At 53.0% G+C, this 67,583-nt stretch overlaps 5 protein-coding genes, 1 long non-coding RNA gene and 1 pseudogene across 13 annotated transcripts in view; 3 read left to right on the top strand and 4 right to left on the bottom strand.

Annotated features, from left to right (window-relative positions):
- The window catches only part of TULP1 (TUB like protein 1), a 13,166-nt gene extending 2,063 nt beyond the window's left edge, over window positions 1-11,103 (top strand). For both annotated transcript variants that reach the window (XM_068557417.1, XM_068557418.1), the window contains exons 5-14: window positions 1-106; window positions 824-925; window positions 1,002-1,121; window positions 1,875-1,987; window positions 4,915-5,085; window positions 5,262-5,374; window positions 6,401-6,512; window positions 6,592-6,690; window positions 8,876-9,047; window positions 10,970-11,103. The exon at window positions 1-106 is cut by the window's left edge and continues 29 nt beyond it. In XM_068557417.1, coding sequence (XP_068413518.1) covers window positions 1-106; window positions 824-925; window positions 1,002-1,121; window positions 1,875-1,987; window positions 4,915-5,085; window positions 5,262-5,374; window positions 6,401-6,512; window positions 6,592-6,690; window positions 8,876-9,047; window positions 10,970-11,103 — 1,242 coding nt within the window. The remainder of the gene's footprint in view (window positions 107-823; window positions 926-1,001; window positions 1,122-1,874; window positions 1,988-4,914; window positions 5,086-5,261; window positions 5,375-6,400; window positions 6,513-6,591; window positions 6,691-8,875; window positions 9,048-10,969) is intronic.
- A 1,396-nt stretch (window positions 11,104-12,499) lies between these two features.
- On the top strand, window positions 12,500-22,074 carry LOC137773057 (uncharacterized). The gene is made up of 3 exons (XR_011075631.1): window positions 12,500-12,549; window positions 21,792-21,827; window positions 21,987-22,074. It is a non-coding gene; the product is annotated as an uncharacterized lncRNA (long non-coding RNA).
- Window positions 22,075-22,139: 65 nt separating this feature from the next.
- On the top strand, window positions 22,140-34,669 carry TEAD3 (TEA domain transcription factor 3). Of its 2 annotated transcripts, XM_068557421.1 has the most exons (12): window positions 22,140-22,245; window positions 24,308-24,372; window positions 28,358-28,420; window positions 29,504-29,515; window positions 30,411-30,548; window positions 30,657-30,706; window positions 31,293-31,354; window positions 32,001-32,134; window positions 32,284-32,457; window positions 32,643-32,783; window positions 32,854-33,006; window positions 33,205-34,669. In XM_068557421.1, exons 1-12 carry the CDS (start codon window positions 22,239-22,241, stop codon window positions 33,316-33,318), a joined length of 1,113 nt encoding a protein of 370 aa, XP_068413522.1. In that variant the 5' UTR covers window positions 22,140-22,238; the 3' UTR covers window positions 33,319-34,669. The 2 variants fall into 2 exon arrangements, with proteins under 2 accessions (XP_068413522.1, XP_068413523.1); XM_068557422.1 differs by lacking the exon at window positions 28,358-28,420.
- LOC137773056 (ATP synthase subunit f, mitochondrial pseudogene) lies at window positions 27,725-27,991 on the bottom strand (annotated as a pseudogene).
- Window positions 34,670-39,075: 4,406 nt separating the features above from the next.
- Window positions 39,076-41,609, bottom strand: RPL10A (ribosomal protein L10a). Its single transcript, XM_068557416.1, has 6 exons — window positions 41,525-41,609; window positions 41,102-41,176; window positions 40,946-41,026; window positions 40,443-40,591; window positions 39,564-39,736; window positions 39,076-39,279 (listed from the first exon to the last, which is right to left on the bottom strand). The coding sequence occupies exons 1-6, from the start codon at window positions 41,527-41,529 to the stop codon at window positions 39,109-39,111; spliced, it is 654 nt and encodes a 217-aa protein (XP_068413517.1). The 5' UTR covers window positions 41,530-41,609; the 3' UTR covers window positions 39,076-39,108.
- A 1,201-nt stretch (window positions 41,610-42,810) lies between these two features.
- Window positions 42,811-53,762, bottom strand: FANCE (FA complementation group E). 6 transcript variants are annotated; one of them, XR_011075629.1, is made up of 10 exons: window positions 53,317-53,762; window positions 50,179-50,803; window positions 49,549-49,593; window positions 49,155-49,223; window positions 48,714-48,857; window positions 48,175-48,298; window positions 47,871-47,949; window positions 46,444-46,506; window positions 45,080-45,205; window positions 42,811-43,534 (listed from the first exon to the last, which is right to left on the bottom strand). XR_011075629.1 is itself a non-coding variant. In XM_068557411.1 (10 exons), exons 1-10 carry the CDS (start codon window positions 53,562-53,564, stop codon window positions 43,433-43,435), a joined length of 1,629 nt encoding a protein of 542 aa, XP_068413512.1. In that variant the 5' UTR covers window positions 53,565-53,762; the 3' UTR covers window positions 42,811-43,432. The 6 variants fall into 6 exon arrangements, 4 of the variants coding, with proteins under 4 accessions (XP_068413512.1, XP_068413515.1, XP_068413516.1 ...); XM_068557411.1 differs by having other exon boundaries at window positions 46,444-46,510; XR_011075630.1 differs by having other exon boundaries at window positions 43,436-43,529.
- A 3,173-nt stretch (window positions 53,763-56,935) lies between these two features.
- On the bottom strand, window positions 56,936-67,296 carry LOC137774051 (uncharacterized). Its single transcript, XM_068559181.1, has 8 exons — window positions 67,245-67,296; window positions 66,300-66,312; window positions 61,794-62,038; window positions 59,571-59,674; window positions 59,221-59,393; window positions 58,987-59,097; window positions 57,322-57,457; window positions 56,936-57,073 (listed from the first exon to the last, which is right to left on the bottom strand). Exons 1-8 carry the CDS (start codon window positions 67,294-67,296, stop codon window positions 56,936-56,938), a joined length of 972 nt encoding a protein of 323 aa, XP_068415282.1.
- Between the last annotated feature and the right edge of the window lie 287 nt (window positions 67,297-67,583).

The raw sequence follows: 67,583 nt of genomic DNA, 5'->3' as shown, positions 1-67,583 counted from the left end.
GAGAAGGAAAAGAAAGAGGAAATCCGTCTGCCACCCAAGAAGCCCCCCAAAGAGAAGGCTTCTGCAGACATCAAGGAGAGGAAGGCCAAGGCCCAGGGTCCAAAGGGTGGGTGTTGAGGGTCCAGAGGCGGCAAAGACACACAAAACTAGCCCTGCCCCTGAGGGGCCTGGTGTCTCATGGATACGCAGGAGTTGAGACATCAAAAAGCTCCCCGGTGCCTGGACCCAAGAGTTTTTCCCTTTGGTGGTTTCTTCCCTCCGATGGTCCTTAAATCAATATGTGCTCCCTCCACCATCCCCCCCAGCCCCCTGCCCAGGGTGCTCTGTGAGCCAGGGAGGGCAGAGGATTTTAGTTTTCTTTGTGATTTTTTTTTAACTCTAGATGGATTATTTTTATGATTTTTACAAAAGTATCAAAGTGATTATAGTAAAAAATCAAACAGTGAATAAATGCTGTGATAGCTCCCTGGCTGGGGAACCTTGCCCCATGGGTACTGGGGCCTGGTCTACGTGTGGACATATAGCTAGGACCTTGGGCTTCTCGGAGGGGTGGGGAGGACTGTCTGTAGCACTGACCACAGGAGGTTTTCTGGAGGAGATGGGGTGGGAGCTGGGATTCAGAGGCTCAGTTAGGAGGCCTGGCATTCATCCATTCATTCATTAACTACTTATTAAACTCCTGGTGTTCATCCAGTCCTTTTTGGACTCAGGGTTAAAAACAAGACAAGCAGAAGGTGCTCTGGGGCTCCCTGGGGAACTGAAGAAACAATGAGTGGATTGGAAGGTGGCTCTTCTTTGTCTAACTCCCACCCTCCATTTCCAGAGGACCTGGGAAGCCCTGTCCCCCCACTGAAACCTCTGCGGATTAAGAAGAAGGAGGCATCAGCAGGGGAAGGGACCAAGATGAGAAAGATGAAGAAGAAAGGTGAGCCTGGTCTGTGGAGGAACAAGGGACTCTGGGTGAGGCGGGGGGTGTGACCTCTTCACATCCACACACACAGGGTCCGGGGAGGCCGACAAGGACAGCTCAGTGAGCCCGACCAGAGTGAGGAAGAAGACACCGGCAGCCATGTTTCTGGTTGGGGGGGATGACCCTGGGGAAAAAGCTCTGAAGAAGAAAGGTGGGTGGCAGTGGCCTCTGGTGTCAGGACATCCAGAGGCAGTCGTTGGTGTGGAAGGAGGGATGCAGCATAGGGTGAGGAGTAGGAGTTCTAAAGTCAAAGATTTGGTATATGTATGGATTATTCGCTTTGCTGTATAGCAGAAACTGACACAGCAGTGTAAAGCAACTATACTCCAATAAAAAAAATAATAAAGTCAGAAGACTGGGGGCATCTTGACCCCCACTTTAATAGCTGTGTGGCCTCAGGCAGTGTCTTAGCTTTTCTGAGGCTATTACTTTATTTTCTTTTCTTTTTTAAATTTACTTATTTTATTTATTTATTATTTTTGGCTGCATTGGGTCTTCGTTGCTGTGCGCGGGCTTTCTCTAGTTGCGGCGAGCGGGCTTCTCATTGCGGTGGCTTCTCTTGTTGTGGAGCACGGGCTCTAGGGGCGCAGGCTTCAGTAGTTGCGGCTCGCGGGCTCTAGAGCGCAGGCTCAGTAGTTGTGGCGCACGGGCTTAGCTGCTCCGCGGCATGTGGGATCTTCCCAGAGCAGGGCTCAAACCCATGTTCCTTGCATTGGCAGGTGGATTCTTAACCACTGCGCAGCCAGGGAAGCCCTATTACTTTCTGATAATAGTGAAAAGGGGTTGCTCTCTTGTGGTTGTGGGAGGGGTCCAAGAGAGGCGTGGGTGTTGGACGTACCTTGCAAAACATGATGGGTTCTGCCAGGGTAAGGGGTTAACAGACTTGCTCCCCTACAATGCTCAGGCACTCCCAAAGGCTCAGAAGAGGAGGAGGAGGAGGAGGAAGAGATGGCAGCTGTGGTGACCAAGAACAGCAATCAGAAGGGCAAAGCAAAAGGAAAAGGCAAAAAGGTTGGAGCCCAGACGGGAGAGGGTGAGGTCCCTCCAGGGAGCAGTGGCAGGGGCCTGGGCTTGGGGGACCTGACTGTGGGACCTCATGGGCTGGGACCATGGAGTCACTTGGGGTTAGAATCTTAGCTGCCTCTCTGGTGACAGGATATGAGGACAAAGGGAACCAGGTTTGTGAGAACAGAAGAGGCAGTTGTGGGGTCACCAGGCTGGGACTGGCCACCCGGGGGCCTTATGTCACCCGCTCTGAGCTCTCCCCCCTTCAGCCTAACTATCAGACACAGCCGGAGATGCTCTCATGGCCCCCACATGAGAGCCACACATTTTCTGTACCAGGGAGGTGGAGCACAGGCAGACAGACACATGCATACACATCCCTGGGCACACTGACTGACTGACAGCCAGCTGTAGTTGAGCTTTTTTTTTTTTTTAATTGGGGTATAGTTGCTTTACAATGTTGTGTTAGTTTCTGCTGTACAGCAAAGTGAATCAGCTATATGCATAATATATCCCTTCTTTTTTGGATTTCCTTCCTATTTAGGTCCCCACAGAGCATTATGTAGAGTTCCCTGTGCTATACAGCAGGTTTTCATTAGTTATCTATTTTATACATATTAGTGTATATATGTCAATCCCAATCTCCCAATTCTTCCCACCTTCCCACCCATCCACCCCGTACTTGAGTTATTAAAATAGTTCCACTCTGCTGCTCAGAGTGCCTTCTGCTCTCCCACCCAGGCCCTCCCAACCTTCCAGCATCCAAACTATCCAGCAACCAAAGGGTTAACACTGGCCATCAGAGGCCTCCAGGACCTCCTCCAGTCCTACCAGTGTCCACTCTGACGGGGCAGTCTCCATGGGCAGAACACGTTGTTAAATATTTCCTATACAGCCCCCACTCACAAACAGGACTCAGGTACCAACATGCACAGGCAGGAGTAAGCGGGAGAGAGAGGTCGAACTGGAGAAAGAAAGTGATGAAAGTCTTCGAGAAACAGGTTTCCATGAATGGAGAGATCATCCTGAGGGCAGGGCCTGGGGGGATCTTAGTTTGTGGGTTTATTCCTTTTTACAGGAGTGGTCAGGTCTTGGGGGACTGATTCACATTAGCCAAGATCACCAGAAACTGCTATATAACTGAAAGGCCAGTTTATTGTCTTCCAGAAAGAATATAACTGCAGTACAGCCTTTAATATAGTAGGCCCTTGAAATTCACCTCTGTAGAAATGTTTGAATGAGTCTGGTTTTCCCCACACCACGTTCCAAACATAGTCTTGGATTTCCCAAGTTTCTTCTGGAGCAGCCTAGAGCGGAGAAGAGATGCCACTTACCTGGAGGCTAAGGGCCCGCTCCCTAACACCAGCCTCACTTCACACACAGTGCAAACCTGCCCTCAGCAAAAATGGGCAACCTCAGCACATCAGGGCTTCTTAGTGACCCCCAGACAGCATTTACACCTGAAATGCACACACCCAGGTGGCAGTCCCTTGTCTCCCCAGCTGGGAAACTTGGAGTTAGAGTCTTGGTTCCCCCTCTTGTGAGGGACAGAACATGACAGCAAAGGGCACTAGGTTTGTAAGAACAGAAGGGGCAATGGTAGGGTGGTCACTAGGCCACCCTAGGGCCTAATGCAACCACATAGTTATTAAAAGTTTTTCAATGAGCAAAATGAGCTTATTTATTCATTCATTGTATTGCTATATAACAACCACCCCAAAACTTAAAACGACAATTTATTTTCTTAATTTCTGTGAGTCAGAAATCTAGGAGTGGCTTAGCAGGGGTAGTTTTGGCTCAGGGTCTCCTGTGAGGTTGCAGTCGAGATGTCAACTGGGGCTGTGGTCATTCTGAAAGCTTGACTGGAAATGGAGGATCCACTTCTGAAATGGTTCACTGTCATGATTGTTGGCTGGAGGTCTCTCCAGAGGCTGCTTGAGTGTCCTTAAGACATGGCAGCCAACTTGCCCCAGAGCCCAAGAGTGGCCCAAGAGATACAGCAAGGCAGAAGCTGTAATATCTTTTATGACCTAGCCTTAGAAGTGACCGCCCATCACTTCTGCCATATCCTATTGGTCACAAAGACCAACCCTGATACAGTGTGGGAGGGGTCTACACAAGGGCATAAATACCAGGAGGCAGGGAGCATCGGGGGCCATGTTGGAGGTTGGCTGCTACATTCATTGAGTATTTACTGTCTGCTATAATTATATAGTGGTAGCTGACACTTCTATAACACCATGTGCTTAGAACACAGCAATCTGCACCTTCAGCCTCACCTCAGTTCACCCCCTGAGAGCATCCATATGATGGAAGGTCTTTCTAAAGGCTCTGGGTTTAACAGCATTCAAAGCCCAGCTTCACCTCTTACTATGTGAACTTGGACAAGTTATTTAAGCTCTCTGAGCCTCAGCTTCTTCACCTGTATAATGGAACAACTACCTCAGTAGCTACTGATAAGAGGAATGAGTTAATATTTGGAAAGTGCTTAGAATAATTCCTGGCACATTGGTAGACTTTCTATGAGTGTCTGTTAAATATATAAACTAAGGTCTGTCCCAGGTATCCACCCCAACCCTACATACTTCTCAGATGAAAAAACTGAGTCACAGTGTGGTTAAAACTTAACAACCACGACAGACAGTTAGTGGTGGAACCAGGATTTGCACCCAGGCTGTCTGGCTCCAGAGCCTGGGCTCTTAACCACAAGCTACACAAAATAGTAATAAAGCACAAAGCTCCCCAGAGCCTCCTAACAAGGCCTGGCGAGCTGCTGGGGGAGGGGGAAGGGCCGGCTGCACTCTAACAGCCTCTGTTCTCTCCCCAAACAGAAAATGGTGAGTTGTCCTGCCTGCCCTGCCTGCATCCCGGCACCGGGGACCTGCTGAGGGCCGGGGAGCTAGTGCTCTGGGGCTGATGCACCCTCTGCTCCCACCCAGAAGGAGGAGAGGGCCCCATCCCCACCCGTGGAAGTGGACGAACCCCAGGAGTTCGTGCTTCGGCCTGCCCCCCAGGGCCAGACGGTCCGCTGCCGGCTGACCCGGGACAAGAAGGGCATGGACCGGGGCCTGTATCCCTCCTATTTCCTGCACCTGGACACAGAGAAGAAGGTGGGTCGGAGAGAGGTGGCAGCCAGTGGGACGGAGAGTGGAGGGGCCAGGACCCAGACTGAGGGAGAGTCTAGAGCCAAAGTGGGGTTGGGGGGAGGGCTGCGGGGCAAATGGGCCTTCTCTTTCCCCGGGTGCACCTCCTTCCTCCAGCGCATCTCTGCGACCCCTCTCCCCAGGTGTTCCTCCTGGCTGGCAGGAAACGGAAACGGAGCAAGACAGCCAATTACCTCATCTCCAGCGACCCCACCAATCTGTCCCGAGGAGGGGAGAATTTCATCGGGAAGCTGAGGTGGGGCTGGGAAGCTCAGTGGCCAGTCACCTCTGTCCCCTTGTGCCTGGCAGAGTGCTCACCACATCGGACACTCTGGAATTGTCCCCTGGCCCGGGGCTTCTCACACTTTGACAGGCATAGATCACTTGGGGGTCTTGTTAAAATGGTTCAGTGGGGGGAGTTCCCTGGTGGCTTAGTAGTTAGGATTCTGGGCTTTCACTGCCGTGGCCCAGGTTCAATCCCTGGTCTGTGGAACTGAGATCCCACAAGCTGCAGGGTGAGCCCCCTGCCCCCCACCACCCAAAAAAAATGTTCAGTGGGTCTGGGCAAGGAGTGAGGTTCTGCATTTCTAAGAAGCACCCAGGTGATGCCCACACTGCTGGTCCAGAGACCTCACTTGGAGTAGGACATAAGGTCCATGGGACAGGGATTATGCCTGTCTTGTTCATGGTTGAATTCCTAGCATGTGGCACATAGTAGCTATTCAATAAATATTTACCAACTGAACGAACGAATAAATATTCAGCACCTACGCTGTGCTATGTCTCTCCATATAGCTCATTCAATCCTCACCACAAATCTGAGAGGTGAAGGGAAAGTGAACCCCCGAGTCAGGCCTTATTTCTTTAATTTATTTATTTAACAAACACTTATGTAAGGCCTACCTATGTGTTAGGTGTATTTCTAAGTAACTTCCAAATATTAATCCATTCAATCCTCTTATCAACCAAATGCGGTAAATACTGTTATCATGCCCATTTTACAGATGGGGAAGTTGAGACTAAGAGTTTAAGTAACTTGCCTGGGGTCATACAGCTAGTAAGAGATGGAGCTGAGATTTGAAAGCTGCCCAGTCTCCTTCTAGATCCAGCTTTTAAAAAGACTTCATGGGGGAAGCCAGGGGCAGGGGACCTGAATTGCTCGGGTCCTAATACACACCCATGCTTGAGGTAGGAAGCTCTCAAAGCTTGGCTGTGAGGAAGGGTCTGGGAGGAAGGGTGTGGACCCTCCTCAGCCCCGCCCCCAGCTCCACCCTGCTTGCAGGTCCAACCTCCTGGGGAACCGCTTTACCGTCTTTGACAACGGGCAGAACCCACACCGCGGAGGTAGCACGGATGTGGGGAGCCTTCGGCAGGAGCTGGCGGCTGTGATCTATGTGAGAGTCCCACCTGTCCCCCGCGGCAGGCAGGCCCCTCCTCTCGCCGGGGCCGGCCTAACGCGCATCTCCCTCCCAGGAAACCAACGTGCTGGGCTTCCGAGGTCCCCGGCGCATGACGGTCATCATTCCCGGCATGAATTCGGACAAGGAGAGGGTCCCCATTCGGCCCCGCAATGTGAGCCCCGCACCTCCCTGAAGCCCTTCCCAGAGGGTCCTGCTCCGTACTGACCTGCTTGTAACCCACTCCTGGGAAGCTGGGGGGCGGGGGAGGGGTGCTCGGCCTGCCCAGTACCCAAACCCCTGAGCACACCCATCACCCTGTCACAAATCACCCTGTCACCCCATCACCCTGTCACAAATTCATTCTGGCAACTTGTGGAATGAATTCCACAAGAATTCAGTTTTTCACTGAATTCACCGAAACAAGCACAATAGGGATTGTTTTGTTTTGCTTTGTTTTTTTCAGTTTACATCAAATCCATTCATATATTCATTCAACACACATACATTGAGTGCCAGGTATTAGTCTAGGCAACTGGAGATATCAGTGGACAAAACAAAGATCTGCACTCATGAAACTGGCATTCTAGTGGAGGGAGGCAGACAGTAGACAATAATTGTGATAAATAAGTAAATTGTGTAGTATGTTAGAAGGTGATAAGTACTGTGGGGAAAAAAGAAAAAGTCGAACAAGGGAAAGGAGATGAGGGGTGTGTGTGTGTGTGTGTGTGTGTGTGTGTGTGTAGGTTTCAATTTAAATACAGTGGTCAGAGTGAGCCTCACTGAGAAGATGAAATTTGAAGGAGGTGAGGAGCAAGCCTGCAAATATCTGGGAAAAGAACATTCAGGAAGGGGGAAGAGACAGTGCAAAGGCCCTGAGGCAGGAGTGCCTGGTGGGTTGGAGGAGCAGGTCAGAGAGGTGACAGTGAGGGGCAGATGAGTCTGTATAACTGGTTTTTACTCAGAGAAACAGGAAGCTATAGCAGGGTTTTGAGGAAAGGAGTGATATGATTGACATATTTTAAAAAGCAAAGGTTTTTTGTTTTGTGTGAGGGGTAGGGTAAGATGGAGAGATGGCTTGGAGAGAGGTGGCCTCCTTCAGTGTGTCAGTCCCACGCTCTGCTCCTTAGCACTGCAAGTTGGGTGAGCCCAGGATTTCAGAGACCGATGACTGGCATGTTGACACTCACAGTGATGTCACTTTACTCATTTGCAATGAAAAAGAATACTCCCATCAGCTGATCACACATCCCTCCCTGCTGGAAAGTCACACTGTAATCAGAGGCCTGGCCAACCCATGGGGCACGAGCCCTGGGAGGCTCCGGTCTTTAACAGCCTGTGGGTTCCACAGTTGCTCCTTCCGTCCTGGAATAAACACATAAATCCTCCAGAGGCAGTGCCTCCCACGTGTGTTTGGGCTTGGTAAGAACTACCCAGTGCTGCTTTGGGTATCTCTTCATCATCTTACAGTTCATTCATTCCCCAATCATTTATTAAAGCCAGGCACTGAAGATCCAAAATCAACACAAGAGTTACCATCAAAACAATATCTGATATTTATTGAGCATTTACGCTGTGCCGGGAACTGATCTAAATAACACTTCATGCACTATTAATCATTTAATCTTCACAAAACCCTGTTGTGAGGGAAACTGAGGCACAGAGCCATTAGTCAAATACTGTGCATGCTGTTAGGGTATCTAATTCTGTCCATAACAGTGCAGTGGGAGAAATGGTAAGAGCAAGGTGTAATGGAAGCTCAGAGCTGACATCTAAATCAGACATGGGGTCAGGAAGGCTTCTTGGAGGACACGATCTTGAGTGGACTCATTCTAAGTCATGAACATGAACAGATGACAAAGAAACTAAGGAGAGAAATGTCTCAAGAGCACCATCATACAGACACTGCGCCTTCCTTCCAGAAACTCTTCCAGGACATTTTATTTTAACTACTCTTTACCTATACATCTCTCCAAGCTCAACTGTGAGCTCCTTGTAAGTCCTAGAATAGCTGGTTCATCCTTGTAATAGGTGCCAGCATATGGCCGTTCCTAAGACCCCCTTGGGCACCAATGGCATCGAGCACCTCCTGTATGCCAGATGCTACTTTCCACTTTCCAACCCTCCACTTTGGCATCCCACAGCAAAGCCCATTCTCACAGATACACACCCTGCCCATAAGGACGCCACAGAGACCGCGCATGCGCTCAAGGATACCCCGCATGGACGTTGACACCGAGGCTGCACACACACAAGGGCATGCACACATCCCCAGCCCCCCCCACCACCACCAGTCCTGAGATATCTCAGCCACCCCTAACTGTCCTCTCCCTAATACTGCCCCACCCGTGGCACCCCAGGCCAGCGACGGGCTGCTGGTGCGCTGGCAGAACAAGACACTGGAGAGCCTCATCGAGCTACACAACAAGCCCCCCGTCTGGAATGATGACAGTGGCTCCTACACCCTCAACTTCCAAGGCCGAGTCACCCAGGCCTCGGTCAAGAACTTCCAGATTGTCCACGCCGATGACCGTGAGTATCTGAGGACCCAAGCCAGGCTGTTCCCCACCACCTCCGTGACCTCAACCCTTACTCAAGTCTTTCCCCCACCCCCCATCTCTCTCTCTCCCTCTCTCTCTCTCTATATATATAACACACACACACACACACACACACATACTGGAGTGGAGCTGTCCTTTATCTCTGGAGCCAGAACATTCAGGAAGGTTACTCTCTCCTGCGGGGGCATTGACATGGTGCTCCCAGGAGCCTCATATATTCCAAGCAGGTGTCTTTGGGCTCACTGTTCCAGGCTGTCTTTCTAGCACTGACTAGAGCCTGGGGTAGATATTGGGGTATTCTGGGTAAGACTGTATTGAAGGGACAGTTACGCTGCTGGAGCTTAAAAGACATTGATAGGGAGTTCCCTGGCGGTCCAGTGGTTGGGACTCAGCACTTTCACTGCCGTGGCCCTGGGTTCAATCCCTGGTCAGGGAATTAAGACCCCGCAAGCTGATACCGCAAGCCACGTGACGCATCCAAATAATAATAATAATAATAAATAAAAATTTAAAAATAAAAAAGACTGACAGACCAACCCCCATGTGGCCAAGAAGGATGCTGAGGCTCAGAGAGGGCCGCCCATTATCCAAAGTCTCTCAGCAACTCCAGGCAGTTACCCTGGCCCTCAAAATTTATTTCATAAACACTTACACAGTGCTTTCTATGGACCAGGCACTGTTCTCAGGACTTCACAGATACTGAATCATTAAATCTTTTCAGGAATTCCCTGGCGGTCCAGTGGTTAGGATTCTGTGCTTTCACTGCTAAGGGCATGGGTTCAATCCCTGGTCGGTGAACTAAGATCTCTGCAAGCTGCGCCACCGAAAAAAAAAAAATTAAATCTTTTCAACAGCCCTGTGAGAAAGGTATTATTATTGTCCCTATTTGGCAGAGGAGAAAACCAAGGCACAGAGAAGTTAAGTAACTTATACATATAGCTTGTGAGAGGCAGAGGTGGGATTAGAACCCAGGTAGTCTGGCTCCAGTGCCCAACCCCACGAGGATGGTTGCCTTTTAGGAGTAGGAAATATAAATCAAGCATTTCTATCGTTCTCTCTCCAGTGAGGTCAAAGGCCTGCCCTCGAAGAGTTACGGAAACAAAATGTACCTTGAACACAATTAAGTGAAAATGTCCCCTGTTACAAGCCTTGGGGAGAGGTCCCCACTAGGGTGAAGGGGTTTGGATATGGAAAGTTATCTCCCAGGGGCTTTCCAGGTTCCCAGGATTGGTTAACATTGAGCGAGTTCCCCACCCCCACTCCATCCTAGGGATGTGCCCCCTGTGTCACCTGTCCTGAGGCCTTGAAAAACCGCTCTCCAGATCACATTTCTGGTGGAGCCTGGTCGGCCGAGGTTGGGGGTATTTTTAGCAACATCCTGTCCCTATGGATGCTGGGGGAGGTGTTGGGATTGAGGCTGGAAACCTGGGCCAGATATGGGATGGAGGCTGAGGGGTCCACTGGTTAAGGAAGGGAACCATGAGGCTGGTGGTCTAAGACAGGACTTGGGGTCTGGGGGTGGGAAGAAGAAGGAATGGGGCAAAGACAACAGAGGCGTTGGAAAGGAAGGATTCTAGGCTTAAGGAAGTTTGACCGGTTCCTCTAAGTGTGGGCTGGTCATATGCATAGCTCTGGGCAGCAGAAGGTAAGGCAGGGTCGTCACCCTCAGGGGCTTACAGTGGCTGGTAAAGCTGCAGGCAAGTGGGGCTTGCTGGGCGAGATAAGAGGGTAGATGGACGGTGGGGTGAATAACTGAGACGTGGCTAAGGACTGGGGCCCCAATGCAAGAGTGGGGGACTTCCCACAATGTTGAGGGCACTGTCTGCCAGGAGGGAGAACCCAAGAGGTCTCGGGCCGGCGCCCCCCCCCCCCCCGCCCCGTCTGTATCCATAGCCGACTACATCGTGCTGCAGTTCGGCCGCGTGGCAGAGGACGCCTTCACCCTAGACTACCGGTACCCGCTGTGCGCCCTGCAGGCCTTCGCCATTGCCCTCTCCAGTTTCGACGGGAAGCTGGCCTGCGAGTGACCCTAGTTGTCCTCAGCGCCCGCCAGGGTTGGGGAAAGGATTCAGTTTGGAGGCTTTAACGGTCCCTTCACCAGAGTCCCCACTGAAGACTCCTCCCTCGTCAGGGGCTGACCCCTCTGTCTCCGGGTGACCTCCATCCACTGCCCAGCCTGGCACAGGCCGAGGCAGGGGAGGAGCTCACACGGCGGGTCGGACGGAGATGAAGAACATCTGGAGTTGGAGCCGCACATCTGGTCGCGGAGCTAGCCTGCGCCGCTTCACCAACACCACCCCCGCCCGGCGCCCCAGTCACTTCCTGTCCAGGAGCAGTAGTCAGTGTTGTTTTAACCCCCTCTGGGACCATACTAGGGCTCCAAGGAGGAGGGCGGGCTCCGAGGAGGGGGTAGGTGATGGGGAATGAAAACCGGGTACCCACATCCCCAATAAAGCTGCGTCCTAGGCCAAGAGGAGCAGTGGTTCTTCAGCGCGTGCGGAGAAAGAGGCGGCGGGAGGGGTCCGGAGCGCGGGAGAGGTCCGGAGGGCGGGCTGGAGGCCTCCCTTCCCCACCCCCCACCCCGCTCAGGCCCCGGGCGCTCCCGCGTCCCCTTCCACGCGCCCATCGTGGGTCCTACCGAAACTCGGCTGGCTCGCGGTGTCGAGACGCCCCCCGCGGGGGCCCCGGGGAGCCGGGCCGAGAGGGAGGGCCCCGGAGGTCCGGGAAGAGGGGGAAAGGGAGAAATTCGAGAAACAAGCCTCTCGGGGAGAACCAGACAAACCGGGTTCGGGCAGGGCGGGCGCAGCCTCCAGGGCGGGGCCGGGTCTGGGGCCCGAGGAGTAAGGGGGTGGGCCCTCGGTCGGGAGAGGGCGCTCCGCCTCGGCCGCTCGGGACTCGGGTAGGGGGTAGGGAGACCCGAAGACCGTGCGCCCCGGCTCCGCCGGGCTCCTAGTGACGCGGCACCCGGGCCCCTGCACCGAAGGGAGTCCTGCCCCCGAGGTGGGAGCTCCGCCCTCGGCCCCGCCCAGGCCGGAGCCCCAAATTCCGGCGGGGGACTGGGGAGGTAGGGTAGGGCAAGGGAGGTTGAGAGCGCCGCTCCGGCGGGCGAGGAACGGGGCACCGGGAGCGGAGAGGCCGGGGGCCGCCTGGGGTCCCGAAACGTCAGGGTGGGTAGCCCAAGCGCGGTCGGGGGCGGCCCCGCGCGGCCCCGCCCCTCCAGGCCGGTGCCCGCCCCCCTGCGCGCCCCGCCCCCTCCTTCCCCGCAGCCCCCACCCCCAGTCCCGGCTCCTCAACACAAACTTTCCGTCCCGCTCGCTCCCTCCTCCGCGCCCGGCGCCTCCCGCTCCAGCCCGGCTCATTCCGCACATTCCGGTCAGCCCCCTCCCCACGACCCCCCTTCCCCGGCCCCCCTCTTCGCTCCCTCGGGCCCGGCGGAGCCGCCCGGCCGGAGCGCCCCCGCGAGATCGGACCAGGTAAGCCGGGCGGACGCCGGGAGGAGGCCCTGCTGGGAGAGGTGGTTTGGTTGGTTGGTTCTGGGTTGGGGGGGCACTCGAGGAGGGGCTGGTTCCCAGAGCTATTGTCCAGCCTGAGCCGGAGCCCCGGATCTGGGTGCCGGGAAGTTTAGAGGAAAGGGGGGGAAGCCCTCCGGGAAGCCCCGCCCACCTCTCCCACCCCACCCCCATCCCCCCCACCCCCCCGCGACCCGGACGAGTTGTTCGGGGGAGGTCGGGGAGCCGGGAGCTTGGCCCCGGTGCCATCGCCTGGCCCAACGTCCGCATTTGGGGTGTCGAGGTCGGGGTCTGGGGGCCCGCACGGTCTGGGGGGCCTGCCACCGGGGAGCTCCCAGTCCCGGGCCCCGCCGCCCTTTGGACTCCCAGCTCGCGCTCTCTCGGAGCCCGCTGGGCCCCAGCTCCACGCAGGCCTCGGGCCCGGCCTCCGGGCGCCTAGGCCGGCTCCTGCGCGCGGTGCCCACAGCCGCGCCGGGTCGTGGAGGGTGTCTGGCAGCAAAGCTGCGCGCCCTGGGCGTGTGCCCCCTGAGGGGCAGGGGCTTAAGTTCCCTCCAGTTCTGCCGCCTGCGTCGGGGTGGAGTTTTCGGAGTTCCAGCCCTGAGCTCTGTGAGCCTGGCTCTAAAGGGGGCTGGATTTGGGGCCTTCTCTTCGCCACGCTTCCTCAGAGCCCTAGTTTAGACTTCAGAGGGTTTGAAGACCGCTTGTCTCCTCTAATCCTAACCCCCCAACACTACCCCCACCATTGTCTGTCGTGCCCTTTACTCCTGCCTGGGGAAGGAAGGCCGGGAGTGCCTGTCTGCGTCTGGTTTCCAGCTTAGCCAGGCCGCACGGCAGTGTCATGGAGACCCCACTGTGTCACCTTTCCAGGAGAGGGGCCCTGATCCAGGGCTGAGAGATTCTTTCTGAACAAGGGGGAATGAGGCGCTGGGGTAGGGCTTCTCAGGGGGCACCTCCTTCTGTGTCTTTACTCGCTCCAGGTAGAGGCAGAACCAGGTCAGGCCTGGACTTGTAGCCCAGGAGAGCAGGGGGTGGGGATGGGGGCTGGACACAGTTCAGAGGGGCTGGTGCGAGCCCACGGCGCCTCTGTATATCCGGCCTCCTGCAGCTGATCCTGTGTCCAAATGTTCCACCCCAGTGCTGGGGGCCAGGGCGCCTCCTTGGCCAGAATGCTGGGGGCAGCCTAGGGCAAGGAGGGAAATCTAAAGTTGCCAGAAGTTAGAGATTTGGGGGAATTAGGTATTCCTCCCTTCCAGATTCTTGTAGCTCCTTTTCCAAGACCTCCCCCCAGCGGTGCCACCACAGGACGTGGTTCTGTGGTCTTTCTGGATCCCTAGGAGATAAACAGATGTATTTTCTAGGACTAGGCTATATGGTGACAGTGACTTCAGGGGCCCTGGATGCCCCCTCCTCAGAGAGAGGCTGGGATCCAATGGGAGTCTCAACCTTGTGGGCCTTCCCCCACCACCATCCCCCCAGGGAGGGAACAATAATTAATGCTAATTAGCGCATTTGGGCAAGGGAATGGCTGAGTAGGATGGTCGGTGATTGGCAGGACAGAGCTCTGTGTGTGTGTGTGTGTGTGTGTGTGTCCTGGGCCCTGCTCCCACCCTCACCCTCAGGTTTGCAGACCTTGGTACATTCTGACAGTTGGGTAAATATTAAAACAAAAAGGAGACCTCTCAAACAGAGGAGGTCAAGAAATTAAGAGATGTGGCCCCAGCTGGGCCTTTAACCAGTTGTGTCATCCTAGTGGGCCTCAGTTTCCCTGTTTGGAATCCATGACTTCTCAGGTCCCTTTTCTCTGAGCTTCTCTCGGAGTCTCTGTCTCCTAATCAATCGGCCTTCCCTCTCTTCCCATCATGGAACCTGAACCTGGTGGGGCCTGGAGAGGTGAGTAGGTGACCCAGTGGTCTAAGAAGAAGGCGAGGGCTAACCAGGGGGTGACTGAGGGCAGCTAAGCCAGGTGAGAGTGGCTGCAAAGGTTACAGGCAGCAGGTATCAGGTGACAGGGAGGCCGGTGGAGTCCGGGGAACTGCCCTGGGAGGTGGCAGTGGGGTCTGGCAAGGCTGGGCAGGGTAAATGGTGTTCAGAGGCCGCCTGGATGGCCGACCCCTCTCCCGGATGCCTCTAGGGGCTCAGGGTGGAAGTTGGAAGGGAGTGAAAGCTCCCAGTCCTGTCCACCTCCTCACTCAGGAAGGGAGAGGAGCCTAGGGGCCGGCTGACAGGGAGGACAGTGGGGGAGGGAGCTGGTGGTGCCAGGCCCCAGGGAGCCAGGGAGCCAAGAGGGCTCCCAATGCTGCAGCTTTCTGTGGAGGTGGCCAGGAGGTCGTAGTCTCTGCTTCCCACGTGGGCGCTGCAGGAGCTGTGGGGTCCGAGGGGTGGCCTTGAGGGTCCAGGTCTCCATGGCCCTCTGGGGCCACCCTGGGGCCATGGCAGGAGCTTCTCTGCTCAGAGCTGGGGTGGAGGCCAGCAGGTCACACTCGGCCCTGTCCCCGTGGCCTCGCCCTGCCCTCCCCTCCCCCCTGGTGTGCCAGCCTAGGGTGGTCTGCAGGAGAGGCCCTGCCCCTCCAGGGAGGACTGTGGAGGGGAGAGGGCTCTGCCTGTCTGCTCAGGGTCCCACAGGGGACTGGGGGCAGGAGCCAGAGAATTCTGTTGCTCTGCGAATCCCCAAAGCCTCGGCCCCTGAGGTTTCCTAGAGTGCTGATTGCTTCCTGTACTCCCTGCCAGGCCCGACAGGACAGGAAGTGATAGAGGGAAACGAGAGTGCCACTGTGGTGCCGCTGGATGTGTGTGAGAGAGAGAGAAGCCGAGTGGGACACTCTGTGTGGGTGACGCTTGGGGGGTGGATGCAGGTGGGGGGAACTGGGTAAAACCAGTTTGTGTGTGTGACTGCATGTGAGAGCAACTGTATGCGACATTGTGACTTTGTAACATTCACGTGTGAGAGAAGCTATGATATTCTCAGTGTGTGACTGACACTGCAGGTACATGAGGGAAACTATGAATGATGTTCTTAGTGTGTGACTGACGCTGCATGTGTGTGTGTGTGTGTATGTGTGTGTGTGTGAGGCTGTATGGGGGACCTATGTGTGTGAGGGGTACGTTTATGAAAGACACCGTCTGCCTGACCAGCGGTGTGAGCTCACACTCGTGTCTGGATGGGATTCCGATGCTCCAGGTGTGTGAGGGACATTGAGATTGTGTGATGCCGTGTGTGTCAGAAGCAGAATGAATGACACTCTGTGTGACGTATGTTGCTGTGGCATGCCTATGTATGGCGCAGTGTGAACAGCAAATGAGATGACCTTGGGTTTGTAGAAACTAATGGTCTGTGTGTGACTATGTATGACACCACGTATGAGAAAAGTTGTCACAACATGGTGTACGTGTGTGTGTAAGGGGGAAACCGTTGTGACACGGCGGACTATATCCAGTGCAGCAGGCGTGTGCTGAGAAGCTGTGGCAACAGCTGAGTGTGAAATCAGGCGTGTGGGTGAGACTGAGCACGAGAAAGAAACTCCGCACATGGAGGGACGGTGCTATTTGTGGGGTGTGACTGAGACCGACTCTGTGGGTGGTCACATCTGAGATGGTTTGTGACTGTGGGGCAGTGGAGGTGACATCCTTCAGGACTGTGGCATATATGGTGTGGTTTGCCATGTATGATGAATTTGGGGGACTGTGACCCCAATGCATGTGGTGTCTACGTGCAGGACCACAGAAAGAAAACTGTTGAAAACAAAGAAAGAATGGGACTTCCCTGGTGGTCCAGCAGTTAAGACTCCACACTTCCAGTGCAGGGGGCACGGGTTCGATCCCTGGTCGGGGAACTAAGATCCCACGTGCCGTCAGCATGGCCAAAAAAAATACAAGGGAAAAAAAAAAAACCAAAGAAAGAATGTACTTAATGCCGCTGAAGTGTGCACTTAAAAACGATTAAAATGGTACATTTTTGATTACATATATTTTATCACAATAAAAAAAGTTAAGAAAAAGAAATAAGGGAGATGCAGGTAACAGTGAATGTGCAGGACAGTGGCTGTGAAAAGGAGTGTGTGCATTTGATGGAGAGGAGGCGCCCACGGAAAGCCTGTGTGTTTATAGACGACATTGACATTGTGACCTTCCTGAGGGGGCAACTGACTGAGGGACCAGTGGCAGCTCAGTGGGTGATCCAGAGTCCAAGGGGCCCTCTGACATGTTCACTGAGAACTGTGAAACCCAGTTTCACCCCTTGGCTGCATCCCCGCCCCCTCCAGCTTGGATCCCTGGCCTTCCTGGAGTGGGATGAGATGAGGAGACAGGACAGTCTCAGAGTGGGGGTGAAGGGAGGTGTGGGAAGTGGGCCCCTTCTCCCTGCAGGAGGTTTGAGGGCTCTGAGTCTCTTCCCTCCCTCCCTCCCTCCCTCCCTCCCTCCCTCCCTCCTACACTGCTGGAAGCAGGGGTGACAGTGAGGATGAGCCTTGGAGAGGGAAGCCTGGGGGGCTACCCTGCCCCATCTGCTCCCCGAGGAGCCCGCGCCCTAGGAGAGGGGGTGGGTGGGTGCAGAGACTGGATTCCCAAATTGGAAGCACATTAATAAGCTGGGGAGGGGTGGGGAGCCCCCCTTCACCTCCCTCCTAGTGGGCTCTGCAAATTGCTTCCTCCTGTAAAAATCTCGACCCTGCTCCAGGGAGGAGGGTACTCCATCTCCAGCCTGGCAGGGTGTGGTCACTTGGCAGGGTCCCTCAGGGGTCCTTGGCCTGCAGGTGGGGGAGGCAGACACCATCCCCATCCCGCCTGCCCTGCTCTCCCATCCCAACCAGAGCACGGCCAGTTCTAGGGTGGGAGCCTCTGGCAGCTGGAGAACAGCTGGCCCGCTGTGGGGGCGGGTGGGGAGGAAGGAGGGAAAAGCAGAGGGGGCGGGGAGGCTCCCTTAGCCCTCATCTACGCCTGCCCCATCCTCGCCCCCCTGGCTGGTCAGCCCAGCCCAGGTTTGGGGGCAGGGCATTCAGGATGAAACTGCTGATTTCACTAATCTTCCCACACTTCGAGTGATGTTCTCACTCAAAGTGAGAGCACTTTGAGGGCTGAAGTCCTGCAAGAGTGGACAGCTGCTGCCCGCTAGACCCAGCACAGTCACCGGGCTCAGTCCGACCTCTCCACGGGGCTGGTGCCGGGGGAGGGCTGCGGGGTGCAGACACCTGCCTGGACTTGCCTTTTCTGCATCCCCCACCAGGCAGAAGCTCTGGGGGAGCCCAGGTTTCAAGCCCGTCCCTCCCCCTGCTTGAAAGGCGGTAGAGGGCTGGGTGGTCTGGAGGCTGCGGGGCCCTGGGGGTGAGGGCCTAGGGCCTCTGCAGCAGCCCCTGCGCTGGCCTCCACCCCTGGAGCTGTCCAGCCAGTTATTCCAGCAGGTCTGGCCCCAGGGTGGGGAGTGGGCAGCAAGGTGCCCCTTATCTCCCTCAGGGCCCTGAAGCCTGCTCACCCAGCCTCCTATCTCCTACCCGGCCACCACCCAGAGGCACCTTCTGACCTCAGAAGGCCCTGGGAGAGGGGAAGCGGGTGTGTGCTGGTCAGATTGAGGGTAAAGTTAGAGCGAGAACACAGGAGGTCCTTGGGCTGTGCAATACCAGGGAGATGGGAGGTCGTCCGAGAGGAGGGCTGGAGAGCAGATGGGCCGGGAGTGGGGATGTCCTGGATGCGGCCCTGTTGTGGTTGACCCCAGCCCTCAGCCCCCAGCAGTGGCTCCCCTGGTCACTCCTTCCCCCTAGGTCTGCCCCAGCCTCTGGGTCTTTCTGTCCGTGGCTCCCGCTCTCTCTCTCTCTCTCTCTCTCTCTCTCTCTCTCTTTCTCTCTTTCTTTTTCTCTCTCACCACCATCTGGTTTTCCCCTCCCTCACTGCCTGACTGTATCTGAGTTTAGTGATTTACCCCCTTCATTTGTGTGTCTCCATCTCCTCCATCTTGGTCTCTGTCTTTCTGTCTCTGTTGGTCATAGTCACTCTCTCCCTCACTCTCTCCCCACTCCCCCCAATGTCTGTGGATCTCACTCTCTCCAGCACTCTACCTGTTCCGTATGTCTGTCTCTCTCTGGATCTCTGTCTCTGTCTCTCCCTCTGGGTCTCACTCCAAGATCCCCTCTCTGGGTCTCTGTTTTTGTCTCTCACTCTGTGACTGTCCTGTCTCTTTTGTCTGTTTTCTTGTCTGTCTGTCTCCTGCTCTCTTCACCTACCCCCAGACTCGCCCACACCGTGTCCCCCTTCCCCTCCTGTCTATCCCAAGCTCCACCCTCTTTGCCCCTCACTTGGGTCTTTCTCCCCTTTCTCCCATCCCTACTGGTGGTGCAGCCCAGCAACGCAGAGGTTCTAGACACCTGGGCCAGCGTCAGCGAGCAGATGGGGGGCTGCCACCCCTGTCAACCCCTCTCTGTAAAGGGCAGATAAGACCCGACGCTGGGCTGGGGCTGCCTTCCCCTGGGGCCTGCCCTCTGACTCCAGGCAGCCCCCTCCACCACGCCTGAGTCCCGCATTGGCCTCAGTCCAGCCCTGCAGCTGGCTGAGGAACCCATAGCCTCCTCCCTGCCCCCCGCCTGAGTCCCAGTGGTTTGGGGTCTAAGGAGAGGAGGGTGGCCCACTCTCATCTCTGTCCTCATCCCACAGCAGTAACTCTGGGAAGGCCAGAGCAGCCAGTGCAGACTCCTTGCACTGACCTGCTGCTGAGTGATGTGGTAGGACAGAGACCCCAGTTCAGCCCCCAGCGGGGCTCAGCTGCCCGCCTGCCATTGCCCACGGGTGTGCCTTGGTCTGGGGGTACAAATATTCTTATTGGGGTGTCCGCTCGCGCACCCACGCAGCGTACTGCACACACGTGCTCCCGTGCATGGCTGTGCAGGGTGGGGGTCACCTGCGGGCCCCTGTGTGGGTGCCTCTCCCCGCACGGGCGGTCCTGGAAAGTGAGTCTTGCATGTGCCTGTGAGCCAGCGGAAGGGACGGTGGTCCTGCTTCTCTCCTTGACTTGTCCTTGTGGCCGCCCCCTGGGCTCCCCTCCCCCTCACCAGCTGCCAGCAGTCCCAGCCAGGGGCCGCCGCCCCGCCCCCCCAGTCTGTCCCAGCTCCCAAGCACTGCTGTGTTCGCCATATTTGGCCACAGTGCTCCTGCGGGGGGCGGGGCGGGGCTGACATCACCCCGAGAAGGGGGGGCCACTCCCTGGATGAGGGGAGGCGGGCACAGACTTGGGGGAGGCAAGAAAGTTGCTTTGAAAAGTCTGGGGCTGCCAGGGCCCCCCATGCGCCGGGCCCCTGCTGCTCTGAGGGAGGCCTCAGGAAAAGATCTGGGGGGAAATGGGTTGAGGACTCTGTTGGGAGGGGTCTTAGCTCATTGTAGTCCCTCTTCTGCCTCCCCTCTAACGCCCGCCTGTGGCACTGTCAGACTTGGGGCATGGGGGTGGGGCGGTGGCTTGCCTCCCAGCTAGCTCAGTATAGGCGCCGCTGTGTCCCCCGGCATCCCACCCCTCCCCCCGACTCTTATTACAAGAACTTGCCCTCAAGGGGTTGAGGAGGGGATGGGGATGAGGATACAGCTTGCCGGGGTGAGTAGAGGGGTGTGGCCCCTCTGACCCGTCAGGAGCATGGCTTCCTCTCTCCCTGGCTGCCCGCTGGTGTGGTGGTCTTGGAGGCCTCACAAGGAAGGGTTACAGTGGTCTGGGGGTCCTTGAAGTTGCTCCAGCCACCTGTGCTGAGGGGGACCCTGTGGTCTGGACCCCACTGGGCATTCTCAGGTGGTTGCCATGACAGCTGGGCCTCCTTTCCCTCTGCAGATGGTGGGGCTTCTTACCTTGGTTAAGAGACTGAAGCTAGATTGCCTGTGTTCAGAACCCAGCTTTAGCACTTACTAGCTGTGTGTCCTTGGGCAAATTGCTTAACCTCTCTGTTCTTTGGTTTCCTCATCTGTAAAGTATAAGTAATAATAGTATCTACCTCATAGGTGATTGTGAGGATTAAATGAGTCAATGTGTGTAAAGTCCCAGACTAGTGCCTGCCATATGCAGGTGCTGTCATTCGTAGTAAAGTTAAATGTAAACTCTATATCCATCTGACATTCAGGCCCCCAGGCCCTCCCCATCCCATGCCACTAGCAACTATACCTTCAAGCCTTCCAAAGCGAAGAGGTGGCCCCCACAGGGAAAATCCCCACCCATTTGGCAAGACCTGGATTCTTGCTTGAGGGGAAAGAAGTCTCTTCCCCAGCTTCTGATGGGGTCTCCCACTCTCCACCCTGCTCCCCCCTTTCCCTACAGCCCTGAGCAAAGTCCTGGGGTCTAGCCATCTGGGGCTCTGGGGCTCCCAGGACCCTGATACACATTGGACATGTGGTTCTGAGGCTGAAGGGGGCCGGGGGGTGAGCCTTAGGGCTGTGTGTGTTGGGGGACTGTCTGGGTGTGATCTACTTTAATAACCCAGCCTGGCCTGTGCAGGGAACTCAGAGTTTACAGAGCCCTGGCCCATCCACGATGTGGGCCAGGGCAGGGGCCAGTGTGTGGGTGGTTTATGGGCTGCTGTGGGGCCGGGAGGTGCAGGAACAGGAAGTGGGATGGAGGAGTGGGTGGGGTTGAGCAAGGCTGTCGGCCAGGCACCTTCTCAGCTGCTCCCTTACCAGCCAGTGTCGCTCCCGTCTCATGATTCCTGGGGCAGTTCCTGCCCTGAGTTTAGGTTCCTTGGCAGGGTTCTCATGAGTTATCTTTTGAGGAAGGCAAAACTGTACCCTTCCTGGGTCTGGGACCCTCCTCAGGCCACAGCGGGTCCTTGGCAGGATTGCACTGATGCTGGGGGGACAATGAGGGGTGGGGGGGGTCCCTGGTTGGGGATCCTGATGACAAGGAGGAAGAGATGGCAGAGCGAGAGCCAAGGAGCCCCTCTGAGAGCCGCAGAAGCACTGGGCCCTGCCCCTTGTGGTCCTCCTCTCCGCCCATCATGGTGCCTTTGGCAGCTGCATGGCCTTGTGAGCCTGTTTTCCTCATCTGAATAATGGGCATCACTCCTTGCCCTCCCTGCCTTAGTTTTGAGGATTGAATGAATATGAAAGTACTTTTTCCCCACAAAAGTACTGTGTAGGTATAAGGCATTGTTATTGTTGCTATTGATCACCACCAGGCATCGTGGTTGGCACTTTGTCTGATCTCATTTCATTTTAACCCTCACAACCTCAAAGGAGACCTTTCCTTCGTTTTACAGGACTGAGGCTCAGAGAGGTGAAGTAACTCATCCAAGGTCACACAGCACTGACTAAATATAACCTCTGGTCGCCTCCACCCCACCCTGGAGTACCTGCCCCGGGGGTGGAGATTGCTGTGGTCTGGGAGGACCCTGCCCTAACCCCTCTGTGGTCTGGGAGGACCCTGCCCTAACCCCTCTGCGTCTGCCCCCCAGGCTCAGGCTGCCCAGTGGGCTCAGGCCCAGAGCCCAGAGCCCAGAGCAACCAGCACAATAGCGTCCAACAGCTGGAATGCCAGCAGCAGCCCCGGGGAGGCCCGGGAGGATGGGCCCGAGGGCCTGGACAAGGGGCTGGACAACGATGCGGAGGGTGTGTGGAGCCCGGACATCGAGCAGAGCTTCCAGGAGGCCCTGGCCATCTACCCACCCTGCGGCCGTCGCAAGATCATCCTGTCGGATGAGGGCAAGATGTACGGTGCGTGTGGGGAGGCACAGGGACCCTGGACTGGACTTGGGGAGGCGGTCCAGCCCTCCTCACCCCTCCCCCTGCTCTCTGCCCCCTCACCCAACCGGTTTGGCGAAGTCCTGGAGGCCGCCAGCCCTGAGGGCGGGCGGGTCTGGGCGTGCAAGCCTGTGTGTCTGGATCCTCCTCATAAACAGGCCAGGCTTGCCCCCTCCACCAGAGCGCAGCCCACACGCGACACCACCCCCGCCCCCGACCCCACCCCCGACTGCCCCTCCTCTCCTCGCCCCGGCCAGCCTGGAGGTTTCGGGGTGACTCAGTGGGCCCGGGAAACTGGGTCAATCCGGTGTGTTCCAGGCTGGGCCCAGGAGAGGATCCCTCTCCTGGGAGGACGTGGGGGAGCCTGAGGGGTGAGACCTGGGGTGGGATCCCAGCAGAGAGCAGTGTTTCCCACTGGCGAGTTCCCTCCAGAGAACAGGGGTCGTGGAGAGGGGCCTGCAGAGTGGTGGGAGGCCCACACTGTGACAGGGCTTGCGTGGGGAAGGGCACTGGAGAGACAAGGGGACTCCCTCACTCCTCACACCCCCTCCCAAGTCTGCTGCTCTCCTGGCCCCTCTCTTTGCCACCTTGCCCACCTCCCGCCTCCAGAAGGGAACATCCACCCTGGTCCATCCCTGAGAGGGCTCTCCCAGGGCTGCATTTTTGGGATAACTCAACCCTTTGGGGCCTGACTCCTTGCCAGCTCCCTCCAACCCACCCCGACAGCCTATGGCTGGGTGAGGCAGGCCCTCAGCCTGCCCCCTCCCAGTGTCCAGCACCGTGGCGGGTGCAGGAGGGAGACAGCTGGGCTGCCCCGTGTCCCCTGCCCCACCGCCGTGCCACGCCCACCCCCAGCCCCAGAGCCCCACTCACGGGGCAGGCAGATGTTCCAGGGCGCCTTCCATAGGGTGGGGGCCGCCTGCCCCCACTGCTCCCTCCCAGATGGCTGGGGCAGCCCCACAGGGTATTTTTAGACAGGGCGGAGGGAGTGGGGTGGAGAGGGGCAGGCAGGAAGGGAGGAGCAGTGGGGCCAGTTCTGTCATGGAAGAGGAATTTGGAGAATGCGGTCCTTCTGGGGAGGCTATGGGGTTGGGGGGCAGGGGGCCTGAATTTGGGGGTAAGAAGTATACACGCTGAGGATGCTGACACATGCTTCACCGTGCGTCCCAAGCACCCCCTTTACAGGGCCATGGCCCCTGGATGCCGGCCAGCCTCTGGGCCCCCAGAGGGTCCCTGGTGCTGAGCAGAGCCCCCACCCCAAGTCTGACGGGCTGCACTGGGAGGGACAGACACTAGTAACCAGTGACATGGGGGTGACAGGTTCAAGGACACGGTGACATGCTCAGTGACACATCTTGACCCAGGCTGTCAGTGTAGGAGATGTGTTGGAGACCATCTGGTCCTTCCTGCCCGTTTCACCAGAGAAGGGCAGGGACTTGTCCAGGGTCTCCCGGTGGCAAGGACAGCTAGGACAGGAACCCAGGCCAGAGTTCTTACAGACGCACAGAGGGACGCGTGCCCAGACATCTCTCTCTCTCTCTCTCTCTCTCTCTGTCACACACACGCACACGCACACGCACACACACACACACACACACACACACACACACACACGCGAGCCCTTACCCTCGGAGGTTTGGAGCTGGTGACAGCACGGAGAGGAAGGAAGCACTGCCGGGGGCTGGGATGAGGGGCCCAGCTGTCCTGCAGCCCTTCGGCCACACCTGCCCCTGTCTGTCTCGCAGGGAAACCTGTCAGGCTGCCTGACATTGTTCCACTTCCTGCTCTGCTGCCCCTCCCCCAACAGCAGCCCCCCAGGTCCTGGAGGCGGTGGGGGGAGCTCTGGGTCTTCCCCACCATCCTTCACCCACCCCGCTTGTGCCCCTTAGGTGGGGTGGAGCGAAGAGAGTGGGGAGAGAAAACAAGAGCAGCGTGTGCGGGAGGGGCCTGGTGTATTTCCAGCTGGTGGGGGGGTCTCCAGCCACCAGGGGTCCCCTTTGACCACTCCCCATTTTTTCCTGTCACCCCAATCTAGGCCGAAATGAGTTGATCGCACGGTATATTAAATTGAGGACGGGAAAGACTCGGACAAGGAAACAGGTAAAAGATGATTTACGCTGCGGCCCCTCTGCCCACACACACTCTCTCCCCTGCCTCTGTCAGCCCCTTCCAGGCCGAGCTATCCCATTGCCCTGCCCACCTCCTCAGAGCCACCCCCTCGCCCAGCGCACTTCCCTAGTTCCCTGACCGGGGATCGAACCCATGCCACATGCATTGGGAGTGAGGAGCCTTAACCACTGCACCGCCAGGGAAGTCCCTACTGTCCTTTCTGAGCCCCCTCCCAGACCTTTCATCCAGCGACCACAGATACGCCCCAGTGGGCAACTGTGGCAGCTGCATGTCACTGCCCTGAGTGGCTCACTGACCAGTCAGGGAGACAGACAGTTGGACAGGTGAGGGCAGAGCAGGGCAGCATGGCTGAGATCAGAGCATGTACTGTCAGACAAGCACTGAACCCAGACCAGGGAGGGGAAGGGAGGAGGGAGGGCTAGGAAGGCTTCCTGGAGGAGATGACACTCAAGATGTATTTTTAAGAAGGAAGAGGATTTAGCCAGGCAGGAAAAAGGGAGAGGATTCTTCCAGGCTGAGGAAGTTGACTATACAAATAGTAATTGTAAGCCCATTCAGAGCTGACTTTGTATTAATTTATTTAGTCCTCATAGCAACCTTATGAAGTAGGTACAGTAATTATCTCCATTTTACAGGTGAGAAAACCGAGGCACAGGGAAGTTAAGTAACTTCCTAAGGTCACTCCGCGGGTAGGTGGTGGATCCAGGATTCAACCCACTGGGCAGGAAAGAGCCTTCGGTTAGCAGTGTGGTGTGTGGAGGGAGGGGTGGGAGAAGCTGAGGGCTGTGAGAGATTGAGCTGGAGGCCGGAGGGACAGGTTTCCCTGGGGGCAGCTGGGGGCCATGGAAGGGAATAGATCAGGGAGTGGCGCGTGGCAGCTGTCAAGGCATCTTGTCTCCGGAACACCCGAGGCAGTGGATAGAGAGGACCAGGCCAAGGCAGGAACCTAGGTCAGCAGCGGTGGCCTGGGCAGCGGCAATGGTGAGGGTAGTGGTGATAGGGACGGAAGAAACTGGTGATTTGGGAGACGACTGGGTGGCGGGAGAGAGGCAGGCTCTAGGCAGGGACCTGGAGAACCGAGGCCAGCTCTGGCCCTCAGCCCCCCAAACCTCCCTCTCTGGATGGGGTTTGGGCCTTGCACCCACCCCCGAGATCCTCACTGTCTCAAAGGAAGGTTCTGGGTCCACCCACCCAGTGCGGAAGTAGAAACGCTCCCTCATTGTTCAGGCCTTTATTAACCACTCTCCCTGGGCCAGCTCATGTTGTACAGCATTTATTCACTTAGCAAATCATTGAGCTACTACTATGTTCTCGGCACTAGGGATCCGGCGAGGAACTGGACAGACAAGGGCCCAGTTCCCTGGAGCCTGGGGCCACAGGAGGAATACTGGCTGATCAGCCCCCGGGTTCAAATACCTTGCTCCTATACCTGCGGGGAGGGGATGCCTCATCTCCAGCCTCTGTTCCTCAACCATTCAATAGCCGATATGTAGAACAGAGTGTATTTGTATAAGAATGTACCGCTGCTGTTGCTATTATTATTACTGTAGTTATAAACAGAAAGCCATCCCAGGCACAGGAGGAGGGCACTGTCCCAGCGTGTCCTGCTTCACCCAAAAGACATGTTCGTAGGAATCTGTTTGTCAGAGCTGGAAGGGGCCCAGGGATCTTTAAGCGAGGCCCAGGGAGGGTAGCAGAGCCTCTTAATTCTGGGTCTAGCATCATACCTGCTCCTGGCCAGGTATCCCGAGAAGGCTTGGCTGTACGTTAACATTTTACAAACGAGCTGTCGGCAAGCTCAGGATTTTAAAAACCTCTGGCCTTTGTCATTTTGCAAGGGTGGCACTCCTCTAACTTTATTCTGTAGTAGAACTCTGATGTCTAATATCTCCTTAAAGGGGGTTCCTTCCTATGGTTGTGAGAACAAGGCATGTCTTTATGTGTCGCAAAGAGCAACCCGCTGACATGCAAGGTTTTTTGGTTGTTTTCATTTTACTCTCTGTTGAAAAAAAATGCAGTTTTCATTTTTTTTTTTTACAGCTACATACAGCAGTTAGTAGCAAGTACAATGCCTCCCTATTGAAAACACAGCTAAATATTACATTAAGATTAAGTCCCATGTGACTTTCAGCTGTCACAGAGTTGACCATTTGGAGACAGTCTTCTGGGCTAAGGGTATATTGGTGGTGGCCAAGTGGGCTGTGGAGTCAGGCCACCTGGGTTCATCTGTGTGACCTTGGATAAGTTGCTTAACCTCTCTGTGCTTTGGTTTCATCATCTGTAAACTGGGAATAATATTAGTACCGACTTCTAAGCATTGCTGTAAAGGTCAGAGGAGTGGGTACATGTAAAGTGCTGGGAACAATAGTAGCTGTGCTCGGTAAACGTCAGTTATTGTCATGACGTGAAGTGATCGGGAATCTTGCCAGACATAGGTCTGAATCCTAGGCACCATGAGATGGCATGAGAAGCACCCGCCTAGGTTCTAACCAAGTAGCAGGGGGCTGCCTAGCATCGTGTACATAGTAACTTTTAGTCCATGATTAAAAAGAAAAGAAACTGTTTCTTTATGGAGATAAAAACAACTTGCAAAGAAAGCCAACAGCAATTGCTGATAATGAAAGTGTGAAGCAGCTTAGAGGATCCACCTGTTCCCTCGTGCTTGTTTCATGGGGAAAACAGTGACACTTAGGTTCTCTGAGGCTGTGGGCCAGATCCTTGACAAAGCCAAGGTCTGTTGTGCAAGCCCAGGGCGCACACATCCAGACCGTGACTAGCTCAGGTTTGCCAGGAGAGGGAGGCTTCAGGGAGGAGGAGCTGGAGAAGAAATGCAGTTAAAAGCACATACTGTGTACATAGAGATAGTGTACACTGCCATGTATTAGTCCGAGGAGAAGGAATGTGTACTGGGGGAGGAAGCTGCATGAACAAAGCAGGAGTCAGACCAGGCCAGGTTTCATAGGCCAGCAAGCTGGTGGGTTTCTCGGGAGGACTTAGGCAGTGGTACAGGGGAGACCTTTTGTAAAGGATTTTGGGCTTGATGTATAATCTGGTGGCCAGCAGGAGCATTATGGCCGTGGCTAGCCTCTGTGATGCCAATTAGAAAAAAAAGTGTCTCCTCTGAGGATACCAGTGAGAAAAAGTCACCCCTTTTTGGAAGAATACAAAGATGCTCTTCCTCTGTTTTTTACCAGTCATCTTTTATTGGGTGTTAATTCTCAATTAGGATATGAAAGGATTCAGGGCTGCTGGGCAAAGGTCAGGAATGCAGAGTGTGCCCTTCACACTGAATGCAGAGTGTGCCCTTCACACCGGGACCTCTTCAATGGTACTTGCGTGGCCGCTTGTGTTTGAACTCCTTGTAAGAACAGCGGTAGTTGAAAAGCATGTAAGCTGCCAGCACCATAGAAAGCCCAGCGAAGCTCCCTTTCTTTACACTGACATACTTATTGTAATACTGGTAGTAACCTCTTTGAAATGCTCCAGCAATGCCTTTAGGGGTGAGATCCTGCATCAGTATCCAGCTTGGCAGCTCCCCTATTTTGACATCCAGGAGCTTCTCTTCCTTCAGTGGTATGACTGATGCCATCTTGGATTCCTGGGTCTCTCTTCCTCCACTTTAGATGCAGCTGTGCACCAGGGCACATAGCTTGGCCAGCAGAGCTTGGGCTGGATTTTAGCCCTCACTGGGCCAGGTGCTCTTATGCAGTGAACAATCTGTACAACTGTACATGGTGGTCCTGAAAGCCACGGTAGGCTCTTGATCAAGACAGGGCCAAAAGAGAGCAGAATTGGCAGGGCCAAGGTGTGTCTGCCCACAGGGGCCCCACGGTTGCCCCTCTTACATTTGGTCCCAGAGATGAGGGCTGGGATGCTCCTTGCCCGTGGCTACCCTGTGCTATGCCTCCTCACTGTCTGTGTTTTCCTCTCTGGCTGGGCGCGGGGCGGCCCCTAGGTGTCCAGCCATATACAGGTTCTAGCTCGGAAGAAGGTGCGGGAGTACCAGGTTGGCATCAAGGTACGTTGGGCGCCTGACTGGGGCCTCCAGCCCTTCCTTGGCCTCTCACTCACGGCGCCTCTACCACTTTCTCTGCACAGCTCAGGCCTCTGCCTTGGCTGGCTCTCTGGCCCCACTGTGCCTCTCTTCTGGCTGAAACTCTGTTCTTGCCTCTCTGTTCTTTCTGTTCTTTTTCTCTTTCTCTCTCTCTCTCTCTCTCTACAGGTCTCTAGCCACTTGCAGGTTCTAGCCAGGCGGAAATCTCGGGAGATTCAGTCCAAGCTGAAGGTATGGGGTCCCCTGCCACTTGGCCTGGCCCTGCCCAGGCCTGATGCTGCTCTCTGACCCCAGCCTGGGACAGGGAGGAGCTCCCTGAGGAGCTGTGGGGGGCAGCAGGGGGGTCTCAGAAAGACAAGCAGCAGAAGAAGCCCATTTGCCACTTCAGACTACACAGGGCCAGAGCCCCTGGAGAGTAAGCAGGAACCCAAGGGGACAGTCAGCCCTACAGCGAGGGAGAGGAAGACCACCTGGGGGCCACTAAGGCCCACCTCTCTTCTTCTCCATTTTCCTTTTCTCCTTCCTCCTAACTGCTGCTTGCTAATTGCATGGGGACTCCAGGTGGGCAGGGAGGAGACACTGGTGGGGACTGGCGGGCATGGCCATTCCTTGTCTTGGACGCTCAATCCTGGCTGCTCTGTGGCTGAGGATCTCCGAGCCTTGGGTTCATGGCCCCGGCCCAGGTCAAGGCCCCTGTAGGCTGCATCTTCTTCTCCCTGCCCACAACTGCCCAGCAGACTGGGCCTCCCGCCCCAGTCCCCACACCTATAGCACAGTACACGTGGACAGACCCAAGGGGCCTCAGCTTGGTCCACCATCTAGATCTCCAGCCCCTCCGCCCTCATCCTACCCTTTCCAGGGCACGCACTCCCTCTAGGTGGCAGTGGGGCTGGGGGAGGGTCCACAGCTACCTCTGAGCTTCCCTGCACTCCTCAGGAACTGAGAGCCAGGTGGGCATTGAGAGGAGGATGGTGAAATGACATGTCCCCCCACCCCATCTGGCCCTCCTCTGTGTCTCTTCTAATCCATTCTCCTTCTCTTCCACAGGCCATGAACCTGGTAAGTAGCACTGCCCCTCCCCAGGGGGTGGGGGGCAATGGAGGGGAGAGCACCTAATATAGGATTTTCAAATTATGGATTGTGAAATCAATGTAATAGGCTTGCAAACAGAATTTTTTAAAAAATGCATTATAGGGACTTCCCTCATGGTCCAGTGGTAAAGAATCTGCCTTACAATGCAGGGGACATGGGTTCGATCCATGGTCAGGGAACTAAGATCCCACATGCCACGGGGCAACTAAGCCCACGCGCCACAACTACTGAGCTCGCACGCCTCAACTAGAGAGCCCGCGTGCCACAAATTACAGAGCCCGCGCCCTCTGGAGCCCGCACATCACAACTACAGAGCGCACACGCTCTGGAGCCCATGCACCACAACTAAAGAAGAGAAAACCCGCGCGCCACAACTAGAGAGAAGCCTGTGTGCCGCAACTAAAGACCTGACGCGGCCAAAAATAAATAAATAATAAATCTTTTAAGAAATGGATTATAGTGGTTCTCAAACTTTCACATGCATGAGAATCACCTGGAGGGCTTACGAAGCCAGATTTCTCGGCCTCACCCTCAGAGTTTCAGATTCAGTAGGTCTGGGCTAGGGCCTGAGAATTTGATTTCTAACAAGCTTTCAGGTGATGCTGGTGCTGCTGGTCCGTGGACCATACTTTGAGAACCACTGATGCAACAGAAAATATGAGAGTGCGTGACACACAAAATAAGCAAAATAAGGAGAACTGTTTTGGCTTATACTGGGTTATGGAGTAAAACAATTTCTTATTGTGGATTGTGATCAGAGGGGTGATGTACACAGGAGACGGCCTGGGGGGAGGCCCCTGAGGCAAGCCCCTGTCTTGTCTCTGGCCTGGCCTGGGGCTCACAAGCCTCCTCCCCTCCTCAGGACCAGGTCTCCAAGGACAAAGCCCTCCAGAGCATGGCGTCCATGTCCTCTGCCCAGATTGTCTCAGCCAGCGTCCTACAGAACAAGTTCAGCCCACCCTCCCCTCTGCCCCAGGCCGTCTTCTCCACTTCCTCTCGGGTACAGGAGCCCTGGGAAGTGGGACTGGGGTGAGGGAGTGCCTTTAGGGTGGGCCGGGGTGGGGGTCCTGGATACTGAGAGGCCCTGGGCTTCTTCCCATCTCTGCAGTTCTGGAGCAGCCCCCCTCTCCTGGGACAGCAGCCTGGACCCTCTCAGGAGTGAGTATGGTGGCACTTCCTTCCCACACCCTCTTCTTTCCCCTGGCAGCCACGCTGGACTTCCCCTCCTATCTGGGTTCCAGCAGCAGCTGAGCAAAGTCTTCGTTCAAAAATAGAGGGTTGGAGAGTGCCAGTTAAGAGAGCTAATGCATCTGTCTGTTCATTCATGTGTTTGTTCATTCATCAACCACTTGTCATCCATCTTACAATTATTTTTCACTCAGTTAATCTCTGAGTCAGTCTTTCATTCAACAAGTCAGGTAGTCAAGTATTCTTAGCTCCTTCAACCCTTAGATGACTTTCTTCCTAAGGCACGCCCTCAGTTTAATGAACAGCTCTGCAGGGTGGGTTTGAAATGCTGCGTTAAATGTGCACATCAGTTGTGAGATGCAGCCAGACTTCATAAAGTTAAAACGTGAAGAAAACAAAAAGCTTGTGAGTTAGCTGGTCAGCATGCATTTCTGGGCCTCCACAGGAAGGCTTGGTGGCTTCCTATGTGGGGTCCCAGATGAGACCCACGTGACTGGGCCAGGCGGAAGGTGGGGAAGGGGGTGACTCTCTAACCAGCCCATGCTCCTGTCTGCAGCATCAAGCCCTTTGCACAGCCAGCCTACCCTGTCCAGCCACCCCTGCCACCGACGCTCAGCAGTAAGTTCCCTGCACAAGGTAGCCACCACCTCTCCCTCCCTCAGCAGCTGCACCTCCGCTCAGAAGAGCTGGGGCCAGACTCGTGTGTGTGCACATGTGCGTGTGTGCGTGTGTGTGTGAGTGCGTGTGTGCGCGCGCGCGCCGGCTGGGAGGGAGGAGTGGCTGGCATCTGTAGGGGATTGGGACAGGCCAGGAATAGCCCCCTTACCTTTCACAATGTTGCTTCCAGAACTCTGCTACAAGTACACACCACTAAAGGTGTTAAATTGATATGTGTATGTATATATAATTCCTTCAAGGGAAATACACCAAAATCTTCAGAGTTTTACTTTCGCTAGGCGTTAAGATTCTGGGTAATTTTTATTTTTACGTTTTTCACTTGTCTATATTTTCTGTTTGGACACACATTAGTAGTGACATGAGGGAAAATCCACTGATATACACTATTAGGGCCACCATACACGGTGCTGCAGGCTGTGCACTGCACAAGGACACCTGGCAGGGGAGTCAAAATCCAGGCCGTGTTCCCGTCCAAAAGGGGCACCATTCTCCAGCTCGCACACAGGCTCTGTGCGGGGGTGGGGGGCGGCTCTGTGTGTAGCCGCACACCCGCCCGTGCAGACGAGGGTCCGTCTCCTCCTCCCAGGTTATGAGCCCCTGGCCCCGCTCCCCTCAGCTGCTGCCTCTGTGCCCGTGTGGCAGGACCGCACCATCGCCTCCTCCCGGCTGCGGCTCCTCGAATATTCCGCCTTCATGGAGGTGCAGCGCGACCCTGACACGGTAACGTAGGGGGTGGGGCAGGGGATGTGCGGTCCAGGGTCACGGGGTTGGGAGGCCATAGGCCAGGTCTGTTCCCTTGCAGCCCCCCGCTCCCCCTGGGCCTGCACACTCTCGAGCTCTCCTGACCCTGTACTGGGCCCTCCCCACAGTACAGCAAACACCTGTTTGTGCACATCGGCCAGACGAACCCTGCCTTCTCAGACCCGCCCTTGGAGGCGGTGGATGTGCGTCAGATCTACGACAAGTTTCCCGAGAAGAAGGGTGGCCTGAAGGAGCTCTATGAGAAGGGGCCCCCTAACGCCTTCTTCCTCGTCAAGTTCTGGGTGAGCTGCCCTGGTCCTTCTATGCTCCCAAGGGTCCCCCCACATGTGCGGTGCACCCAGGCCTACCCTACCGACCCCCTCTCCCCGGGCCTGTGGGCACTGTGCCGGCTATGCCCCCAGCCCCAGGGCGGGACGCCTCCCTGGGCCTCGCGCAGCACCTTAGGCCGCCCCGCCCCCTCCTCCAGGCCGACCTCAACAGCACCATCCAGGAGGGCCCGGGCGCTTTCTATGGGGTCAGCTCCCAGTACAGCTCGGCCGACAGCATGACTATCAGCGTCTCCACCAAGGTGTGCTCCTTTGGCAAGCAGGTGGTGGAGAAGGTGGAGGTGAGTGGGGGCCCGGGGGGCGGGGCGGGGGGCGGGCCAGCCGAGCGACGCCTGACCCCAGCTTCCGCAGACCGAGTACGCCAGGCTGGAGAATGGGCGCTTCGTGTACCGCATCCACCGCTCGCCCATGTGCGAGTACATGATCAACTTCATCCACAAGCTCAAGCACCTGCCCGAAAAGTATATGATGAACAGCGTCCTGGAGAACTTCACCATCCTGCAGGTGTGGAGGTGGCGGGGGGGAGAGGGCGGCATGGGGGTCATGGGAGCACCCCAGGCACAGGGGCCTCGAAGCAGGGGTGGCCAGACCCATTCCTCAGAGGAGGAGACCGAGCCCCAGAAAGGAGAAGGCTCTGCTCAGCCCGCACGCCCCATGGCCCTGTGCCGCCTGACCTCCCGCATCTTCCTACCCGGCCCCCAGGTGGTCACGAGCCGGGACTCCCAGGAGACCTTGCTCGTCATTGCTTTCGTCTTTGAAGTCTCCACCAGTGAGCACGGGGCCCAGCACCACGTCTACAAACTTGTCAAAGACTAGGGTGCCCTCCGCCCCCACCACCGCAATCCAGGACGAGCATCTTCTCCACACACCTGCCTGGCACCCCTAGGGGTCCAGGACTGAGGACTCATCCACCCGCCAGGCCTCAGGCCCAGGACCCAGGAGGCCTCCCCATCTACCCTGCACACACACTCCCTGCCACTGTTCTGCGCTTTAACTGAGGGAGAAGAGAGGAGGGCTCAGCGGCGGTGACGCGGACCACCGTACCCAGCTCTGCCCAGCCTCGAAAGACTGGGAGGACACCTTCGAGCTCAGGCACGCGTGGCCGCTGGCCCCTCGGGACTGTGACGGGCGGGTGAGGGCAGAATGGAGACCAAGGGAACCGGAGTGCGGAGGCCCCAGAAGGGGAGTGTCGAGTTGGGGTCAAGTTGAGAAGAAGAGAGGAGCCCACACTTTCTGTGCGCCTGCTGTGTGCCAGGCCTCGTGCAGGCCCCCAAGTGCCTTGTGCCATCCTCAGACCCTGCAGGGCAAGCGTGGGACTCGGTATCTCAGTGGAGGGACCTGTGGGAGGGGTGGGCGGAGTTGGAGTCCTCGCCCGGCGCTGCCTGTCTCCTAGAGCCCAGGTTTATGCTACCTCCCTGGAGTGGGGGCAGGTCTGCACTGAGAGGCCAGCTGGCTGGATTGGGGGCCCGAACAGACCACCTCCTTCCAGAGCACGGGGGGCTCCTGTGCGGCCCTCAGAGCTGCCTGACCTGGGTCCGGTCCCGAGCCATCCAGCAGCCTCCCGATGTGCGAAGGCTTCCAGGGGCAGGCCCGGGCCCGAAGCAGGCTGGAGGGTCAGGTGGAAGGACGGAGTCCAAGCCCCAGCCCCTGGGCAGGCCACTGGCCCAGGGACAAGGGGTAGCGGAAGAGTTTGGCATTTTCTCTTGCCTAAGACTTGCGTCTGGTGGTGAACCCTCGGGGGGCACCTGTCCCTTCTGTCTTCCCCACGTCAGTCTCTCTGGCCTGGAGCAGCTCCCCACACCCAGTCCTGGGACTGAAGGTTAACCCTTCCCGGGCAGCCCCTTGTCAACACCCAGGCTCCTCCGCCCCCAGCCCCGTCCTCCCGCTGCCTGTGGGTATTTATGAGTTTCGTATGAAGTACTGTGCCCCTTCCTCCCCGCGCCCGGCCGCCCCTGAGCTTCCTGAAGGTCCTCACAGTTTGCATATCGCTCAGGCCACCTCCAAACCCAACCTAGGTTTTATAATGTATATTATATATTTGTTGTGTATTTTTTAAATCCAGCTGTGATGGGTTATATCATAAATGTGGCGCAAGGCTGGCGCAGGGGCCCTCAAGGCCCAGCTCCTGCTTAAAAAAAAAAAATTAAAGTTATTTGTTTGTGGGTTAGTCTTGTGACCAGTTGTGTGCCAGACCTCTGGGTTTGGACAGCTTCGGGCGGGCACTCCTCGTGGGTCAGGTCCTGGTGTGTCACCCCACCCCACCCCGTCTCTGCTGGGGGGCCCCAAGCGCTACCCCCACTCAAAATAGACAGGATTTGGGAATTCCCTGGTGGTCCAGTGGTTAGGACTCCGCGCTTTCACTGCCGAGGGCCCGGGTTGGATCCCTGGTTGGGGAACTAAGATCCCGTAAGCCGAGCAGCACGGCCAAAAAAAAGAAAATAGGATTCAAGGGTCTTGTGAAAGCTTTGCCAACTCCAACCTTTCTCCCACCCCTCCTGCCATGAGTTGAGCACTGAAGTGTGGCCAGCACTGGCCTGAGCCTTATGTTGCCTTGTCTCTTTAAGTGAAGTGACTTGCCCCAGGTGACTTCAATACTGAGATGGGCCCCCTGTTAAATCCCCACAGTCCACAGTGGCTACTACTGGTTCTCACCGCCCCATCCTCACTCCACACATGAGGAAAGAGCCTCAAGGAGGTGAGTGCTCCCAAAGTGGATGGCTGCTAGCGGGGGCAGGGCGGGGCGGGGCAGGGGGCGGGGGAAGCTGGACCCCAACCTGCCCCTGTCTGCCTGGGAAAACCTCTCCCCTCTGAGCTGTCCTGTGCTCACACAGCCGGGACCACAGAGTAGAGAGTGGGGGACAGTGTCCTCAGTGGACATGGGTTGTTTATCAGAAATTCAAATTTAACTGGCCATCCTGTATTTTCATTTGCTGAATCTGGCAACCCTACTCTAGAATCTTGTCTTCTAGATCATTCTGGTCCAACCTCCAATTTTGCAGATGGGGAAACAGAAGAGGTTAAATGCTCTTCTCACTCAGCTGTCAGTGGTAACACCAGGATTTGAACCTGGTCTTCTGACTTTAAGCTCAGGCACTTGGTATACTATTAAATAATCAGGCGGCCTTTTGTCTTGGTCCACTGCATTGGAGGGACCCAAGACTGTTGCTTGCAGGATGGGGAGCGTGCCTGGAGCCCCAACCAGGTGGGAGGGGGTCCTGGAGATAGAAATGGTTTATGAAAGACCCACCATGTGCTAGGCCTAGGGCTGGATGCAAAATCCAGTCTCTACTAATAGGTGATTGTATCTGTTGGGTGCTTGAAATCATCATCACGTGGGTTGCCTTCATGCTCCTGGAGTAAACAGCCTCCAGGTGATTTCTATTAGAATAATGTAGGTCTCAGGCAGAAATATCAAGAAGTGAAATATGGCTGGCCTCCTCACTTGCCACCCCCCACCCCCATATACCAATGTAACAGATACAGGGGCACAGGGGCGGGTGATAACTACATAGTTTTGAGGTCTCAAAATAGGGAAGGAACCAGGATAAGAAGGTGGGTCCTGTGAGCCCAAAGCTCAGGGCTCTCTCCTGGAAGGGGCTCTCCCTGACCAGGGTTCTGTGGAAAGCTGTAAGAAAAGGCCAAGAAAGCAGGGGCCCAAAGAAGAGGCCGGTAGTTAGTTCTCTTTCCTGCCCCTCTTGTTTCTGATGTCCCTAGGGAAGATGGAGGCGGGCCATCATTTTGCCAATTCCACGGTCAAAGCCTGAGCAGTCCTGGGGTTTCATGGGGGCTCCTTATTTCCTTCTAGTACAAATGCTGGAGAACTGGGGCTTCCCAGATATCTGAACCCTGAATTCTAACTCAGATGCACACTAAGCTTTAGTCTAAAGTCTAAAATCATCTTAGAGGCTGGGGTTTAAGATAGCTCAACCCTCATTTATAATCGAATCAGTCTGCCACCACACGTGTTCTCCGTTGTTTGCTTTGCTTTCCCATTCTGCCTCCTGCTTTTTCCTTTCGTCTCTATCATGGCCACGGGCCTCTGGAGCGCAGGCACCACGGCTCTAAACAGCTTCTGGGCAGGCCAGCAGAAGGTAGTGAGTCATATTGGTTTAATAGAGTTGTTAGTTTTTAAGTACTCCTACCCCAATACATAAGGCATAGATTTATAAAGTGGAGTGGGTTTAATTTTTAAATTCAGGTGATGCAAATCAATAACCCAGTAAGACTCAAGTTCCCAAGTATTTCTAAAACATTCCCATAGTTTCCAAAACTATTTTTAAGGATTTCAATCCTTGGCTTTTTTCAAACAGGAGGGTGTGACTGATTCTGAAGGCACCTTGTTCTCCCCACTCATCACCATTAATGAGATAGATGACCTTGGGATGGCCTCCATTCAATCTGTCCTAAACCCAACCAAGGCAGACAAGCAGGGACTTGTGTGCCAGCCCTGGTACACACGTGTATGCAACTATACCTAACTGCCATTTTACAACTGCTGTTTAACTGAGTACTAAGTGCCTGGCACTGTGCAAAGCACGTCATGCTTTTAGTAGGTACCATCATCAGCTGCACTTTCAGATGAGTTTTCTGGAAGTTAAGAGGCTGGCTCAGCAGGCTCCCACAGCTCCTGAGTGGCAGAGCTGGGATTCACTCAGGCCCTGGGGGTGCCTCAGCCCACAGGCAACCACCTGGCTGGTCTTCTTGCACCCAAGAAATTGTATGCAGTGTCATGGGAACCTCCTCTGTGAAACCCTTGCTCCACCGTGACGCTGCTCATTGATAGCACAGCTGCTGGTGCAAACAATTGTCTTTCTGGCTTCTAGAAGTGGTTTGCTTTTATCTCACAGGGCTTGTGATCATTATGGCTCTCAGGGTTGGCCACCAAATGTGCACTGGGGCCCACCTTAGCAAGCATGTGAGGCCTGCTTGTTTGCCTTCACCTAATGGTTCTCACGTCTTTTATTTTCTCTTGCTGTACTCAGCTTTGTAAGACAGGATATAAAATGTACTCACTTGTCAATTACTTTTTATATTATATTCCTCTAGTCATCAAATCACAAGTTTTCCTGCCTTATTTGATGTGTTGCCTTTCTGATTACAAAAATCATAGAACTTCAGAAAATCCCCTAAATCACATAACTCCCAGCTTTGAATGTGGTCAACATCAGTATGTAAGCTTCCAATCACTTTAACTAGGCATAAAGTTTTTTCCTTTCAGTAAAATTGGATCCTAACGTTTCACAGCCAGCTTTTCCCCCTCCTTACCTATTGGGAACATTGTTCAACAAGCCTAGGTATTTCATTACTCCTAACTGTGGTTATATTACCAGAGGAGCAAGTTAGGCCTATCACCTCGAGAACCAAAATTCTCTGCTCATCACAAGATTAGCTATTTTACCTGCAGTTATAACTTGAAGGCCAAAATGACAAATCTTTTGGTGAATACCTTGTGCTCTTCACCGTTCAAATACAGATAAAGCTTGTTTTGAGAAGGTGCAGCATTTTTATTTATGCTTTAATTAGCCTTTCAGCTCTAGTTCCTTTATTTACCAAAGTTAAATGAGGCAGATTAAAGTCAAAGGTTAGGGACTTCCCTGGTGGTTCAGTGGCTAAGACTCTGCACTCCCAATGCAGGGGGACCAGGTTGGATCCCTGGTCAGGCAACTAGATTCCTCATACCACAACTAAGAGCTCCATGCTACAACTAAAGATCCAGCGTACAGCAACTAAGACCCGGCACAGCCAAATAAATATTTTAAAAAATAAAGTCAAAGGTTAAATCACAGGTATTTCCCACCACACCAGAGCCACCTTTCCAGTGCTGGGTGCTGGAGGCAAGAACTGCAACAGGAAGTTCCTCAGGCCAGGGAGGGGGCCTAGAAGTTTCCACAGGCAGATTCCACCCATTTGCCAAATTCCCCTAGACAACAGGGACCCTAGATCAGAGTATCATCAGGTTTTCTAATTTTTCTTCCTAAATATCTTACTTAGTAAATCACTACCCCCCAACGTAAGGGTACTCAATTTGTGGGTCAAGAAAGCAAATACTAGACCAGCTTCTCAGGGTATGTGGACCACTCTAGTTAGAAGCATCTAGGAAGCCAATCCCAGGCTCACCAAACCCCAATCTCCATTTGTTAACTACCTGGGGATTCCTACAGACCAAGACCCCAAATGATTTCAAGGGATCAAAAAGCCCTCCAAACAAAAAGCCCATGTTAAGAACTGCTGGCATATAGGCCACAGGTTAAACATGCTGCCAAGGAAGGGCCAAGTCAGTGTCCTCAATGTGAAGGTTCTAACCCCCCCTTTCCACTAGTAACAAGCAGCAGCAGTACAGGCTGGGGTAATGGCCCCGATCTGCTCTTCTCAGGGCTATTTGGAAAAACTTCAGCCCTGATTAGCAGCCCTATTAGTATCCAGGAGATCTGAATAAGACTCCATGCTTTTGAGGGCAGAAAGAATGCCCTGCCTTGTTTGCAGTAAATGACTACCCATCACTGGCTCATCGGTGCAGTGCAAGGTCAGCTCACAACGCACCCCCCCCCTTCCCGAAGCCACAGGAGACGGCGGTAATGGTGGGAGTATTGTTTATTAAGCTGTGCCTTAGTACAGGCGCTGGGGCTTGCCCATGGTGCTCTTAATGTACAAAGCCCGAACGTTCTGCCAATTTTTCTTGAGCAACGACACCAGGAAGTTGACAGCTAAGTGGATGTTGTACACAAGCTCATCATCTGTCATTTTCACGTGGCCAACAGCCACTGCCAGACACAGCACCTGTGGGGAGAGGAAGGTCAAATCAGGTTGGTGGCTAGATTCAAGAGAATGTGGAGAGTGGGCCCATCTACAAGCCAGATGGCCCATCCCTATGACCTCCAGTGACCTAATGAGCAGTGCTCTGGCCCCAGACCAAGACCAGAGTTATATGAAAAGCTTCAATCCTGTTAGGTGACTGTCACAAGTCCTAAGTATCCACAGAAATGCAAACCAGAGCTCCCCCTTGGAGAACGTGGGTCAACTTCACCACTGTTCAGCCTATGCAACCGGCTAGACCTTCTCACCTTCTTCATCTGGAACTTGATTGTGGACTTCACTTCATCAACTTTGGCCACCATGTTCTCATTGTGGGTCAGCAAGGAAGGGAACTTGCCGGCCTTATTCAGGCCTGGGCCCAGGATTCGTGGGATCTGCTTGATCAGAGACTCTGAAGCCAAAAAGGCATCATACTTCTTGGCTGGTAAAGGGAGGAAGCCGTTAGGACCTGGCCCCTGAAGACACCTCTAAACAAGGCTATGAGACAACCGCAGAAGTGGCCTCTAACCAGCACTCTACCCCTTCCCCAGCTACCGAGTCTTTTTAATCCTCTCCCCGTTCCAGTATTATCTCCATCCTCTGGACTTTTACTGGCCCAACATTCACATGAAACCCGGTAGCAGGAGTCCAGGCTGACTCACAACCCATCTTGCAATGGAAAATGCTCACGCTAGTTAAGACTGCCTGGTTTCAAATCCTGCCTTTTTAGCTACACGACAACTGGGGAACCTATTTATCTGTAAAATGCTCAAATCACATAACCTAAAGGTTAAAATGAAATAGTGGGAGCTTTAAGTAGAAATTTCAATTCAGAATGTACCAACACCTGACCTATCAATGTGACAGTTCTCGCTTGCTTAGAAAAGAACCACTGCCTGGCCTTCTTCCCTTATTAAATCCAGTCCTCAAAGCAAAACAGAATTTTCACGTGGCTAAAAAATACCACTCAAGTTAACCAACCACAGCAGATCCTTTCTGTCATGACTCTACCCCATCATCACTTTAAAATCCAAATGGCAGAAATACCCCTGTTCTACCACTCCAGTGAGAACTGCCTCCACCCTACCCCGCATACAAAACCACACCATGGTGGGTGGGCGGGTAAGAACCACACCAGGCACACTCACCCAGCTTCTTGACCAGTTTCTTATTCTTGTTGAGTTTCTTCAGAGCCTCGATGTCCATGTGGGGGATATCCACAGCCTTGGCCTCATCACAATGCTGCTGGTCCCCCAGAACACACACGGAAAACTTGGGGCGGGGAGTGGACTTAAGCCTGCATTTTGGGGGACAGTATAGGTCACACCCAGCCCTGGGTCCCAAGTGCAGGTGAAGGGGTCTGGGACCGCTGCAGCACTGAGCCTTACCCAGAGCGTCCGCATTCACCAACAGCTAGTCTGGCTTCTCAAACTAGCCGGCGGGCTCAGCCAAGGCCTCCCCACGCCTCCCCTCTTGTTTTAAGACCCAGGGTGGGGGTCCGTCCAGCCACGCCTGCCCGGAGCAGGGGGTCTGAACTACCCGGGCACTTCAGTGCCGCACGTGCCTGGCCGCCTCGGGCTCAACAAGAGCCTGAAGGGAGGAGACAGGCATGGGGACACTGAGGGCTGGGTGGGATTAGAACGGTGCCAACCTGACGGTGCCCGAGAAGCGTTTGTCCTTCTGAGGGTCATAGTTCTTCAGGCTTATCTGAAGCTCCACCGTCTCCAAAAACCTTAAAAAAGCGTAACAAAGTTAACGGACCTTCCGCGGCTTCCCAAAGCAGCCCTCCGTAGAAGTCCGCGCTTACTTCCGGCGCTTGCGCTGGTTCCCGTGCAGGACTTCCCGCACCGCCTCGTAGAGGGTGTCTCGGGAGACTTTGCTGCTGTAAGAAGGAAGCAAGACGAGCGCTCAGAACCAGCGAGCAGTGGACCAATCCGTTGGGGTGTCAGAAGGCTCAGGCTCGGGGATGGTCCACGGAATACTCCCCGGGAATTCCGGACGCCAAGTGGAGCAATCTGGACCAGATGCTAAACCCCGGAGAAGAGGGGCCCTACTGGCGGCCGGCCTTGGCACGCGAACTTCAACGCCAGGCCCGTAGGCCGAAGCCTGGCAAAAATGCCCCGCGGCGAAGCATAGGCAAGGACCCCCGATTCCGCCCGTAGTGTCTCCCTCCCCACGGGGGCACCCGGAGGCGCGGATGAGTGCGGATAGCACTCGAAGCGCCACTAACCTCATAGTCCCTGGCGCCGCGAGAACCGGAAAAGAGACAACTTCAGTTCGCGCATGCGCTCAAATAGGACCTGGTTATCGCGAGAGACGCCTTGTTCCCGCGGCTTTCCGCTTAAGAGCAGTCGGGTCGCTCAGTGCCCGGGGGTGGGAGGGGTGGCGCCGCGGCCGCCGCGTGTTGCACCGCTAGACCTGCGCGGAGACCACCTGAGCTGCGGCGGTCTCGGGCGCCCGTTGCCACCAGCTGCTGCCCCAGGCCCTTAGGGAAGAGGCTGGGCCCAGGCCGGTGAGCTGCAGTAGTCACACCCGTGGGTGCCGCCCCGTGCCGGCCGCTGAGAGCGTGCAATTCCGACATGTTTGTCCCTTAAACCTCCTGCGCCGCTTCCTCCTGACCTTAGCACCTGCTTCACTTCTCAAAATCAGGCTTTGCTCCTGACCTCTCTCCCTCATCATCTGGTTCTAACGGGGGCTCACGGCTTCTGAGGAAGTTGTGGGAAGGGAAATGTCGAGTTCTCTTCCTGGCGCCTCAGAGCCTGCGGTGGGGAGGAGCGGGTAAGGTTCTGTGATGAACTTTCACCTGATAGTTGACTCAGTAACATCTACAGGATAAGCATCTTTTTGTTTGTTTTAATATTTATTTTGGCTGCGCTGGATCTTCGTTGTGGCATGTTTAGTTGCAGCATGTGTGATCTTATTTGCGGCATGCGAACTCTTAGCTGCAGCATGCATGTGGGGTCTAGTTCCCTGCCCAGGGATCGAACCCGGGCCCCCTGCATTCGGAGCCCTGAGTCTTTCCCACTGGACCACCAAGGAAGTCCCCAGGTTAAGTGTTTACTATGAGCAAGGCGCCTAGCTAAGTGCTGTGGGAATATAGTTGTAGAACACACAAACCCACAGTATTGCACACCCTTTCTGCCTTTCCTGTCCAATAGGCCTTATCCTGTTCTCTGCTCACAGTAATCCCAGGAGCCCTTCAGATCCCTCCTCAAAGGCCATCATCTGCCCAAAAGTCTTCCCCAACTCCAGGCTGAGTCACTCTCACCCTCAAGCCCCCCTCCCCAGTGCAGGATGCACAGCCTCACCTACTCAACAGACAGCTCTGATAGGGCTGGGGTGGGTGGTATCATACATGATCTGGCCCACAGAACTCTACCACCTTCCCCTGACAGAACATTTCCCTTGGAAAAAGATGCCCCTGTCACTGAGCAGGGTGGGGGTGGGGTGGTATGTGTTAGTTTTCAGCAAACACCCAGAGTTAGTAGGAAGGCAGGCACTGCTTCTAATAAGACATTACTGAACTTCCTGCTTTTTATGAAATACCACTGATAAATTATTATTCAAGTCAGAAACAACACAGAGGATCATAACATACACTTGAGCACAAGAGATCTGTGCCAAGCATACAGGTCTCCCGGGGCTCCTGGAGCATCACTGTCGTCCACTCTGGGTCTGCTTTGACCCTATTGAGGCCTATCTTAACTCCTATTTTATTTATTATTATTATATTTTGGCCACATGTCACGGCATGCGGAACTCCCCCAACCAGGAATCCAACCCTCGTCCCCTGCAATGGAAGTGCGGAGTCTTAACCGCTGGACCATCAAGGAAGTCTGATGCCTATCTTAAAGTGTCTGTCCCCACAGCCTGAGGTAGAAATGACAAGGAGGCAGCCCAGGCTCAGCAGCTCTTGGTAATACAACTCACCCAGCCCCCTTAGCCCCAGACCCTTCCTGCTGGCTGGGAGGCCCAGATGGCCTCTCTGCAGCCTGGAGCAGGGAGGCAGTTGACCCCTGGGATGGCCAGGCTCAGCCCTGACCCCCAGGCAAGGGGCAGGGTGAGGTGCTCAGGGCAGAGAAGTGTCCTTCGGGAATCTGATGAGGGAGGTCCGGGAGGGTGGTCCCTTGGTGGATGGTCAGGGGGCCAGATGTCTCAGGGCGGCCTGCAGGGACTTCCTCAGGAAAGTGGTATTGAGCTCCAGAGCTGCAGCCAGGCCCAGCCTCTGGGGCTCACTGATCTGGAAAGAAGGAAGAATCACATCTGGACTCTAGCAGCTGATCCCTCCCCTCTCCCCTCTGCCCCTGGGCTCTGTTTAGTTAGAAGAGAGAAATCCAGGACACAAGGACAATAGGAGGAGATGACTCCCTGACCAATCTATCCTCATTATCTCACCATGGTTAAGCAAGGTGTTTGGATTCAGGTAGACCTCGGGTCAAATACTAACTGCACAACGTACTGTGTCAGCCATATTAAGAATAGTTGACAATTATTAGGTGCTTACTATGTGGCAGCACTTTATATGCATGACTTCATTTAATCCTCACAATCCTCCCATTTTACAGATGAGGAAACTGAGGTTCAGAGACACTCCACTGTGGCTGACACATTCCTTCTGGGCCACTCTTTCTTTCCTGACCTGTTGCTGCAACCTCCTGACCCATCTCTGCCCTGTACCTTCACTCTCCAATCCCCACTCCTTGCCAAGGCCAGAGGTTTCTTTATAGAATACAAATCTAATCAGGTCACTCCAGCTGAAGGCCCTGAGATAACCTCTGATGCCTCATATTGGAGGTCCTTCCAGGATCTACAGAGGGTCTTCAGAGGATCCAGGAGCCTCCTGAAATTGTGCATAAGATGTGTATTCATATTTCCATTTTTCTGGGAGGATGTATGCCTTTCACCAAATCATCAAATAGGCCTGTGATCCCAAGAAAAGGGTTAAGAGCCAAGAGAAGACCTGGTCTTCAAGATAAAGTCCAAGCTCCTCACCATAACCTACAGGGCCCTCCATTAGATGCTACCATGACTTGGCAATGTGACCTTGGGCAAGTTACTTTAACCTGCGTCTCAATTTCCTCACCTATAAAATGGAGCTAATAATAGTATCTTCTCATAGGACTAACACCTGGAATAAACTAGTGAGTTAACATATGCAAAGGGCTTAGAACGATGCCTGGAACATATCAGGGGCTACAAGCATCAGCTCTCAGTATTTTAGCTCTCTAACTTCATCCCCTACAGCCATCTACTCTTGGGATTTTAGTCCTCAGCTACAATGATGTACCTGCAGATCCCCTGGGACATTCAGCGCTTACACTGTTTCTTTTGCCTGGAATGCCCTTTCCTTCATCTCCGCCCTTGACTACCACTCACCCTTTAAGAGTCAGGAAGCCTGTCCCAACTCCCAACCACAAACAAGGTTTAGTTGCCCCCTTTTCCTCTGTCATCAAATGCCCTGTGCATACCTTTCACCTGGCTCCTACCAGATATTACAATGAGCCATTTATCATCTCTCTCCCCTCTCACTAACTGGGGGAGAGGGTCAAGTCCAGGACAGAAACTGTGATATGGTCACTGTTGATTCCCTAATGCCCTAGATAGCATCTGGCCCACAGCAGTGTTGGCTGGATGAATGAACTCCTAAGCAGTCTCACTCCCCTGTCTTGGGCTTGAACTTGTGGTTTCCCAGGCTAACACTCAGGGTTTTCTCCCTGGCAATCATATACCCTCATGGCAGGCTCAGAGCAGCAGAAGCAGCCCTCATGGCCCTACCAATACTCACGTTGGCCTGATACTTGGTTATCACTGTCAGCATGAGCTTGGCATAGGCCATGGACGTGGTGGCTGCTGGCCCCTCTTTACAGAGTTTCTCCATCAACACACTGAACTTCTCAGAGGGCATCTCCACCTGCACACGTTAGGAGATCGGACAGTAGCACAAGAAAGGGCCCTGGATTCAACTCCCAACTCCATCACTTCCTAACCAGGTGACCCTGGGCAGGTCACTTAACTGGGACTCAGTTTCCACATCTATAAAATGGGGCTCATGATGTCAAACTCTGAAGACTGTGAAAAGGATTAAATGAGATTATGCACATAAAGCCTGGCACACAGGTCTCAAATAATGGTGGCCACTGTTGCACAGGCTCAGACTAGGAGATGGGGGGCAAGGATCCCTCGCCTGGCTTAGTGGTTGAAGATATAAAGGAGTGAGGTCCCAAGGGGGCACTGGCAGTATAATTACAACAGATCTTCATAGTCACAATTTAATAAACACTTATTATGCATTAGGTACCATTCTGAGCACGTTACACCAATTATACCATTTAAACCTCACTCCAGTTTTATGTGGTAGGTGCTATCATCACTCCCCTTTTGTAGATGAGGAAACTGAGGCATAAAGAGGTTAAGTCAACTACCTACATTATAAACAAATGAGGCAGAATTTTAGGTACTGATATATGGAAAAACTGCCGAAATGTACTGTTAGATGAAAAAAGCAAAGTGCAGAGCACTGAGCTTGGTGTGTTACCATCTATGTAAAAAGCAGGGGAAAAGTAAATTTCACCGTGTGTCCTTATATATATACAGCATCTCTGGGAGGGTTCCCCTGCAACTAGTAACACTGATTAGCCCTGGGGAGGGGAATCTGGGTGGCTGGGGGAAATTTTTTTACTATATCATTTTAAGCTTTCAAAATTGTGAACATATGAATCTATTACCTATTCAAAAATAAATTAGGCACTGTCCCTGGCAGTCCAGTGGTTAGGACTGCACGCTTCCACTCCAGGGGGCACGGGTTCAATCCCTGGTCGGGGAACTAGGATCCCGCATGCCACGCAGTGCGGCCAAAAAATAAATTAATTAAATTTAAAAATAAATTAAATTTACACACACACATCAAAAAGTCCCTCCCCAAGGCCACACAGCTCTTAAGAGGCAGAGCTGGGATTCACCGTGCAGTCAGCTCTCTGCTACCGGCCTTTCAAGCCCCTGGACCCTCCCACTGTCATGGACAGCCTGCCAGAGGGCAGTCATCCTGCTTGCCCCTCCATCACTGAAGGGGTCAGACACCCAGGAGCCGCACACCCAGCCACAGCACTGCAGCGCTTCTTTGTCCACTCTTCCCCAAGGCAGCCTGCTCACCTGCCGCTCCAGGAGTGACTGCAACACCAAGAAAGTCTCTTCCTTCCAGGGCAGCTCCAAGATCTGTCTGCAAGGCACAGGCCCCAGTGAGGAAAGCTCAGCCTCCCACCTGAGCCTGAGTATCTACTGCTCCTACCCCAAGGCAGGGCAAGGCCCTGGGGACAGCCAAGATCTCCAGCCAACAGAGGAAGTAGTTAGAGCTCCCCGATGCTGGCGGCCATCTAGCAGCCACTGCTGCAGAGCCCATACTCAGTGCTGGGAAGGCCACAGCCCAAGACCCCCGGGACCTGACGTGAAGGATTTGGCAGTGAGAGGTATAAAGGTCCCCTGAAAAATAACCAGGAGTCGATAGTGCCTCCTGAGTTCGAAAGCGGAGGATGACCCAGGGAAGAGGAGGATGACGATGGGTGAGATGACACACAGGAGGCTTCCTAGAGAAGGCGAGACCTCCCTGCGGAGCCCAGCCCACAGTGAGGTCCACTCCAGCTGCACCTACTGTCCTCAGCTTGTTTGGAAAAGCAGGATGTCACATGGAAACGGTGCAGCTTCTTGGGTGCACAGACTTGGGTTTGATCCCAGGCTTTTGCACTTGCTGGCTGTGTGACCTTTGGCCACCTCCCTCAACCTCTCTGAGCTTCAGTTTTTCCATCTCTAAGGTGGCCGCGGCACTTACCTCACAAGATTGCACGAAGACTAACGAAGTAATAAATCTAAAGCACAGAGAAAGTGCTCAATAACTGGTGGCTGGTAGTATTTTTGCTACTGTCCCCTTCTCGTATTATACTTAGCATTTCATATTTCACGTTAGTGTCCAATGAGATCTCACCTACTCATTATTTCTACACGTCTGTATCTTGACTCCCCAATTTTGATACCCAAATTTAACACCAATTTAGTAACAATATTTGAGCACTCACTAGGTGCCAAATACTGTGCCGAGGTCATTATATGCATTATCACATTTACTATCTAGAAAAACTCTACAGAGTTCATACGTGGAAACAGAGGCTCAGAGAGATGGAATAACCTGTTTAAAACTCACACATTTAAATAAAAGGCAAGGTTGAGATCTGCAACCATGTCTGTCCGACTCCAGAGCCAGTGCTCTGAACCACTACGCCATGTTCCAACTACGCCAAGAACTCAAGAGCTGGAGCACCAGCCTCTTCGCATTCCCGGGGGCACCTGGCACAGAAGACTGAAACCCTGGGCTTGGGAAGGTGCATGGGATGGCAACTTCCAGGGACCCACAGGTGGGAAGGCACAAGCCAGGCTCAGGACAGCGAGAGGGGGCATCGGCTGTGCCACTGCCTGTATTTCAGGCACAGGGCCTGGTACCCAGCCGGCTCCAAGTCCAGAATGCCAACAGCAGGTTTGGCCAGAGGGAGGAGGTGTGGGTGGGGCCAGCGTGGAGCTTGTACACTCACCCCAGCATTAGAGCCTGCATGTCCGGCTCCAGGGCCTCGTCCTTTGTCAGGCAACACAGTAACTCTGTTTGAGCTGGACCTGGGTGGGCGACAGCAGAGGGGAGAAGTCTGGGAGAAGCTGGCAGCAGAGAATGGGGCTAGCAGGGAACAAAATGCCTGGCCCTTTACAGGTGGCATCGTCAGGGAAGCAACAGGTATCTTCACTCACTGAAAACTCAGCTCCTGCCAGGGCCACCCGGGGGGTGAAGGGTGCTGGGAACAGACAGGGCAGAGCTACCAGGCCTGGGGCCCATTCCAGAATTACCTGTTCCTGGGGCTTGGAGCACAGGTCCAAGGAGGGCTCTGCAGACGGCGTAGGTGTACTTAGTACAGAAGGAGGTCAGGGCAGTTGTGAGCAAGCGGGAGGCTGAGGAAGTCAGCGAGAGAATCTACAGCCAACGGGGAGGAAAATATTAATTTCTTTCTTCTTCCTTCCTATCAGTGTTTATTGAACACGTATTTCAGAGGCTCACACATTACAGTACAGAGGAAAAAAAAAGTTCTTTTATCTAGGACTCACATGGATCCACTCATTGGAAAGGACACATAGCTCCCTTCCCCAGCTCCCAAATCCCTGATCCCAAACCCCAAATCCCTTCCGCTCTGTAAGGATCTGGGGCCCAAGAGGGAGGAGTTAGATGCCACGTGGGTAGATGGCCTAGGGGGCTATGCCCTTCCCTTGCCCCAGGCTCCCCAGACAAGCAGATGCATGCAAGGCTGGGAACCCCCTCTCCCACCCTGCTGAGGGTTCAGACTCTCTCCCTCACTGTCCCTGGCACGCCATGTGCGTCCCAGCGCACCTACCCGTCCAAGGAAGAGGCTCCTGGTCAGCACAGTAGCGTTGCTGAGGCTGAGGTCTGGTGAAAGGGCCAGCAGCCAGGTGCAGAGCTGCAGGAGACCTGTGTCCGAGAGCTGCGGGAGCTGCAGCTGGGCACACACCAGGTCCACCTGCCAAGGAGGAGGGAGGACACCGGGACACTCAGCCTGTCTCTGCTGGGCTGTCTCAATCCAACCGGGCAGCAGAAGGGGCGGGGCCAGGACACTCCAGGGTAAGGTAAGGTGGGGAGAGCTGCCCTACGGGGAGGAACCAAGGGCTAAAAGAAACCACTGAGGGTCACCCCTGCCCCTGAGACCAAAACACCCAACAAAATCCCCTCTCCAAATTCCTACATGAGGCAGGGAAACACAAACTTAAATGGAGAGAGGGACCGTGTCCTCAGGGCCAGGTGGTTTTTCTGGACTTACCTGGCCAGGACTGCATTCGTGGAGAAGCTGCAGCTCAACTGGTGGGGTGCCCTCCAGCTCTTCCAACCCCTGGGAAGGCAAATCCCATGTTAGGACCTGCAGAGCCCTCAGTGACAAGTCACTGAGGCCACCCCTTCAATTGGCAGAGTGGGTGGCTAAGGACCCCAGAAGGTGCTACTAGAGGAGAGGAACTTGCCTGGAGTTAGAACCTGTCTCAGGTTAGACAACATACTTGGACCAAGAAAAGCCTTTGCAGGGACTGTCCTCAGACCTTCATTCCAACCCCCTCACCCAAACAGCCTGTGCCTCACTGCACTGGGGCTTCCCTGGGCACAGCTGGGGTCCAGGCAGGGGGCGGAAGAAGGGTTATGGGTAGCAGAGTAAGGCCAGTCACCTTCCCGAGGGTCTTGAGCAGCTGCTGCAGCCTGGGAACTTGTTCCTGCAGAGGAGAGCCCAGTCACTGCCATGGCCCCACCCACGCAGCATGGCCCCCAACCCAGACCCAGCCCCCTCTCTGAGAAGGCCCCAGGTCAGTGGGCGCTGGCGGGCAAAGATGATTCAAGAGAGCCAGAACATGAAGCCTAAACCTTGCAAAGTGCTTATGAACTCAAACTTGACAAGACCTATGTAAACCCAACTGAGCAGACTTGTCTTCTCTGCATCCATCCTAATGGGGGCAGACCCAGGCCTTGGGCTGGGAGGACAGGCTGGATGCTGGCATGATTCCCCCATTCCCATAAGATGGGTGGCAGGGGTAGCTCCAGAACCTTTCCTCTTCCGTGGTACCCTTAACCTCACACTACTGATCACTAGGTCAAGGGCTCCCACCTCCAGTAACTCCTGTCCCCACCCCCTCCTCAGAATCTGTGGAGCAGAAACTACATTCCCTCAACCCCACCTCCTTCCCCTTGCTCCACGGACTACAGTCATCCCAAGTGGGACACAGTATCCCAACAGGTTTCTGCCCTGTATAAACCCCCCATTCCTGAAGAATCACTCTAAAGCAGCCTCCTCACCCTAGTACCTGGATAGCTCTGGGCAACTCCAAACTCTCAGGTAGGCCCTTAGCATCCTCTAGACTCTGACCAGCCTCACTGGGCTTAGGCCCCAAAACGGGCTGGTTCTTAATGGATGATGCACCTCCTCCACTGGCCAGGGATTCCAAAGTTTCATGTTCAGGTCTCTTTTCCTCATGACTTTCTTCTTCTTCCTTTTCCAAACACCGGAGCCTTTTGGGGGCCCTCCCCCCCTCAGGACTGGCAGGCTCCTCCTCCCGTTCCTTTCTGCGTTTCCCAGGCCGCTGGGAGTCCTCGACCTCCTCCTGCTCTTCTTTCCCTTCAGGATCTGGAGCCTGGGGCAACTTCAACTTCCTGCCCCCTTGGCCCAGCTGCCTACACAGGCCTCGGAGCTGTCTCTGGCACCTTTTAGACAGTGGGGACGCTCCCTCAATGGAGACCCCAACACCCAGATCCCTTCGCAGAAATTCCCCAAGGGCCCGGAGCCAGGGATCAGGGTCGGGGCTTGGATCCCGCTGCACAATCTGCAGCACAGGGAGGAGACTGCTTTCAGGCAGCGACGGCCAAACAGCCATCAGCAGGGACATCAGGTTCCTCTGGCATAACGGGGGCAATCGCAGCAGCAGTGGTTTCCTGGGTAGCAGAGGGAGAACAAGCAGTTAAGAGTGTCTTGCTGAAAGGAACATAGGGCAGACTGGGTAGAGCTAGAGGCTAGATGGCACCGGACAGACGGGGGCGCTGGTGGGCAGTACCTGCGAGTCAGTATGGATGGAGGAGGGGACAGCATGGAAATCATTCAACAAGTAAGCATCTATTCTACACTACACTAGGCCCTGTTCTTCGACATCTCCTATTTCAGCTCAAAAATTCACGTTGAAACCTACCCTATAATAGATCCATGCTTGTTTTATGTAAAAAAAAAAAAAAAAAGCCCTTTCCCAAACTTTACGTAATAATAATACTCCAGAATACTGAGCAATGCTTAGCCTGCAGCCCTGTGCTCCCCTTGGCAGTCCCCTGGAACTCACAGGGTCACATCTGTCCAGCTCTGATGTTCCTTTCACTGAACTGAGTTCCTGAGAGGCAGAAGCTGTGTCTCTTTCCTCTGTGTCCCAGTACCCAGCACAACACCAGCCTAAAGCAGGCACTTGGTGCACATTTATTGACTGAGTTAAATCTCTGAGAGTAAGTGTTCACAGATCAGCAAGACTGCTGTGGACAGAGCAAAGTAGCCATCTGTAACGTGACAAAGGCATGCATGCAGATGCTATGTGACCTGAGGCTTGCTGGAGTGGCAAGCAGGTCATGAGTGCATCTAGCCCACCACCCATCACGCCTCTGCACCTCTGTATACATGACTTTGTGGAGCTGTTTGTCATCACACACAGAGGCACTTGGGATATATGAGAGAGGAATGAAACCTTTTATTTTTGTGTGTGGAGAAAAAACACTAAATGAGAGAGAAAACTAGAGTAAAAGTTTAAAAGATCGTCAATTTGTGGTGGAGGATACTGGGAGTAGAGAAGTGGGGAAGAGCCTACTCCAAGGACTTTTACGTTTTTTGTGCATGGACCCCCTTATCAGAATAAGAGGATTAAATGCATAAAATACATAGGATTACAAAAGAAAACAATTATACTGCAGTACAGTTCTATCCAGGGACCGCAGGTTAAGTTCCATTCCCCTTACTCTGTCCAGAAAGAGCCAGACCATTGGGTAAACATTTCTAGAGCGTCCAATTTGTGGATTCAGAAAATTCTCTTGACCATTCTCTTGAAAGAAATTCAAGATGGAGTGTGGGAAGAAAATAATAGAACTTCTATTTCTATTTATCTAAAACATAGAAAATTAAGTATTACAAATATTTAAAATATGGATTGGCCCTCCATATTCCAGTGTCCAGCCCAATTCTTAGGGAGGGGTAGTCAAGGAGAGTGGGAGGCCTGCTCTTCAGCCCCCTAGAGGCTGAAGGTGGCACCTCACTCCGTTACTTTCTGTATTTTACTTAACTAGATAGTTAAGTGCATCTATGGACGCTGTATTATCTTTCTTAACAAAACGAACCCTCACAAAATGGATACATGGCTTACAAGGATGTCAGAAAAGAAACTGACTACCAGTAAGGGAAGCACAACCTAATTTAAAAATGGCAGAGCCGACACTTCTGCTCCTAGTAGGGATTCTTAGCCACATAAAGAGGGGGGAAAAAGTTCAAAGTCACCCAAAGGGCCAGAAATTATCAAGAACACCATCCTTAAGGTAAGCGATCTTGCCCTAAACTGTATATTATGCTTTGAAAAACTGGTAATATAAAGCCAGCATGATCAGATGTTTATTGTCATTTACCACGTTTTAAATTTCTATTTATGGGGACTTCCCTGGTAGCGCAGTGGTTAGGAGTCCGCCTGCCAATGCAGGGGACACGGGTTCCATCCCTGGTCCGGGAAGATCCCACATGCCGCGGAGCAACTAAGCCCGTGCGCCACAACTCCTGAGCCTGTGCTCTAGAGCCCCTGCGCCACAACTCCTGAGCCCGCGTGCCACAACTACTGAAGCCTGCACGCCTAGAGCCCGTGCTCCGCAACAAGAGAAGCCACCGCAATGAGAAGCCCGCGCACTGCAATGAAGCGTAGCCCCCGCTCTCCGCAACTAGAGAGAGCCCACGTGCAGCAACGAAGACCCAACACAGCCATAAATAAATAAATAAAAATTTTAAAATTTTCTATTTATGTATACTTGACAATGTACATATTTTAACACACGTGTACTCTTGACCTATACTGGAGGTAAGAGATCGAGTTTTTTAGAGATGGAAGTGTGTGATTAAAATTAATCAGAATCCACTGACTTATAATTATTCATTTACACCCAACCGAGGGCAGGTGTCTTCCGTCTAGGTAGGCAGCACTGCACCCAGTACCTACGCTATGAGGGTCTGCCGGAGGCCCCTCCTCACAGGGCGCACGGCAGGGACCCGCTCTCGGGGAAAGTATTTCACCTCTCCGTGCCTCGGTCTTCTCATCTAGAGAAGTGGGTAGCGCCAGCCCCTGCCTCACACCACCGTGGAGGATGACGGGCGGCGCCCCGAGCTACGCCAGCGGCCGCCGCGACCAGCAGGGCAGGAGGAACGCGAGCGGACGACTTACAGCTCCAGGCGACAGTCCGGGCCCTCCACGACGGGCTCCTCCCGGCACAGCGCCTCGAAGACGCGGTCCCAGCCGAAGGGCTCCCCGCCGCGGCCGCTCAGAGCCCGCAGCACCCCCAAGCCGCGCCGCGCCCCGTCGGGCCCCGCCTGCAGTGCCTGCAGCAGGAGGCGGGCGGGGGCCTCTAGGTGCGCCCAGGGCGCCGGCTCCGCGCCCTCAGCCTGAGCCGGTGCCGCCTCCGGGGCCTCCATGCCCGGGGCCAGGGAAAGGGAGGCGGACGACAGCGCCGGCCCTGATGCTGCGGCCGGCCCCTTCCCGCGCGCGCCACATTCCCTCCTCAGCGTTCGGGGAGGCTCTCGGACTCGCACCCCGCCAGAGCGCGAGACTAGACCTGTCAGAAAGGAAAGGAACGGGGAAGTGCGGCTGGGGCTGGGCACAAGGGCAGGCCGGAAGGGGCAAGGAGGAGGATAGCAGTAGGGAGGCGGGGCTAAGGCCGAGTGCAGATCTGCTGACGGGGCGGGACCAGAGTGGGGGCGGGGCCACAAGGAAATAGGTTTGTGGGCGGGGTCATGCAAGAGATAGAATGGGGCGGGGGTAGGCGTAGGAGCGGGTCCCCTGCGGCTGACCCTAACCTTCCTTCCTCCACCAATCGCTGAAGTAAGTGAGGGGGCGGGCGTACAGAATGGATATCAGGGATCCTGTTGGTTGTACTTCAGGATCCAAGTATCATTTAATTTTAGCTGACGCCCATGTTGCTTATAGATCATGGGCTTTGCCATAGGATTTGATCATAATTTACCATAACGTCACCTCTTCCACAGGCAGTCAACTGCCATCATTCGGGTTTCAGTCCTCTCCAGAAATGTTTGATCTACTAATACACCCGAGAATGGAGTCGCAGTAAAACCTAATGCCATCTATATGGCCAAAGGCATTCCTGTAAACTTCCTCCCTAAGATCAAGAAGTGGCCTTGCTCTGGTTGTTTATAAGGGACCAAGAGTGCCTCCACTTCCCAGGGTTTTGGTTTAAGGAAATCTGCTGGAGGAGGCAGGCTTCCAGCGAAGGGAGGGACCATAGCAGAGGACATGAATAAAGGCAGAGGGGAGAAGAGCCCCACAGCGCTCCATAAACCCTCCTTTGGGTGTCAGCTTGTATTTCCAACCTCCCAGCTTCTGCTCCCATGCACACATCCACTCAATCAATAAATCTTTACTGAGCACCTAGGGCTCAGGATGCAGGGAACAAAATAAAGGCCTTTGCCCTCATTGTTGCTGACCCTCAATTGAGGAGAGACAGACAACTAAGTGAACAATAGAATGTTTGCTTGTGATAAGTGCTTTCAAGGATATAGCAGGGAAGGGAGATAGAGTGAGGTAGTTTTAAATAGGTGGTCAGGCAAAATGAACCTGAAGGAGATAAGGGAGCAAGCCAGGTAGAGGTCTATGAGGAGATCATGTCAGGCAGAGGGAACAGCAAATGCACAGGCTCTGGGGCAGAGGCATGGCTAGAGCAGAGTGCACTTGCTGGGGAGTAACAGGAGAGGTAACCAGACCAGATCTTGTGAGGCCTTGACGTCATAGAGAGGAATTTGTCTTTCACCCTGAATAGTATGGGAAGCCATAGGCATATTTTGAATTGGATCTGATTTCCATTAGAGCCAAATTTTTTATTTTTTCCAAAATGATTTCAAGGGAGGGACTTCCCTGGTGGTCCAGTGGTTAAGAACCGTCTCGCAACGCAGGGAATGCCGGTTCAATCCCTGGTTGGGAAACTAAGATCCCACATGCCACAGGACAACTAAGCCCAAGTGCCACAACTACTGAGCCCTCACACTACAACTAGAGAGCCGGCGTACTGCAACTACAGAGCTCATGAGCTCTGGAGCCCATGCATCACAACTAGAGAGAAGCCCACACACTGCAAGGAAGAGCCTGTGCGTCGCAACAAAAGATCCCATGTGCCGCAACTAAGACCTGATGCAGCCAAAAAATAAATAAAATTTTTAAAAAATGATTTTAAGGGAGCTATTGGAAAAGACTACGGAGTATTTCTTAGATCAGTGGTCCCCAAAATTTTTGTCACCAGGGACCAGTTTCATGGAAGAAAATTTTTCCACGGATGGGGGTGGGGGTGGGGTGGATGGTTTGGGGATGACTCAAGCACATTACATTTATTGTGCACTTTATTTCTATTATTATTACATTGTAATATATAATGAAACAATGATACAACTCACCATAATGCAGAATCAGTGGGAGCCCTGAGCTTGTTTTCCTGCAACTAGATGGTCCCATCTGGGGGTGACGGGAGACAGTGACACCCGAAGTGTGTTGCTTATGTCCAGTCTACTCCGTAAGATGCAGCTTCATTGTCACTTGCCACTCACTGATAGGGTTTTGATATGAGTCTGCAAGCAATTGATTTATTATGGTCTCTGTGCAGTCAAACCTCTCTGCTAATGATAATCTGTATTTGCAGCTGCTCCCCAGCGCTAGCATCACTGCCTCAGCTCCACCTCAGATCATCAGGCATTAGATTCTCATAAGGAGCGTGCAACCTAGATCCCTCGCATGCACAGTTCACAGTAGGGTTCGAGCTCCTCTGAGAATCTAATGCCACCGCTGATCTGACAGAAGGCGGAGCTCAGGTGGTAATATGAGCGATGGGGAGCGGCTGTAAACACAGATGGAGCTTCGCTCACTGCTCACCTCCTGCTCTGCGGCCTGGTTCCTAACAGGCCATGGACTGGTATCGGTCTGTGGCCCAGGGGTTGGGGACCTCTGTCTTAGATAGTGCCTGCTTTGCAAAGGGCAAAATAGTAGGAAAGAAGTTTCTTCCAGGAACCTCTATCTCAGTTTATCAGTTCTAACTTCATAGGAGATGTTTTTGGTCTTCAAATGAACAAATGATGTTGGGGGCAAAGGGGTAGAAGCCCTGATAAGTAGTGGGCAGGGCCAAGAATGCTAAACAGCCTTCAATGCCCTGCCCATCCTCAACTGCCAGCCTTATCATGGTGGCTCTGGTTCATTCCCACCAAGGTCTGCATTCTAGCCAATGGGAAGGAGAAAAGGGAGAAAACTTCCAAGTGTGGTTCAAGAACCATACTTGGAATCCACAAGGATTCCAAGGGGGAATCCTTGAGACCCTTTCATGGGATCTCTGACATTACTATTTTTATAATACCTACATTATTTGCCCTTTCTGTTCTCATTCCCTTATGAGCATAAAATGAAGTTTTCCAAAGGCTAAGTGACAGGTGATATTGCAACAGATTAAATGCAGAAGAAACCCTTGGTGGGGGTAGGGGTGAGGGTGCACCTGGGCTATAAGCACACTCTTCAGACACCAGCAGTGATGGCTTAGGTGCACTTTATTGGTTTTCTTTCAGAATCCTTCTACAAAAGAGCAAAGTTAAAAACCAAGTCCCTGGCAAGAGGGTGAGAACCCTTCCTCTTTCCCGAGAGCCATCCCCCCTCCCCATGTTCCCCAGCTGTGTCACTGCTGCGGTTCATGGGGGTGGAGCACTTGCTACTTTCGTCCCCCACCAAGCTCCAAAGGGAAAAGACCTACCACCTGGCAACCCCTGCCCCTCAGCCCCATCCCCCCACACGTTGATCCTGGTTACAGGAGGCAGTGGTAAGAACTGTTGGGGTCCAGGAAGAGTTCTGAACCCCAGAAGGCCATGGTCAGGGCACAGTTCATGAAGAACACTTCCTCCTCTGGCTCGGTGCCCCCTAGGAACGCTGTTTTGCCCACCACCTGAGAGTAGAAAAAGAAATCAGTGAAAACCCATCAGCTTCGACCCCAGTTGTACCTGGTACAGGGGAATCAAGGCTGACACATAAGGTTAGGCAGGTTGTACATAGCACAAAGGTACCACATCTAAGCAGGCACCATTAATGTCATAGACATCATACATAGGTTTTACATTTATCACAGACATTTATTATAAACCATGGCCAGCAGCCTCCCCGACCCCTTATCCTTGCTGTTACCACCTCACTCACAGAGGCCAGCTGCATACTCCCGGGCCAGGGAGGATCAGAACTCGGGGCCTTATCTGGGAGCTGATGCAGGTAAATGCAGTCCGACTTGAAGGGGCAGCGGCCATTCCCCCGCATGAAGAACCGGCATTGAATCTGGCTATGAGAGGGCAGAAGGATAGAAGACCATCACCTTCAAGCCCAGCTGCCCCAGGAACAAGGGGCACTCAAGACCGACATGTAAGGTTGGGTAGGTTATACACAGCACAAAGGCACCACATCTATGCTGGCACCTCTAGGATCCCATAGACAAGTGTAGATGTTACATTTATTACAATTATTTCCCAGCAGATGGCAGTAAAGTGTCTTAAGTGGTACCTTTCTCTTAATTCCCACAAAGTCTATTTGGGACAGAAGTGACCCTGGGATTCTCCTTTCTTTCTTTGAACTAAGTTTCAGTAATACCACCAAAGGAGGAGGGAGAGCAGATAACCCTACAATGTGTCTCTGTAACCAGGTTAGAACAATGCCCTCTTCTGAGGGGTGGTCTTCTGATTTGGTAACTGCTAGCTAATGAAATTGATTAAGAAGTTTCCCACTTCTGAGATTTCAAATTTCATTCTGTGAAAGGTCAGATACAGGAAGGGTTTGTGGGCAACGTGTGATCTGCTTAAGTAGGAACAGCTTTTTCTTGCACAGAAAGATGGACGAGAGGGAGAAAAAGATAAAGCGCATATTTAGAGCCTTTTTCCTTTTTCCTGCATCATCACCTCTCTGCTTGACTCCAACGCAGTTGAGTCTTTCCCACTTCCTGCAGTCCCAGCGTGAATGCAGGATCCCGCTGACCACCAAGCTGGAAGCCTGGGAATCCCTCTAAAATGACTGTCCCTCTTCCTCTTCCTACCATTTGACCAAACCTAGCATCAGGAACCCCTCCATCCAGATAGCATCCAAAACCACCCCACTCAACCTGACCAGATTCTCCATCAGCCTCCCTCACCCAGCTCTCACGTGACAGTACCAGTCCTGTGGCCGTCTATCTGGAAACATTAATCATCTTACAGTTTCCTTTCAACCTCATGGTCAGTTGGCTACCCAGGTATGGCCCTTCTTCCTCTCAAGTCAATATCCTCCCCATGGTTCCTTGTAGTCCATGCTAGGAGTCAGAATGCCTGGGTTCAAACCCACTTCCTTACTTAAGCCCCATAGACCTTGCCTCACTTTCTCCTTCTACAGCGTGATAACAGTAAGAGTCTCTACTTCCATGGTGGCTTGTGGGATCTTAGTTCCCCGACCAGGGATAGAACCTGGGGCCCCGTCAGTGAGAGCGCCGAGTCCTAACCACTGGACTGCCGAGGAATTCCTATACTTTCCTGCTTTAAAAAAAAAAAATCAGAAACAAAAGCCAAGAAGGGCTTCCCATCATGCTGAGAGAACCAGAGTTTCCCTGCGTGGATCCTGAGCCAGGCTAGAAGAGAAACTTGGCCTTGACTGTCTCAGTCACTCACCATTATTCACTGGGCTTTCTGGAATAGTGGAAATAGCTCACACCCTCACCTGCCGTCTTGGTCACTCTGCACTTCCAGGATTTGGGGGATGCCATGCTGGGAACCACGGCTGAGAGGGTATGAATCAGGGGTTGCTTCCCCTCTTTCCTAACCTGAGTCATGGTCCCCCTGCCAGGCTCACCTGGTCCGAGCCTTGAAGTTCCTGATGAGTTGCTCCTTCTCAGGCCCCTTGCTCACCCAGAATTTGCAGGGGATGATGTAGCTGGAAGGGACACGGCACTGGGGACAGGCCCTGCGGGGTGGGATGGGGTGGGAGGTGGGAGAGGAGTAGTCACAAGCCCATTGGCCTGTCTCTGAGCCCACCCCTCTGTGGGACCTTTCCCTCCCTCCCTGCTGGCCCCTCCATGACACTGACTTGATGACACCCAGCGGGAAGTCCCCTCGGCTCTTCCGCCAGGTGCGCAGGCAGCCCAGGCAGTGGGGATGGCTGCAGTTGGGCAGGATGCCAAAAATCCGCTCGGCCTCTGGCTTGTCCCACACCTTGTCCATGCAGATGCCACACACGATGTCCCGACTGTCCTGCACCCTCTGCAGCCATGGGCAGGGTCAGAGCACATCCTCCCTTCAGCCCCCACCCCACCAACACACACACACACACACACTGCCACCCCAAATACAGCCCCAGGGAACAGAGAGCCCTCCTCCAGCAGGTCTGGGCATCCCAGAGGTCCAGCATGGCATCCTCTTCCCCTCCCCCTCCACTACCTGCTGCACCTCAAGGTCCAGGCTCTGAAGTGGGGCTAGGAGCTCCTGGACAGGGTCTGACATAGGCCGAGACTTCGGGAAGTAGCTGTGATCACCATCAGCAGCTGTTGGGGAAAACTGGATCCATTCATTCATTTACTCATTCATGTGGTATCTCCTGAGTGTCTGCTGCATGCAAGGCCCTGAGGGTGTGTAAAGTTCTGTCCACCAGTAGTTCAGAGTCTAGTCAGAATTTTGTCTCTAACACAGCTGTTTAGACCTGTGCTATTCAATACGATAGCCACCTGCCACATGTGGCTATCAAACACCTGGAATGGAGCTAGTCTGAATTCAGATGTGTTGTAAGTGTAAAATACACATGAGATTTTGAAGCTGAATACCAAAAAGTCTCTAAAATGTTTCATTATTAACTTTTTATATTAATTACATATTGAAACGATATTGGATATGTAATTTTTGATATATTGGGTTAAATATTAAAATTAATTTCACCTGTTTCGTTTTCCTTTTTTTAAAAATGAAGCTGCTAGAAAAATTTTAATTACATGCGTGAATTGTAAAATGGTGCAACCATTTTGGAAAACAGTTTGGCGGTTCCTCAAAATATTAAACATAGGGTTAACATATGATCCAGCAATTCCACTCCTAGGTATATACCCAAGAGAAATGAAAATATACATCCACACAAAAATTTGTACATAAGTGCTCATAGCAACATTATTCATAATAGCCAAAAAGCAAAAACAACCCAAGTATCCATCAACTGGTGAATGAATAAAACAAAATGTGGTATATATCCATACACTGGGATATTATTTGGCCATAAAAGGAAATGAAGTACTTCTATATGCTACAACATGGATAAACCTAGAAAATATTATACTAAATAAAAGAAGCCAGACACAAAAAGGCCATATACTGTATGATTCCATTTATATGAAATGTCCAGAATAGGCAAATCCATAGAGAGAGAAAATAGATTAGTGGTTACCAATGGCTGGGAGGGGTTGTGGATGGAGAGTGACTGCTAATGGGCTTCTTTCTGGGGTAATGAAAATCTTCTAGAATTAAATAGTGCTACTAATAAGAACCTACTGTATAGCACAGGGAACTCTACTCAGTACTCTGTAACTACCTATATGGGAAAAGAATCTAAAAGAGCGTGGATATATGTATATGTATAACTGATGCACTTTGCTGTACAACAGAAACTAACACAACATTGCAAATCAACTATATTCCAATAAAAATTAATTTAAAAAAACAGTGCTAATGTTGGTACAACTCTGAATATACTGTATTACACTGAATCGTACACTTTAAATTGGTGAATTTTTTGGTTTGTGAATCATATCTCAATAAAGCTGATACAAAAAATTGCATATGTTATATGGAATCTAAAAAAAAAAAAATGGTTCTGAAGAACCTAGCGGCAGGACAGGAATAAAGACGCAGACGTAGAGAATGGACTTGAGGACACCGGGAGGGGGAAGGGTAAGCTGGGACGAAGTGAGAGAGTGGCATGGACATATATACACTACCAAATGTAAAACAGATAGCTAGGGGGAAGCAGCCACATAGCACAGGGAGATTAGCTCGGTGCTTTGTGTCCACCTAGAGGGGTGGGATAGGGAGGGTGGGAGGGAGACGCAAGAGGGAGGAGGTATGGGGATATATGTTTATGTATAGCTGATTCACTTTGTTATACAGCAGAAACTAACACACCATTGTAAAGCAATTATACTCCAATAAAGACGTTAAGAAAAAAAATTCCATATGTAACATATTTCTGTTGGACAGCACTGAATTAGAGCAATAATCTTAAAAATAACTACTAACATTTAGTGTTTACTCTGTGCCAGGTACTGTGCTATGCATATCACATATACGAACTCATCAAGACCCTGTGAGTAGGTGCTATTATCAGTGCCCTTTAGCAGATGAGGCAGTTGAGGCTCAGAGAGGTTAAGTGACTTGTTCAAGGTCACACAGTTCCTAAGTGGTGGAGCCAGCATTTGAAACTAGGTGGTCTGACTCCACAGGCATCATGGTATTCTGCTTCTAGAACACAGAGAGCAACAGAGCCAAAGGAAATTTTCCCTCTGGCTGGGAATCTTGAGGAGGGAGAGGGTGGAAGGAAATATAAACCTTGCTCAGAGACAGAGCAGGAATCCTGGTCTCAGATCTCACTTGTGCCAACCCGCAGTACCCCTGATGACTCACATGATAGGGACAGGGACTTCCAGGAGCTGCCACCAATGTCCTCAGTCTTGCTGAACAAATCCTCCAGGCCAGGCTCCATGCCCTGGTAGGCCCCGGCCCAACCCCATCCGACAGTCACAGAGGGCAGGTAGGAGGGCTCGGAGCCCCTGCGGGTCAGTCCCTGCGGGGGGCCTGACAGGGTGATGTGTGGCTCCGAATGGCGGCGGCCCCACTCAAGGTGGCGGGGAGGCTGCAGGTGCTGGTAGCTGTCATGAGGAAGAGAAGGGTAAGGAGAAAGGGATAGCTCCTCCAGGGCTCAGAGCTAGCTCAGCCTAGTACTTGGAGCTGAGGGCAGAGGGGCTCTGGGAAGATGCATGGTCCATGAAGGATGATTCCTCCCGAGTCTCCCAGCCCGCTCCCCACTCGAGGAGAAGAGGCGCTTACCTGCATGCATCTCCATGGAAGCAGAAGCCTCGCTGGAAATATCTGCAGACCTGGGATGCCTTCCAGTCCTGAGCGAAGCAGCGGCTGGACCCCCAGTGACAGGCCCCTCGGTCAAAGTTCCTAAGAGAACATCTGAGTCATGCCCAGCCCCATTTTTGTTCCTGCCTTTGTGATCCTTCTAGAAAGAGGCTGTGTGACATGAGGACTCAGGCTCCAGGCTTGGTCCTGTGTTCAAATCCTGACTCTGCTTGACAACCCTGGGTGGTAATTCAGTTTCCCTAAAGCTTGGTTTCCTCCCCCTGAAACATGAGGGTAACAACGCCTCCTGTTACCTCAGGGTTGTCGTGAAGATTTTTTTTAGATTTCGCACAATGCACATAGCAGGTGCTCAGTAAATCATAGTGATTCCTATTACTTTCTCCAAGCACAGAGTCTTGTGGGCTCTGGATTCAGAATTCTGGGTTCAGATTCCGGAACCAGGGCCTGCTCTATGGGCACGGACCTGTGTAGTCACGCAGGGGCCCCACGCTTGCTTCAATGTTCTGCCATTGCTGTCTTGAAATTATTAAATTTTTGAACACGGGGCCCTGATTTTCTTTTTGTGCTGGGTCCCACAAATGATACAGCCAGTTCTGCCTGGTACCACTACTTCTTGGTTGTATGAGCTTGGACAAACTTTCCATGCCTCAGTTTCTTCATTTGTAAGTTATCAGTACTTAATTTATGGGATGATGTAAAACGTAAATGAGATATTGTATGTAAAGCATAGTTATCCCTTGGTATCCGTGGGAGGTTGGTTCCAGAACCTCCATGGACACCAAAATCCATGGATGCTGGAGTCCCTTATATAAAATGGCAAAGGGACTCCCCTGGTGGTCCAGTGGTTAAGACACCGTGCTTCCACTGCAGGGGGCACAGTTTCAATCTCTGGTCAGAGAACTAAGATCCCGAATGCCACGTGGCCCAGCCAAAAAATAGAAAAAATAAAAATAAATAAATAAAAGTTTTAAAAAAATAAAATGGCATAGTATTTGCATATAACCTATGCATATGCTCCTGTATACTTTAAATTATCTCTAGATCACTTATAACATCTAATACAATGTAGATACTATGTAAATATTTGCTAGTACGCAGCAAATTCAAGTTTTGCTTTTTGGAACTTTCTGGGATTTTTTTCCCAAATATTTTCAATCTGCAGTTGGTTTAATCCACGGATACGGAACCCACAGATACACATGGCCAACTATACCTGGCACATAGCAAGCCCCCAATAAATATTAGCTGTTCTTATCACTCTGCTGTCATCATTATCATCATCATCATCACCACTACTACAGGGACATTTGAGGGTCAGCCTGTGAGGTGGGAAGGGTGGGAGGAGGCCAAGTTGGGCCAACATTTACTGAGAATCTACTATGTGTCCAGGCCTGAGCCAGGGCTCTGGGGACCTCTGCTCTTGTCGTGTGCTTCCTTGCCAGGAGTGGGAATAAGCCCACATGTGAAGTGGCCAGGGCAGCAGGGACGGGGACAGAGGCCGGACTCTTGTCCCGAGAGGACACAGACTGCCAGCTGATGCTGGGGGTCTGCCATAGAGTGGCCCCCACCATTCTCCAGAGAATGTCCAAGAGAGGCCCTGGCAGAGAAGCAGGTGGAGGAAGGGCAGGATGGGTGACAGGCACCCAGTCTTGTTGGTGAAGGTACCAGATCGTCGGGCACATGGCCCTTATTACAATGATTATTATTATATTATTACATAATATAATACTTATAATAACTGTAGTTGTTATTATTTTGTTATTTTTATGGAAGCTGTTGTGAGGGCCAGGAGGGTAATATAAGATCATTAAACGGTAACTTTTGATTTTAATTCAGACATTTTTGGTTTAATTCAGAAGAAATTCAAAGAATTGAGTGCCCGTGCTATAACAAATAACCTTTCATTTCCATTTGCTTATTTATGTGAACAAGATTTCTCAGTGCTTCCATTCATAAATATTAAAAATAGAAATTGATGTTGATAACACATTGTAAATCAATTATACCCCAATAAAAATTTTAAAAAATAAAATTGAATAACAGACAAACCCCCTCCCCCCCAAAAAAGAAAGAAACTGATGTTGAATCCTGTCTTATTCTAGCAATAAGTAATGTTTATCCATGGATACATGAGCTTTTTTTGGTGGGGGGGAAGCAACAATCTCATCTAAATTTTCTAATGAAAATTTTGTTATTTAGTAATTAACTGTTAAAGTGTGTAGGGAGTTCCCTGGCACTCTAGTGTTTGGGACTCAGCACTTTCACTGCCAGGGCCTGGGTTTGATCCCTGGTGGAGGAAATAAGATCCTGCAAGCCTTATGGCACGGCCAAAAAAAAAAAAAAAAAAAGTGTGTAATTTACTTCTTTTGATCAGTTGAGTACTACTAATAACTAAATCTAGAAAAAAATCATATTTCTGTTTCACAAATATTTTTGTTGCAGGAACAGATAATATCGTGATCAGTGAAAGACTTCTGAGAAGAAAAATATTTGTATTGGTAAAATTCTGTGGGAGAAGTAGAATAGGCATTCAAGGAGAAAAAGGAGTTATGTAAAACTGTAAAAGCCTGCTTTTATATACTTTTAAATGGATGACAGTATATGTTAAATCTCTCTGGTATTTAGATGCCACTGGATGCATGAAAAGAATAATGTACTTAATCAAATCCACCCTGCTCACCTGCCATTGCTGCTCAGCTGCCCACACAGCAAGTTCATTGGCAGGTCCCAAAGCAAGCAGCCCGAAATACCTTCGACTGAAATTCTGCACAGAGCTACAGCCAGCCCCAGCCCAGTACCCCATGGTGACTTTCAATCATTCTCACTACCTGGCTTGGAAAAATTGAGAGGCTCCTGCAGGAAGATTGAGGGCAAGTTCTTGTGGGCTGAGAGCTTTGAACACATCCCTCAAAATCTTGCCTGAAGTGCCAGCCTTGGAGAAGAAAGATTCAGAAACGGTAAAAAGCATTCGATTTAATGATGTAACTACTCTAAAAACATCTTTTAAAACTCTCTTTTGGAATTAAAAAAGGATAATTGTATTATTTTAAAGTGGGACTATTTAGAATACATTATAAATTTAACCTTTGCAACAATTTACATTATGATGAATACCATTAGATAACTTGGAGTGTGGAGGGGATACATGTTTTTTCAAATTTCTTTTAGGTTTATAGAAGATGCCTGGCCTGGTATGTTTCTGCTCCCAATTATAACATGAGGAGTAGATAGGAAGAGGCTGCAGTGGGGGAGGGACCAGATCAGTGGTGGCAGCCAAAGTTAGGGAGGATGGAAGGTGGATGGAGGTTGGGGTGAGGGGCGAGGTGGAAATGACAGTCACTGGAGAAAGGGTGGGTGACCTGAGAGGAGGAGCCTCTCACCCCCTAGGGGAGGAGCCAGTGGCCCTCAAAGGAAGGGCTTGAAAGCCTCCTGTCCTCAGTCCCCAAAGCTTTGCTTTCCCTAAAGACCACCAATGAAGCTGACCTCCAGGACTGCCTAAGAGGCCACCATACTAGCTCCTTCACAAGCTGAGAGATCCAACAACAGAGCTCTCCCAGCATGTCCAGAGGTGCTCTTAGACCATCAGACGAGCCACAGCAACAGGAGCTAGGGGCTTTGTGATCAAATTGATTTGAGAAGCTCCTCCTTCTATATTTTTTAGAGTCATGTTGTATATTGCTTACCGTACATGAACATATTAAATGCTCTGATAAGTCCTGCCCTCCACCCACCCACACAGCCTTAACATACCAATAAAACACATTTTGTTCGGGGTACTGGCAAATTAGTTCATTTAATCCTCAAAACAAGCCTTAAAAGTCAGGAGTCATCTTTTGTTTTCAAAATCTGAGGCTCAGAGAGGTCAAGTAACTGGCCTGGGACTCGGAACAAGAGTTAGGACCATAACCCAGGTGTCCTCACTCAGCACAATACTTCTCTAGTTAACCAAGATTGACTTGTCAGGGGTGAGGGCTGCTGGATTTAGGGAATTTCTTAAGCCAAATTCTGAGGCCAAGGGTTGGGGACAGAACAGCCAGAGGTCACCGGTAATCCAGGCCTGGGGAGGCAGCAAAAGCAGCTGGGTGGCTGGGAGGCCAGAGCAGTGGACCCCTGAGCAGTAATCAGGACTGGCCTGTTGGGTGAACACAGGGTGTGCAGAGAAGAACAGGGATGAGGAAGGTGGGGCTGGGTGCAGTGAGGGGGAGGTGGAACCTGCCAAATGAGCCCCCTGACCAAGATTCTTAAAACTTGAGGGCCAAACTTAGTCTAGCATGCCACCTTCCTTCTTGAGCTTTGGGCAGGACCAGGAACAACTGAAAATCTCCTTTAGTAAATGTCCGCCTTCTTTTTTTTTTGCTGCCAGATTGCCTTTCTTCCCAGCTTGGGAAAACCATTTCACACTGAGACCCTAAGGTCTACAATGATCCCTCCTTTACCCAATATTCAGTTCTCTCTGGGGAACTCGTCTCTTCCATCTGTTGGCAAAATGAATCTGTGCTAAGGTATGAATGCCTGATGGAAGGCCTAGTGAGCTAACATACCCAAAAGAATGACTCTCTAATGGTGTAATGTTCAACCTGAAGTGTTTCCATTCACACACTTATGAACACCTGGCACCAGGCTACATACTGGGGCTACAAAGATGACCAGGGGACCAGATCCCACTGCAGGGAGCTGTACAGTATTTCTGGGCAGAGAAACATTTGTTGAGTGGAAGAGAAAAAAGGCAAGTGGGGAATCTCTGTCCTAAATGGTCAGACCCTGAGCTAGCCCTGACTTATCCCCTCTCTGGCCTCAGTCTCCTCCTCTGAACCGTGAAGGGTGAGAGATAGTCTCCAGACCCTTCCAGCATTGGGGTGGGGGCTAGGAAGCCCCTTTTCCCACCTGATGCACCCCAAATTCTTAAAGACTGAGCTTTCAGTGGACAGACAGAACCCCAAAGAATTTTCTCCCACTTCCCCTGTGGTGTCCCAAAACCCAGGCCCTTACCTGTGTGGTTGCTGGGAGCGGGGCCTGCTCTCTCCACCTCGGCTGCCGCCATCCGGCTCCGCAGGGTCCATCCCAGCTGTGGCCCCTAATGAGAATCAGGCAGGGCTGCTCTGGTGCTCCTTTATCCCTCTCTCTCCGGGCAGGGCCAAAGGGAGGAGGGGCTGCGCAGGCAGGCCCACCCCTCCCCATGGCCCCCGGCCTGCAGGAGGAGGGATGGACGGTGAAGCAGGATGGCTGGAAGGCTAGGAGGCTGGGGGCTCCAAATGCCCTGTCCAGGCTACAGGATGTGGGTGGGGTGGGGCATGAAGGCCTTAAGGGATCCCTAGATGATTACTGGAG

This window comes from Eschrichtius robustus, chromosome 12 (assembly GCF_028021215.1).
Source record: "Eschrichtius robustus isolate mEscRob2 chromosome 12, mEscRob2.pri, whole genome shotgun sequence".
NCBI lineage: Eukaryota > Metazoa > Chordata > Mammalia > Artiodactyla > Eschrichtiidae > Eschrichtius > Eschrichtius robustus.
Note: the sequence above shows the minus strand (reverse complement) of the source record. Positions and strands in the feature narration are given on the sequence as shown.

Bases quoted from the DNA above. Each gene is read 5' to 3' on its own strand.
- TEAD3 (XM_068557421.1), top strand. The intron at 30,549-30,656 runs GTACAGGAGCCC...CCATCTCTGCAG, and splicing joins TCTTCTCCACTTCCTCTCGG to TTCTGGAGCAGCCCCCCTCT. The intron at 30,707-31,292 runs GTGAGTATGGTG...TCCTGTCTGCAG, and splicing joins CAGCCTGGACCCTCTCAGGA to CATCAAGCCCTTTGCACAGC.
- RPL10A (XM_068557416.1), bottom strand. The intron at 40,592-40,945 runs GTTGGCACCGTT...CCCAAAATGCAG, and splicing joins CGCTTCTCGGGCACCGTCAG to GCTTAAGTCCACTCCCCGCC. The intron at 39,737-40,442 runs GTGAGTGTGCCT...TCCCTTTACCAG, and splicing joins GAAACTGGTCAAGAAGCTGG to CCAAGAAGTATGATGCCTTT.
- FANCE (XM_068557411.1), bottom strand. From the start codon at position 53,564: ATGGAGGCCCCGGAGGCGGCACCGGCTCAGGCTGAGGGCGCGGAGCCG. The intron at 50,804-53,316 runs GTAAGTCGTCCG...TCTGCTACCCAG, and splicing joins CCGGACTGTCGCCTGGAGCT to GAAACCACTGCTGCTGCGAT. The intron at 45,206-46,443 runs GTGAGCAGGCTG...TAACGTGTGCAG, and splicing joins AGTCACTCCTGGAGCGGCAG to GTGGAGATGCCCTCTGAGAA.
- LOC137774051 (XM_068559181.1), bottom strand. From the start codon at position 67,296: ATGGCGGCAGCCGAGGTGGAGAGAGCAGGCCCCGCTCCCAGCAACCAC. The intron at 59,394-59,570 runs GTAGTGGAGGGG...CCATGGCTGCAG, and splicing joins TGGACCTTGAGGTGCAGCAG to AGGGTGCAGGACAGTCGGGA. The intron at 57,458-58,986 runs GTGAGCCTGGCA...GCCCTCTCATAG, and splicing joins AACTTCAAGGCTCGGACCAG to CCAGATTCAATGCCGGTTCT.